At 36.2% G+C, this 72,089-nt stretch overlaps 4 protein-coding genes across 5 annotated transcripts; 3 read left to right on the top strand and 1 right to left on the bottom strand.

Annotated features, from left to right (window-relative positions):
• Window positions 1–15,050: 15,050 nt before the first annotated feature.
• On the top strand, window positions 15,051–21,101 carry lpar4 (lysophosphatidic acid receptor 4). The gene is made up of 2 exons (XM_060885056.1): window positions 15,051–15,270; window positions 18,945–21,101. Exon 2 carries the CDS (start codon window positions 19,114–19,116, stop codon window positions 20,173–20,175), a length of 1,062 nt encoding a protein of 353 aa, XP_060741039.1. The 5' UTR covers window positions 15,051–15,270; window positions 18,945–19,113; the 3' UTR covers window positions 20,176–21,101.
• An 8,350-nt stretch (window positions 21,102–29,451) lies between these two features.
• On the top strand, window positions 29,452–34,828 carry p2ry10 (P2Y receptor family member 10). The gene is made up of 3 exons (XM_060885208.1): window positions 29,452–29,657; window positions 32,443–32,663; window positions 32,903–34,828. Exons 2-3 carry the CDS (start codon window positions 32,482–32,484, stop codon window positions 33,777–33,779), a joined length of 1,059 nt encoding a protein of 352 aa, XP_060741191.1. The 5' UTR covers window positions 29,452–29,657; window positions 32,443–32,481; the 3' UTR covers window positions 33,780–34,828.
• A 5,126-nt stretch (window positions 34,829–39,954) lies between these two features.
• Window positions 39,955–51,367, top strand: gpr174 (G protein-coupled receptor 174). Of its 2 annotated transcripts, XM_060884459.1 has the most exons (3): window positions 39,957–40,057; window positions 40,181–40,293; window positions 48,302–51,367. In XM_060884459.1, exon 3 carries the CDS (start codon window positions 48,504–48,506, stop codon window positions 49,521–49,523), a length of 1,020 nt encoding a protein of 339 aa, XP_060740442.1. In that variant the 5' UTR covers window positions 39,957–40,057; window positions 40,181–40,293; window positions 48,302–48,503; the 3' UTR covers window positions 49,524–51,367. The 2 variants fall into 2 exon arrangements, with proteins under 2 accessions (XP_060740443.1, XP_060740442.1); XM_060884460.1 differs by lacking the exon at window positions 40,181–40,293 and having other exon boundaries at window positions 39,955–40,057.
• Window positions 51,368–52,006: 639 nt separating this feature from the next.
• LOC132855491 (integral membrane protein 2A-like) lies at window positions 52,007–57,887 on the bottom strand. Its single transcript, XM_060884461.1, has 6 exons — window positions 57,679–57,887; window positions 56,607–56,741; window positions 55,590–55,781; window positions 55,266–55,376; window positions 54,340–54,484; window positions 52,007–53,635 (listed from the first exon to the last, which is right to left on the bottom strand). Exons 1-6 carry the CDS (start codon window positions 57,748–57,750, stop codon window positions 53,547–53,549), a joined length of 744 nt encoding a protein of 247 aa, XP_060740444.1. The 5' UTR covers window positions 57,751–57,887; the 3' UTR covers window positions 52,007–53,546.
• Window positions 57,888–72,089: the final 14,202 nt, after the last annotated feature.

Genomic DNA, 72,089 nt, shown 5'->3' with positions numbered 1-72,089 from the left:
CAATTTGGGTTAGGGTTAGGGGTTAGGGATAGCAAGTAAAAATACAGGTATATATTATTGTGCTTTCTCTAAATACATTATCACTTCTATAGGAACAAGTCATTCACTTGTAACTTGTAAACACTTTGGGATGTGCTTTTATAGCAAAATAATTATATAGTTATAATAATAACTATATAGTTAATTATATAGTTAAATAAATAACTTTAATTATTCTTTCATTTAAATCTCAGCCCTTCTTAATGATTAAATGTATTTAATGTCTGTATTAAATGTCTGCTACGCTATAAGAACAGGTTAGTTCTGCCTTTGTATTTCCAATGCCTGTTTTTCTGTGAATGACCTGTGTTTCTGTGCTAATTTTTTATGTTATCTTTAGCCTTGCCCTTGTCTGTTTTGTCTGCCATGCTGATTGCTGTTATGGTCGACTACAAGTCTGTCTCTCGGTTTTGATTGTTTGCGCCTAATCTCCATTAAAAGCTCAGTTATATCCTGCATATGGATTCTGGTGCCTCCTCATTACATACAAATTCATCACACCACCCAATTAATGAATATTTTCCTGCATGTCCCATAACTTTTTATTCCTTTCTTACCCAACTCAAACCTAAAGCTTAGAAGAGATGTTATCATATACTCCTCATGTGTACATATGAATGAAGCAATTAAATTTGAACACAAAACTCTTGGTTTAGGGGGCACGGTGGCTTAGTGGTTAGCACGTTCGCCTCACACCTCCAGGGTTGGGGGTTCGATTCCCGCCTCCGCCTTGTGTGTGTGGAGTTTGCATGTTCTCCCCGTGCCTCGGGGGTTTCCTCCGGGTACTCCGGTTTCCTCCCCCGGTCCAAAGACATGCATGGTAGGTTGACTGGCATCTCTGGAAAATTGTCCATAGTGGGTGATTGCGTAAGTGAATGAGTGTGTGTGTGCCCTGCGATGGGTTGGCACTCCGTCCAGGGTGTATCCTGCCTTGATGCCCAAAGACGCCTGAGATAGGCACAGGCTCCCCGTGACCCAAGGTAGTTCGGATAAGCGGTAGAAAATGAAAATGAATTAACTCTTGGTTTAGCATACAATTCCAAACAACAATTACAACTACAGGAACAATTACAGGTCCATGGTTTGTCCATAAACCTCTGTAGACATTTTACAGAGATGTCATGATTGATCTCCAACCGATTCAAGTTTAACTAGGCATCCACAAAATGTCAAGAGTCAAGTCAAGAAGCTGTTATTGTCATTTCAACCATATATAGCTTTTGCAGTACACAGTGAAATGAGACAACTTTTCTCCAGGGCCATGGTGTTACATAAAACAAAGACAGAGCTAACGACTTAAGTAAGTAGTCCTAGCCACATATAGTGCAACTGTACAACCTGGTGTAAACAGTGTAGGACAAGACAAACAAGACAGACAAAACAGTGCAAACAAAAAATTACAAGACAATACACAAAAGACAATAAACAGAAACAGAGACAGCACCGAACAGTGTAAATACTGTATGTTCAAACAATATTGCGTGTGCAGAAATACTGGAATGAACACAGTGTTATAGCAGCAGTTACCTGAGATATTGTAAATGGTTGTGCAAAACAGCAAGCAACTGAAATGTGAGATAACATGTGCAAAGAGCAAAAAGTGTGCAAAAACAGCATGTAGCAAGCATTGCACCCAGTATAACAACCAACAGAACATCAGTAGTAATACACTACAATATTCATTAAACTTTTACATAATACTTTAGCAGGAACATTTCTTTTGTAGAGGTGAATCAGACAAATTTCCTGTGCAGACAGCTGAAACCACTCTCAGAGATTAATATCTAATTACAGTGCTTCCTTTTGTAACTTGCTTGCACACATCCTGATTAAGGCAGTATGTTACTTGTCATGGATTTAAATTTCCATACTATATTACCCTAACCCTAACCCTGGAACTAACCCTGCCACTGAGGGGTTAACTCTCAGTGTTTGTCCTAAGCCTGGATAAAATGGGAGCGTTGTGTCAGGAAGGGCACCTGACATAAAAACCTGTGCCAAATCAAATATATGGATCAGATGATCTGCTGTGAACAGGGAGCAGATGAAAGAGCAACAAGGAAAAATTGAGCAAAATATGCTTGTTTATAATGATAAGACATTAATTTAAAACCAACTACAGTATATGTGAAGTAGATAACACTGATAATCTTGTTACAGTGGTACATTTCAAGGGGCAGCAAATAAATAGTTTATTCTTAAGGCTGATGTGTTGAAAACAGGAAAACCGAGCAACTTTGACAAGGGCCTGATTTTGATGTCTACACAACTGGGTCAGAGCGTCTCTAAAACAGTTGGTTTCTGGTGTTCAGCGGATAGTAGCTATCAAAAGTCGCCCAAGGATGTCCAACTTGTGAAGCAGTGACTGGGTCATCGACACCCAATACAATTTGATTAAATATCTAGTGTAGAGCAAATTGCTGAAGACGATGTGTCAGAAGGTGTCAGAACACACAGTGCATCACAGTGCATCATGCAGGGACCGGTGAGACCTGCTTCAAAGTAAATGAGAAAACTATACAAAGCTCAGATTACAACACTATAGGCACCAAGATGAAACATATTCACTCAGACCAGAACAACCTTCAACAAAAAACAACAGTGTGACTCATCCAGTTTCTTTGAGATGCTAATGACTTTAAAAGAAATATTCCAATTCATTTAGAATTAGAAATAGTCCTATGACTCAATGCTGCTCATCAAAGGTTTAGGCATAATGTGTATAGAAGAACACCCAATGAAACAACAAAATGCTGTTAAGTAAAGTCTCAAAAGTCAGGGATTCACATTTAATTTCATAGTTATTGCAATAATCTTAAACCTCATCTCATAATTATCACAATAAAACAAATGTTTTCACGACCTGATAGAATGTTACATTTCTGAAATATCAACATAAGTATATTGAGAAGTCATTACAAACATTTCCTTTATAGATATAGAATATTTATAAAAATTGTTAACATACTATATATGAACACTCAGTGAGGTATGACTAGATCATCACTGTATAGTACATACTGTAAGACATTGGAGATAATGAAAAGGCTGAAATTCAGTGAAGAAAGTTGGGTCAGTTTCTGGGTTGCTTGTAATAAGGCTGGAGTGATGAGGAGCACTGGTGATGAATGAACTTATAAGAAAATGCATCCGAATTGAGTAACAATTAGCTGCTATTATCTGCGTTTACCACAAATCTCAAAAGAGAGAACTATTTCCTGGTTTGCCCTGCCCTTTTTTCCTAACAATAAAAAAGAGTGGTGCTGTTTCTTCAGACTAAAGTGCTCTTTAATGTTGTGTTATTTAGATAAGTAGCAAGTCTGCAATATTACTAACGCTGCAATCCATTATTAATATTATTGTAGAGCTTTCTGATTATTACCTACTCTCACACAAAGTGTGATTCAGAATCAAAGGGACCCAAAGAATGCTCTTTGGAACATCAAGCTTGAAACAATTCACATACTAACAGAACCATCATACCATCAGAAAGCTATACAATAATATTAATTATATCAGCAAATATAAAAATATCAGCAAACACTGTAGAAGTTAAATCCAAAGAAGTAAAATTTCCTGATCACCTGTAAGCATTCATGCAATTTTATCCTTTACCTTCTAGTTTCATGGTCCAGTAATCTCTAACTACATAAAGCAGTTGCTTTTCACATTTTAGTTTGAATGCATGCCAGGGAATACAATCCAGAAAACATTTCCTTGTACAGTGCAAAGAACGAGGGGTTGATGCTCTTTGAATCATAAAATACTTGCTAAAAGAATGTGAACTGCTAATGTGACTTAAAAATGTTTGCCCATCCTGCCCTCTACTGGACAACTGGAAGTTCAACACAAGTTTCAAGATCCTTGCCTGTAATTTATGGTCCCCACATTCTAATTCAGTCTCTTCTACAACAACAAAACTGTGTATCAGATGTGTGGACCAGAATCATGCAGTGGCTTGTGAACTAAGTTGGCAGGTTGAAAAGAAAGGAAGTACGATAATAAACTGTCATGATTTTCTGAAACCCAAGATGACCTATTAAACTCACAGTTCTCACAAGGTCTTCCTTGGCCTTAGGGGATGATGTGAAGGATGAACTCCAAGAGGAAAGAGGGAGCACTTTTTCAAGATCAACTAAAAAAAATAACAGGATGAGCAAGTGAGCAGAGGGATTTGTGATTTCTGCTAAACACACAAACAGCAAATAAGCAAATATGATGTAAAGGCTTGTACCTCAGAGAGTCCTGTAAAGATGTTCAGTACCTTTATTAATACATATCTATATATCCATATCTATGACTCTGCATGTAGTATGTGACTCTGTAGTATGTGTAGTATATGACTCTGCATGTAGTATGTGACTCTGTAGTATGTGTAGTATATGAATCTGCACGTGTAGTATATAACTCTGTATGTACAGTAGTATGTGACTCTGTAGTATGTGTAATATATGACCCTGCATGTAGTATGTGACTGTAGTATGTGTAGTATATGAATCTGCATGTTTAGTATATGACTGTATGTAGTATGTGACTCTGTAGTATGTGTAGTATATGACTCTGCATGTAGTATGTGACTCTGTAGTATGTGTAATATATGACTCTGGATGTAGTATATGAACCTGCATGTGTAGTATATGACTCTGGATGTAGTATATGACTCTGCATGTGTAGTATATGACTCTGCATGTAGTATGTGACTCTGCATGTGTAGTATATGACTCTGCATGTAGTATGTGACTCTGTTGTATGTGTAGTATGTGACTCTGCATGTAGTATATGACTCTGCATGTGTAGTATGTGACTCTGCATGTGTAGTATATGACTCTGCATGTAGTATGTGACTCTGTTGTATGTGTAGTATATGACTCTGCATGTAGTATATGACTCTACATGTGTAGTATATGAATCTGCATGTAGTATATGACTCTGCATGTGTAGTATATGACCCTGCATGTGTAGCATATGACTCTGGATGTAGTACAGTATATGACTCTACATGTGTAGTATATGACTCTGCATGTAGTATGTGACTCTGCATGTGTAGTATATGACTGCATGTAGTGACCTGAAACATCAAAACTTTATTTTTTAAAAATGGATTATTACTCTTCTTTATATATTTTTTTTTTATATAAAGAGTTTTTTTTTTCTTTAACATTGTTACAGTGTTGACAGTAGTAAAGCATTTTGAACTTTACTCAAATGTTGAGTTGTTATATGTATTGTAGAGATATTATCCTATGGGGTTAGTCATGTGAACTGAATGGGTTTAATCTAAATCTCAATAATCCCAAAACATTTAGGTATTTAAATCATTTTAACTGCTTTGTTGACTGCTGACTGAGTTTCAGGAATATTCCCAGCTCATTTGAAGGGAATTTGTGAAATGTATTTTATAAAATTCACAAAGTCACAAAATAAATTGAATTACATGAATAAATAATTAAAGATGAACATGTCTGATCTTTAAGTGGCCTCCAGGAACCAAGAGCTATGGAGTTAGTGTACTTGTCCATTCTGTCCTTGCTGCTAGGTTACCATGCCAATTAGCTTGGCCACCACAGAGTGGGAATTGTTCATGAGTTCCCGGAACAAATCCATTAAAGCGAGGGCTTGGGGGAGGGTCCTGGGTAGAATCACGGTTTTCTCTTTATGCTGTCTTAGAACCTGACAATAGTAGCCTAAGTGGTGTGGTATGCTAACGTCTTAAGTAGTGCACACCCTAAAGACACATCTTTTTGTTCACTTTGACTATGCTGTTCATACTACAGCCCTAACATTTGTTGTGCTTTCAATTTGAGAGAAAAATGGTTAGTTTATTTTCAGGATTATTTTTCACAATAATGAGTGGTTAGTATTCATAGATAGTGCAGACTCAGCTAAAATGTTTTTTGTTACACTTTTGTCTGTTTTGTTTTGCACAGTCAAACAAAAGTGTGTACATACTGTATGTATGATGTGTAGGTTTGTATTTATAGATTGTATTACTCAAGTGATCATGATGACCAGGGAAACATTTATTTGTCATCCAGAGATGAATATAGTCATATTGTCTGTCACATGTTTGATGAATGGCCAAAAACTAGAGTAAAATTTGCTACATTTTTGTATTGTATAAGATGCAGCACCTACTGGATAGTCACTGGCCTGTAATTAACAACACAACACACATCTGTAACTTTGTAAGCAGTGTGAGCCTGGGCTCCTGCTGGGTGGGAAGGAGGTGAAGATCTAGTGCATATAAAGGGAAGGGGAAAAGCTGTACTCAGCATTGAGGGAAGGGTAGGCCCACTAGGTTTCCTCATGTTACTCATATCCTTTTCACTAAATACAGCTGCCCTGTTATGACTAGACACGGGGCTGCATCATGTGAGGGCAAAATAGGGAGTACATTTAAACACACACATACACGAACACACACGCACACACGCACACACACACGCACACACACACACACACACACACACACACACACACACACACACACACACACACACACACACACACACACACACACACACACACCTGTACACCTGGTCACATATCCAGTTGTCCAATCAGTCAGCCAGTCAACAATGCATAAAATCATGGATACAAGAGATTTAATTAATATTCGCATCAAACATCAGACCTCTGTGACCAGATGAGCCCATTTCAGATGTTTGAGTAGGTATTATGGTATCTGGAGGACAAACTCTTGATGCCTTCATAGACATATGAAGGCATCAAGACATTTACACTTACTTAATAGAAATGAGTCATCTAAGGACTGACTGCCAATGTCTTTAAAATGCATGGTACATGCAATTGTTTTCATACAATTCACCATCCTTGGGCAGGTCAGGGATCAGGTCTGAATGACAGGAAAAGAGAGCTACCCTCAACAACAGGGAACAGAGGAGATGGGCCTTGGCAGGTTATAAATACCCACTCTGGTCTAGTCAGGCTGATCAGAACAGCAGAGGAAACAGAACACTGGAAAAGTAAGTCAGCCACCTCCCAAATGTAGTTTGTTAAATTTGAAAGCATTAGCTCAGCAATGTATCATATCTAAATAAAGATTATCTGTACTGAGTATTGTTTGCTTTTCATTGTTGTAAAAAGAATACAAAATGAATCCGTTATTTAGCAAAAACCTGGGTTGATATTCTGCAAATTGACACACCCCAGGTTCTCTTGCTTACTGCAGTAACTGTGTTCATACAAAAAGATGTTTTCCATCTGATGAATGTTTTAAGGAAAATAGATTCAACAGAAGTCCATTAGAAATCCATTAGAATCCATTAGCCCCACTCTTAAATTCTAAAAGAAGTGTCATCATCCAGGTATGCAAAAAATAATAAAACACATAGCATAAGAAGTTGGTGGGAATGTTGACATTTCTAATAAGATGGACATTTAGTAAATTAATGTTCAGGGAGCAGTGATCAGAGCTGGGAAAAATCCTGTGCAAGGATTTCATGTTGTCATCTACAGCTCAACATTTAATAAATTGGCTAAAACAAAACTAACATATTGACAGACAGGATACTGTGTGGCACTTGGGAAGCTTACCTCAGTCTCTGACCCACAGAACTAGTGTTTCATGAGGTTGTCTGTCTGTCTTCTCCTGTGCTTTCTCTACACCAGCAATTTGCACATCTGTTGGGAAGCTCCTAAAGCTTTCTGTAAACTGAACCCAAGAACAGCTGGTGTCCTGCTTTATTTTCAAATTAAATACTCTGCACAAATGGTTATGGAACTCAGGCTAAAACCCATGTCTCGGCCTCCCCTAATTATCACCATCTCAGCTGTCACCCTGGTAGTCTTTTGAAATCACTGGAGCAATGTCTGGGATGTCAAATGGAAAAACAACAAGGATTAAACCAAATGGAAGGAATATTACTGCAATAACAATTGTTCACAGACTAAGATCACATTGTTATAAAACAACTTTGTTGAATAATCCCAAATCTGCAAGTGTATGCTGAAACATGTTTAAATAGTGAGCGCAAAGGCTGTTGACCAGCTGTTGTGTCTAGATCTCTACACCTGGATTGTATACTAACACAAACACATTCTCTGTCTCTCTCTCTCTCTGTCTATCGATCTCTTCCATCCATCCACATGCTTACCAAAATTTTGCAGGATATTGTGTAAATATACAGCTGTACTTTGTCACGATTTGTTTATACACCTTGTCAGGCTTTAGTAATCTATCTATGTATAAAACTGCTGTAATTTATCTTGTAAGCAAGAGACACATGGGTCAACTCTCTCATTGTTTCAGCTTCATACATTTGAGATCTCTCTCCTCAGATCACTACCTCTTTCTCTCTCTCTCTCTCTCTTTCTCTCTCTCTCTCTCTCTCTCTCTCTCTCTCTCTCTCTCTCACACACACACACACACACACACACACACACACACACACACACACACACACAACCTTATACCCTATGTACCAAACCAAAAAGCAGAGATGGAGGTCAAGTGTCTCTATCCCAAATCCCAATCAGCCTTGCAGCATATACAAACATCCCTTTAAATACACAAAGGCCACTACAGGAAACTGGACAGTTTTGTATTTGGCCACGTTCCCAGCGATGCATCTTATTAGCCAAAAAAAAAGCTTGTGCTTTAGCTTAGGATAGGGATGTTCAAAATTGTATTATTGGAATACAGATGAAATGGAGTAACATGCCATAGGTAAACAAATATTGTCTTTCATTTATTGTTTTTTTCATGTCCTACTGGAAAATCATAAGCTCTTTTTTTCCAAAAGATGAATTAATTTGCCCAGCAGATGAGAAACTTTTATCTGGCTGGTTCTGATAACACATAACACCCCAGGACTAGAAAACACACTGGCAGTATAAAGTGGATTGGGTAAATAAGATTTAACATTTACTTTGAAAATATAATTTTGACAAAAAAACTATTTACTGTTACATTTCTCATAAGGAACTGTCTTAAAAAAGTGAGAAAAAATAAAAGCCTATAGGCTATTGTGTGAACGTTCCTGCTTTATTGTAGGTTATCCCCACTTTCATTCTGACTCAAATCTAAGGACGTGAACCTGCATTGATAATCAAATCAACCTGAACAAAGAATGTTGGCTAAACCCAAGGCGCATTGCTGAATCACAGACAAACCCCAAAATGTCAGCCTTTACAAGCTCATGGGTTGGTTCAAGCTCAGCTTTTAAAGATGTTGTCAGGCTGAAACTATGTGTGCAAATGTAGACAGCTTGGGAATGGTGGTCTGTGGCATGGTGTTTAGAATCCAAGCATTAAATACAGTAACATCCAAACAATCATACATACTGTCCTGCTAGAGTTAGAAAAGGAGAACCTTGTGGACTTTGTGGGCAGCAAGAACTGAGTGCAAATAGAGGACCTGCTGTACCGAAATGGTTACAAGGTGTCTGTGTTGAAAAAATGATTAATGCATCCCCAAGGAATGTACTTCAGTGTCCATAGCATCTGATCAGTCTCTCTTACAAAGAACCAGATCCAGTGATGGCTGGTCATGATATTACAGTACATAGAAAGGCTACAAACTAATGTCTGTCTAAAAATTCCACAATGGAAGTAATAAGGTTGAGCAATACATTATATTGTAAACTGTTAAATCATTACAAAGCAAATACTCAGCTATATTCATGATTTATACAATTTTAAGTATTTTCAAATACAAACCAAGACCTACTGATATCATGCTATATTTAATCTGAATACTAAACAACAGAAAAGCTATAACACTTTAAAACACTGAGGTTACAATTCATAGGTGCCTTATCAGTCACTCCTAATGTTATGGAAGCGTTAGGGTTTAATCACAGGACTGTCAATCATAGATAGCATTAATTTATATTCTTTGCTAAACTCACTACTTCATTCTGTGTCTTCAAAAATACAACAGCAAAAAAACCCCATCCCTAACACATTTAATAACAGCAGATAATCTGAATAAGGATTCCAAAAATCCTCCAATGAATCATCAATAACTTTTTATCTTTCAAATATAATCTCTGCTAACCTGTTTACGCACACACACACACACACACACACACACACACACACACACACACACACACACACACACACACACACTCACACACAGGAATTTACACATGTTGATTTTTATTTTTCCCAGTAAACAAGCTAAAGCAGATTTGCTTATAAAGTAAATATCTGCATCTGGTTTCTGTAAACAATATTTCAGAGACAGCTGTATTGGACTCGACAGCAACATGGCCTAATGAAAGATCCTGACATTGTTTATTTCATGGTTCATAAAGTACGTAAAACACTACACAACTTGCTTTACATGAGGTAGTGGATGAACTGAATCACATGCCCAAGTGTACATTTACATGCATAAAAAAATGCCTGCACTGTTTTCCTGCTGAATGATTTCCATTTTATGGAACTCTGTATTGCTTAAACAAAGAATCTTTTCTTTGTGCAGAGGTTTGCAAATAATTGGCCCTTGTTATTGTTTGTAATCCATTAAATCCCGTTAATTGCAGTTACAGTACGGTTGGCAAAATGTTGCAATATGACTCAAAAAAAAAAGCCAAGATAATTTATGGTATTTAACACCAACGGCTAAACTAGCAATGAACTGGTGGACTGTGGCTCCAGGTCCTCCACTGGGAATTCATCTTCCAGGAAAACAAATCCCTCCAAACCTGGACTTCCATGAAAACAAACAATAAAAGACACCAGGCTTTCACTGCATGCTTCCTGATATCAATCTTATGACATCTGGGGCCTCCCTGGTCCACCTCAGAGAGCTTAAGATTCAGTTCTTAGTCAGGGTCTTTCTCAGAGAAAGTAACTTACAGGAATAAACAAATGAGAGTGTGTGAATGGTAAATAATTCCCAGCCATTTTCACGGCAAGGAGATAAAATACTCCATAAGACCCATTGCATCGACTAATAGGTATAAAAATTTATATATGTATAAAAATTTTCTAGCAAGTAAAAAAAGTCTGATTTTGCTATATGGCTTAATTTTATTCCGGTAAAAATGTCCCTGTTTAACAGAATCATTTACTGTAGCACAATATTTTCTGCTTATGCATTTCAGAATGAAAGAGATACCTGCTGTTCCAACATGAGCTAGAAATCTAAACTGAAACATTGTGACACATTGTTTGAATATTTTATCAGACAGATGATGATCTTCAAAAATGTATACGTTATACATATGCATATACACTTTATACACAATATCTATCTATGCACTAATATTTAATGCATTTATTTCAGATGTAATAAAATTATTCTATCTCCAATCTTAAATACAGTCTACTAATTTCTACCTAATTAATTTTAAATCAAAGACAGCACTCACACACATTTGATTTTTGTTACTCAGAAGGATGATGGAAGCTTGTGGTGAACCACAACATTCTAAATGACATGAATTATTTAATGAATTGATCAACATTAATGTGACAAAATTAAAAGTGACTAAATTAAAAAGGTTTGATCTAGACAATGAATTTATTTCTCTTATTGTCTAAATGGGTTTTTAGCATTTTCAGAAATCTATGATACTGTATAGCTAACTAAATAGACTCTTTAAACATGACTAAAGTAAACTTACACACTGCACAGTGAGCATTACACATTCCTTCTCACACACGGACTATAATCACCTTACACCTTACTTCAAACTCAAATGTCAGGTCTTATAGTGTATATTATTTTGTATTCAAAAGATATGACTGCTGATAAGATATGGAGATGATATGGATATAGATCCACAGAAACTCGTTTTGTAAAAGGAATCATTGTGTTTTATGATATTTTATGATGAATCGCGTCACACTGATATTATTTTTATAAACATTACATTTAAAATAAAACTAAAAGACATTTTACATATAGATGTCCTTTTTATAAATTATGTATATGTTTCAGATAAATGCCTTTAATAAAGCATTAATAAAACTGTTTTATAGCACTTAGAAAGCAGCATTGTAACCTGTCCCCACTCACCATACAGACACTTTATATTACAATATTATTATTTTTTTGCATCAATGTGTGAATCCTATATGTGTGAATCGTATAATGTAATATTATGTATTATGTATAATATTATGCTTAAAATCATCCCTTCCCGTAAGTCATATACATATATACATATACATATATATATATATATATATATATATATATATATATATATATGTATATATATATATATATATATACATATATATATATATATATATATATATATATATATATATATATATATATATATATATATATATATATATATATATATATATATATATATACACATTTTTGTTAGTTTGTTAGTTCTATTTTAAAATTTCAACTCTGTTACACATTAGAGTATACACTGTAAGAAAATAGTAAAAATAATACTGTTATCTGAGGTAGATTAAATGATAAATTAAAGGCTTTCTTGCATTCAATGTAGGAATATGAATAATAACAATAAAGTTTCATTTTTAATACTTTAATTTAATCAACAGTACATGCTGTCATCAAAGTGTACATAATGTTTTACATGTGTACATAAAGTGTACATAAAGTGTTACATAAAGAGTTTGATCATACATCATGAGTTTGATCTTTGTTAGTATAAGAAAGAAAAAACGAATTCTGCTCATAGGTCATGTATCCATCATATACCAGGGATCATGCACAATAGACTGGTTATTAAGACCGAGTCTGTTCTGTTCATGTGAAAAGAATAGGCATGAAGAATAGATGTGATGGGCAGAAATGCAATAATAAGCAGCTCTGTTTGTGCAAGAATAAAAACATCCATGCCAAACCCGACCTTAAATAACAATAACAATAATTAATCCAATAATTCATAACCAGTTCACTAATGGCCAAAAGCATGACCATCAATCCCATATGTAGCTCTTCCTCAAATGCTGCCATTATTTAGAATCACACACTAGTTTAGAATGTTTTTGAATGCTGTAGCAACCATGAAGGCATGGTTTGTTAAGGTTGGAGTGGAAGAACTCAAGTGAGTTGCACAGATCCTTGACCTCAACCCCACTGAACACATTTGGGACGGACTGGAATGCTGAATACTGACTACATCAGTGCCCAACTTGGTGAATAAGCAAATTTACACATCCATATAAAAAAAACTATAGGAAAGTTTTAATGTAAAGACAAATAATGGACCAACTGTATATTAATACCTACACTTTTGCAGAGAATGTGATGACAAGCATGGATGTGACAGTCAGGTGTCCACATACAGCAGAGTTTAAAAGTAGTGCATATGACATTGGCTACGGTTATACTACCAGTTGTTCTGTGTATTTCTATTTTCCTGCAATACTGCATATTGATATAATTGCAACAACAAAATATGATTTATAATTTGAGAATAATCTTATAGATATACACATAGTGACTGAATTTCTCTTCTTGGTAAGCTTTCCCCACTATTTCACAAAACAGCAAGACATAGAGGATAGCCATGACAGAAGGTTCTGTTTTCAGAATGGGGATGGAGGTGAGCAGAGAGCAGGATGTCCTGTGTTCTCCAGCACCATTGTGCAAAAACTTTGTCTGCATGAGACCTGGGCTCAAGAACAACATCCCCTCTGTCACTGGACCCCCTGCTACACACACACACACACACACACACACACACACACACACACACACACACTCACTTACTCATGCTGCTCGTCATTCAATGGGAACTTCTCCAAAAACACCCTGTAGCAGGCTATATATAGAGCACATAGTTTAGCTTAGTACAGTATTAGGAGGTTTTAACAAACTATTTTGGGACAGTTTTGTCACACCTAGAATGAGTCTTGTGTGAGGCTCAAAATAACTCAGCATTTCATCAAAAAAAAAAAAAAAAAAAAAAAAAACAGTTTGGTGCTTGTTTGCTTATTAGCTTATTATTCAGCTTTGTTCAAGTTTATTTAAGATTAGCTTATTATTCAAGGGCTGTAATGATGTAAGGGCTTGGACATACTGGGTCTTCATCATCATTCAACACTTGGCTTGGGCAAGAAGGAATTAGATCATTTAAATGTAATTAATTAAAATTGGAAATAAACTGATTATTGGAAAGAAAGAAAGAAAGAAAGAAAGAAAGAAAGAAAGAAAGAAAGAAAGAAAGAAAGAAAGAAAAGTCCACCTAAGTACAGAGTTTACAAAATCAATCCGTCAAATTCAATTGTTATGCACAATTAATTCATACATTAATGCAACTGCTTGCCAGGTGAGGGTTGCAGTGGATCTGGAGACTATCCTGGGAACACTGGGTACAGGCCAGGCACTCACATAGGGTGGGATACCAGTCCATCATATGCATATTCCACACCTAGGGGCAATTTAGTGTAACCACAACAGGTAGGTGGGGAAAACCACACAGACTCGAGGAGAATATTTTGGGAGAAACTCCAGGCATAGAGCAACCAGAGGACAAGATTGAATGTGAGACTGGAGATATGTGCACCATTACTACCTGCATACACTGTGCTGCTGGGCCATCATTTAGGCACATTTTAGCATTTTGGTTTAAAAGTTACTTAGGTAAATTATCACAGATCCATGTCTATGCTTATATATATATATATATATATATATATATATATATATATATATATATATATATATATATATATATATATATATATATAAACTGGACACGCCACTAATTTTGCCCTATTTTTTGAGAGTAAAGCACAGGATTCTTCAATTTTTGACATGCAGAAGGATGACACTAATTTGGAAACCTCCATTGGCACCTTTCTGATTTATTCCCCTCATTTGAGCTCCTCCCCTCCCTCTAACCGCAGTGGTTAAATCCCAAACCTTTCTGTGCACCCTACACAAGTGCACTACTTTGGCTCTGAATGAATGATTTTTAGGTCATATATGGTGCACTATATATCCTATAGGGAGCGATTTGGTATGCAGCTGATGGACCTATTGTCTTGTTTCCTGTGTTCACTTGTCCACTTGACTTAGTTTGGAGCAGAATCGCTACTCACAGAGCTATTAGGAGCAGAGTAACGGTTTCTAACAGCTTACTGCTCCGTCTGCTCCATTATTAAGAGCGTAAGGCGAGGTTTAATATAACCAACTATTATTTGCCCCTTTCAGCTCTGCATAATGCTTTGCGCATTTTTTCCAAAGATTAAATCGAGTCTTTTCCCAAGAGAGCACTTTTTCAACCGCTTGAACAACATGAACGCACTGGAGAAGAGGTAAGTAATGTCTTTGAGAGACTTTGTAATGTAAAAGACATTACAAAGGCAATGTCTTTGAGAGAGAGGAAAAGGAGACTGTTGAAGGAACGACTGTTTATAGATGCAGTAACATAAATGATAACAGGAACTTGGACAGTAAATGCAACTATAAAAATAAAAGATTTGTAATATTTGCATATTTCTGTTTAAGATTAAAACCCCTTGTGATGCGCTGTTATTTTTATATTAACGTTTTATTGATTATTTCTTTTAACAGCATGTCCATTGTGTTTTGTTCTTTGCATGTGCATTATATTGAAAAGGGTTTTAAAAATAATCAAAACTTTCATATTGTATAATAATATGATTCATAATATGACTAACAGCTTGTTAGCATGTTATATAAATAAATTTGAATGATCAGAATATTATTTTTGTTTCAGTGGAACTGTTATAAACACATTTTCAGAATACAGATAATAATTTTAGACGGTACCATATCATGTCAGTTATAATATCACAGAATTCATAATGAATGTGTCCCAACCCCTTTGTTGCTTCAGGAATGCTTAAGCTTAGTTTTCATATCCCAGGCAACAATTCTTATATAACATTTATTGTTATAGTAACAGTCAAATTAAGAACATTATATACAGAAAATGAAGCATATGACAATATTATTTAGCATAAACTGAGCAAATGAAGATTGAATAGCATGAGTTGTTTGGGTTTTACTTCATCATACGAGCAAATGGTCTAACCTCGAAATCTGCCGGCTGCCAGCGATTGACCAAACTGGATCAGTTTTTTGGAGTCTGCATCAGCACACTGACTGTATTGTATAGAGTTGTGCAGTACAGTACAGGCTTTGTAAGGGGCATGTAAGGACCCAGTAAAGACGTCACATCTCAGCTGAGCATGACAGACTGTACATACTGACATTGCGCTTTTAGATGATGCTCACTTAAAGATTTAGCATGATTTGCCATATTATCATATTTTTATACATTTGCTACAGAAATTGTGTAAAAAAGTGACAGAAATGTCTTCTACAGTCTTACCCTGTATTACAGAAATGATGTTTTGGTAATGATGTTTTCAACACCAATGGGGACGTTAGAGGATAATTAGTGTATAAGAGGTAGTATCCTTCCAGATACTGCATCAATTTCACTGAAGGTATCATACAAATATCAGACTGTAAAATACTTTTCTCACAAAATTTGGAAAAACAGTGTTTCATTTATGAATAGACTGATGCAGATGAAATTGTTAGGGTTTCAGCTTGGCAAATTGTATTCTTTTTGCCATTCTACAATAATATTATTGTTACATTGTGCCTCAGCAAAAGGCCACATTTTCTAGAGCTACTTACTTTACAAACTTTACTTTATTTAGCTCATACCAGTGGCCAAATCACAGCCATATTCTATTGCTTAACTGGTTAAAAGATATTGGCTAATTTTAGCTTAGAGAGTGGCAAGTAAATGAGACAGCTGGCACTGTAGCCATCTGAGCAGGCAGCATCTCTTCTCATATTAGCATGGCTTCACTTGAAAGCAACCAACTTGCAGATATAACTCAGAGGGTTAAAGCCAGTTGAACAGACTAAATAATTTTGTAGCTCTAGATCATTAATGTTTGTTACTTATCTAAAACAAGCTAGTTTTTAACAAGCCAGCTGATATAGCTACTACAAATTTCAAAACAAAGATTTTGCAAGTAAGGACCAACACTGACAAAACCAATAAAAATTAAACTGGTATTTGTGCTAGCTTCAGTTTTGGCAAACTCTTTTCTTGGTGGCCCTCTGACATTAGTCGCAGACATGTTCTGCTGGGTAACTAGGAAAATTTTGGATAATGTTTGCTAAAAGTAGTAAGCCGACCAGATAGTTGGCATTGTAGGTGGTTAGCTTGTGAGAAAGCAGTGTAACTGAGGGAGGATTCAGGAGAATGTAAGTATCCACCAATTGTAGCTAGATGGACAGCTGAGTAAGTCAATCAATAATTGATAACACATATATTTATAGTGAGGATTTCTCATTCTTCTGAATCATTTACTAGTCTCTAGGTTTATTGTTTATTAATACTGTATTTATTATGCTATTTCAAGAGACTAACAATTATTACAACTTGAAATAAATGTTCTCAAAGTAATAAGCTAAAAAGCTGGCCAAATTCTGTTGAGACCAACCCCACTTCACACAGATTTACGGAATCACATCAACCTTACACAACAAAACACAGTATAAGCATTAGTTGGAAAGCCACATAAAACATTAATAATAAGCAGTTAGCCTATAGACCAGTAAATAAAAACACTACATTAAACATTATTTCTGCTAACAAAATGGAATAAAATAATAATGTTGACCACAATAAAATCAACGTTATATATACTATAGTGTATAAGTGATTATAGGCAGCCTGAAGCCAAAAGGTCTGTTGGAAAAGGAAATGAATAGGCATAGCCAGACAGCCACAGTTTGTAAGAGAAATATTCAGCCTGACGTGTGTCTTAGGAAGTTGCCATGTTTCTTCTTTGCAGTCTCTAGATGCTGTTTGCATTACTGTTACTGGAAAAATTTGACAGTTTTGTGCCATAAAGGCAGATCATAGAGGAAGTATCGTCCCAGACATGCTAAAAGAGTTTAGTCATTTGGATGCTAAACAAATCAAACAGTTTTGAATCCAGGGGAAAAAATAAACAACTTTGGTCTCAGGACTGGTTTAAGTCACCATATAAAAGTTAAAGTTAAAAAGCTTTTCTTAAAAGCCTAGTTGTAATGCCAAAGAACCTATACTTGTGTATTTACCATTTTTTTTGTTTATGCATATTTCTTTTTACAATGTAGAAACATATGTTAAGACTGGATTTTAAAAAGAGAATGATATGCTATTGGTTACTCGCCAATTCTGAGATCATAATGTGAATCCTTCTCATGATTCTTCTTTCACAGTACCTCTTTGACCACAAGAAAAATAATGTGTGGCCTCAGAAAAACATTAGACTTCGATAATAGTCAATATGTTTATCTTGGGATCCCCTAATTCATTAACAATTTTGGCTCATTTTTATTATAGGAAATGTCAGCATTGCTGCAGTACTAAAACAAATTACAGTACTTGTTCACAGCTTCTGGGTGTGGAAGTCCTGCATTTAATTAGTAACTAGAAACTTGTATATTTGTATATTGAAACTTGAAAGTATATGAATACAGAGTTAAGAGGTTTCTTTTACAACATCGTTAGTCATATATGTCTAGATTTTAGAGTTTAAAAAATCATATTGAACAAATGAATGTTAGCAATATAAACATACAAGTCACCTAAAACAGATTTCGTGCCTTGAGAAGAAGAGTTGTACATTGAGTTATATTTTACTTGTCCTTCTTCTAATACATTAAATACATTCTTATTCTTATTTAACTGTTTTTGCTGAGTTAAATCTGGTTTGTCAAGTGAAGTTGAATTTTAAATTCTTTGTCCAAAGACACCTTCAGCCGTATAGCCATATTTCTAATTCTGTAGTGTTGAGTAATACTTCTAATGAATTGTTAGTGACAGATTTGACATTGTCTGCATTTGTAAATAGGAAAAAAGGATGGACGGACATAATTTTGCCAAGAATGCTTATAGACAGCTTGCTAACTAATGTTGTCGTTTTTATTGTCTTGTTCCCTCTTACAGAAAGCAAAAACTGACCATCTGTGTGCATTAAGATGATGAGAAGTGCTTGTTTCAGTAGCATTCAGAGTGTACCAGTGATGGGCTGGGAAGTTCACTGCAGCCAAAACACTTTCTGACAGTTGGGAATTCACCAAAAAGCAAAACTCCCACATTGTCTACTGATGCCACAATGGCAAGTCTGGCTCTTAACGAGACAGGGCTGGAGGACTGCGGCATTGATGATTCCTTCAAGTACAAATTGTATGGTGTAGTGTACAGTATCGCGTTCGTGTTGGGTCTCATCACCAACTGTGCTTCACTCTTTGTTTTCTGCTGTCGTATGAAGATACGCAATGAGACTACTCTCTTTATGACCAACTTGGCATTATCAGACTTAATTTTTGTATTTACGCTACCTTTTAAAATCTACTATAACATCAGGCGCCACTGGCCATTTGGCGATGGGCTGTGCAAGATCTCCGGAGGAGCCTTCATCACCAACATCTATGGCAGCATGCTCTTCCTCACATGCATCAGTGTGGACCGCTTCCTGGCCATTGTTTACCCTTTTAGATCACGTGCCATCCGTACTCGCCGCAATGCTGGCATTGTATGTGCTCTGATCTGGTTGCTGATCCTGGGTGGAGGTATGTCTGTGACCTTCTTCTCTGCAACCAACCAGGCCAACACCATCACTACTTGCTTTGAAGGCTTCTCCCAAAAAACCTGGAAGACCTACCTGTCTAAGATCACTATCTTCATCGAGATAGTGGGTTTCCTCATTCCGTTGCTCATCAACCTGGCCTGTTCCTCCATGGTGCTACGAACTCTCCGAAAGCCAGCTACACTCTGCCAAATTGGCACCAACAAGAAGCGTGTATTGCGCATGATTGTGGTACATTTAGCCATTTTCATTGTCTGCTTTGTGCCATACAACTCTGTTCTGTTTGTTTACGCTATGGTGCGCACTCAAGCCTTGGCAAGCTGCTGGCTCGAACGATTAGCACGAATTCTTTATCCTGTAACGCTCTGTGTGGCAACCCTCAACTGCTGCTTTGATCCAGTGGTATATTACTTCACTTCAGAGTCTTTTAAGAAGTCTCTGTCCACAGGAAAATGTCAAATGAAGCAGGAAAGTACGCCCCGCACTGAAGGGCCTGTGTCTAGCAAAGAGAACACAGAGACTGAAAAAGTAGAAACTTATTGTGTGTCCAGTAATGGAAAAGAACGGGTTACAGAGACTCAGTTTTGAGAGGGCAGAATAGACATCACCAGTATCCACAATTAAGAGGAGCTTGGATAAGGTCTGTAACAAGGACTTAGGACTCTAAGGATTTTGTTCAGCCAGAGGAAATGTTTGGAATGTTTGGAAACGTTTTGACTGAAGCCTTCAGGCTGAATGCTTAAAACTATCACTATTTAAATTTGACTGTAAAGGTCCAACACTGTTTTATTTCTCTCAGTTTATGGGAACAAAGTATGATGAATAAAGCAACTCTACACACATAGTGGCTAATGGAATATTAATGATTATATGTAGTCAATCAGCAAAGTGTCATACTGTTCTAATTTTTTAAATATATTCAATCCTATTCAGGTTTAATAGATATGAACACTGTTTTTTTTCCTATTGGTTTAAAAAAAAAAAAATTAGCACTCCTAACTTAACTGATAGATATGAACAGTGTGTTACTGGTAACTGCTAACCATTTCAATTTGTTGTGCACTTACATGCACAAATGCACTGAAGTGATGTTCCTTATTTTTGTATTACATTTTGTGTAAAATGTTTTTGTATGAAAGGTATGATTGAAGAAATATCAGCTCCTAACAAACAGCACTTTTACATGTGGGATCTCTGAATGTCTTTTTACTGTAGCTGCATATTATCAGGCAATTAAAAATGTTTAAGACTGATATGTCTGTCTTATCATTCAGTTACAGTAAGGACAACAACTAGATGATGAATGTATTCATTTCAATTGTGATTTAATTTCCCTAATATAAGAAGAGCTAAACCAAACTAAACAACTGTGATTTAACACAGCAGCTGCAGAAGGGGCCCATATCCGTATACAAGGCTTAACCCCACCCCCAGTGTGTGCTGATTGAGAGCAAAGCTGGGCAAAAACATAGCAGTTTAAGGTTTCATGAAGAGAGCACAGAGAAGTAAAGATCAAATCACAAAATCTTCAACAAGTGTATGATGGAGACTTAAAAACAAGGCTTTCTGCAAAAGAAAGGGGAAAATTCAGTTAAGTATTCCCAAAATGCATACAAAGCAATGGGTTATTGTCTTGGGATTAGTCTTGCTGAGGTTCAGGGAGCTGCCTTAATTCTGTTAATCATGCTGTTGTGGGTGTTTTCAGGCACGTACCCTCCACTAGATTAGCATGTGTTATCCAATTGAATCATTATTTATTGAACCATGCAGAGCCAAAGCCATCATTCAAATACTTGGAGCTTTGCAAGCTCTCTGGTTAAAATTGAGTAAGGTCATATATTGTATCTAACCTTTCTGCACATATATTAAATGACATAAATTAATAACCATCTTAAATAGTTACTGGCTCCAAGTGCACATTCTTTTAATGTCAGGGCTCCGTAATTGAATTATAACCATTCCATAAATCAGACTTGAAAACACATTTCCACCAATGATTTCTGTCAGTTGTGTAAAGATTTTATCTTTAATGCATTTTATGACAAATAGAGCTGTATCTGTATGGAGCTAACTAGCTGGTTTTATTAACTTGAGTCAATAGCTCCGTTTTATGTTAATTTTCAAAGAGGAAAAACAAATGTGAAAACTATTACATACATTGATATGCTTGTTCTGATACACTATCAATTCTAATGTAAAAACGTCTACAGGGATGGAACTTGTATGGCAGTACAGTACATTGGGATGGTTTTCTCATGAAGCATGTTTTGAAGGAGTCTCCAGTTTCAGTGCTTTGCAAGAGTCAGTGGTATAGCCATTCCCTTAAATGTTCCCTTAATTTATATAACATATGCTATGCTATGTATTTTTACTAAAAGATAGAGATAATAGAGGCTGGTGAGGAGAAGCTGTTTATATGATAGAATGTAAGCGATAACACATTTAACATGTTTCACAGATGTTGCAGAGCATTAAATGCAGATGATAAACCTTAATGTCATCATTTACAAAATTCTTGTGTTACAATGGAAATAACACTTAAAACATGTTGTTATAGGTCAATGATCATCACACCTTCATGTTCCATGAGTATTTTAACACACACTCTTGTCTTTTATTCCTTAAGAAAATAACAACATCAAAAGATTACTAATTGTTAATGTCAGCAAATCTAACCTCCAACATTTTAAACACAAATTTAAGTACAACATTCTTGACCTTCTTTCTTTGTTTTATTTGTGTATGGTTAATACTGAAAACACAAATAGCAACCCGATATCAGTTGTTCTTATTCATGGCTGAGTGACACTCACAGCTGTATGTGTAATGCTTATTTACAAAGGCACTAAAAGAGTTTGTGTTTAACAGTGGAGGAAATATGAGCTTTATGGTAAAAATCACCAAGTATGTACGTAGGAGGTTTAATAGCCATTGTGACAGTAGAGGACTCTGGATTTTTAAGAATTTGTGATGGACGGACGGGAAAACAAAGCCAGAGGATAAATAGCTAGTGGAAACACTGGTGTGTGTGGCTTGAGTAATAGTTAAATTAAGTCAAATTACTTAAATCTACTCACAGTCACACTACTTTTTCCATCTGCAGAGATGCAAGACTATATCTACTTTGAATTGCAATTTGCACACTACACTGCAGTTACTGGACACCTGACCATTACACAAATATGTGCTTTATAATAGAATTTCAAATTTAGTCCCCCTTTTCATTATAATAACCTTTACTCTTCTGAGAAGATTTTTTCTCATGCAGCTACAAGAACATTAATGAGCTCAGATTTTGATGTTGAGCAAAGGAGGTCTGGGGTGCAGTCAGAGTACTAGGTTTTCAGTGGGGTTGTAGTAGTCAGTTCAAACCAAGAGGATTTGACAGAAACAACTGATCCTTATTTGGGGTTCATCAGAATCCCTTCACTGATGACAGGTGTGGGATACATACTTTTGAACTTTAATATCTGTGGGAACACAGTCACCATTAAAGGCACAATTATTAAAGTGTGTGGATGCTTATTCAACCCAGCTTTTCCTAAAATGTTTCTATTTGAGTTATGTTGGTTGCTATATGATATTAATGTCAGGAATATCTGGGACTATTCCCTGCCTGGGCACTAGGGGGACATTCTGGCAGGCTTTGTTTGTCTTTACCATGTGCCTTTGTTTTTGTTTTGTGTTCAGGTGTTTTTGCCCTGCACGTTCCTTAATCTGTTTTCACCTCTGCACACCTGTTCCTTATGTCTCTATGATTGTCCTCCCTATTTATGTCCTCGTTATTTGTGTGTGGTGTTTGCTGAGTCCTTGTGTTTGTGTTTCAGTGTTCCTGTTGCTGTATTTGGTCTTTCAATTCCTAGTGTGTCTAGTCTTTTTTTTAATTTCTCTAATAACCCCTTTTTATGTTATCCATGCTCTTGGGTCTGGATTTTTATCAGTAAAGGCGTTTACTCTCAATTAAAGGTTGAAAAAGATAATGAGTTGACTAGATTTACTTTCAAACACCTGGCAATATTAACAAAGGTGTGTAGATTTCTTATATCCAAAGTATAGGTGATTGGACCATGAGACACATGGACATTATAGTTCATCTGTATTTCCATGCAGAGTTTATTTCTCTTTCAGCCTGTTATCAGTGTTAGTTTCTGAGCAAGAAATCAATGTTGTTTGATTCTTGAACTCAACACTGAACATCATCTGCAGTGCTGTTACACTTGATTCACTTGCTGCATCTCACTACTACCATGCTACCACCACACTGATGTGATAAGAAAAGTCAGTTTCATCATGCAAGCCTGTAGCTCCTTGGTTCCCTCCGGTGGTGAGAGCCATTACATATCTACAAAATGCTTTGTAACATCGCTCTCATCTGTAGGTGCTGCTGTTTTCCACCAAATGACATTTATATAATAAAAACACAATATATTTCTTTTCATACAGCTTCAGAATTGTCTCATGTCATCTTAACATGTTTCTGTCATTATGTTGCAATAGGACAGAAGTTTGTTCAAATCCCAGGTCCACCAAGCTGTCACTTCTGGGCTCCTGAGCAAGGCCCTTAACTCTCAGTTGTGTAAATGCAATAAATGAAAGTCTCTCTGGATAAGAGCATCTGCCAAACATTATGAATATAAATGATATTTAAAAAAAAAAGCCCAGATACTTTAATGTATGCAACATGATGCTATAGTACATATGATCTACCAGGCTGTTATGGTCAGTACCAGCATTTCTGCAGCAGTATGCTGGGCCAGTAGCAGGACATGGCAGCAAATTAAACAAACTACGAAGGTCTTAATAAGGAACAGATCAAAGTTACCAACCTTGACCCCGACCTTTCATCCCTTTCAATACCTAATAAACGTTCACTTACCAATCAATAATGTAGCAAGGTGTGGCATTAAACATATCTATCTATCTACTTTGACAATTCACTATATACCTCTTAACTCTCAGATGTACTGAGGCATCTAATATATAAAGATAGATAGATATGTTTAATGAGAATGAGAATTGTATGATAATACATTAAGCATATACTATACCACACTGAACATACATTATTAGGTATTGAGAGCAGCAGTAAGTGGTTGGGGTCCAGGTCACTATCACTGATCAGAAACAAACTCATGTTTTGTTTGTATTGAAAACGTTGTCAATTGTGATGTTCTGCAATTGCACACATTTATAATCACACATTTGATCAACAGAGAAACAATTACAAGAGACGAAAAGTAAATGGTTTCTCATATTATTGGTGTGTGAAAATGTTGTTCATCTAACTAAAACAAAGTACTTCTAAAAGTGTAGGATGTGAAACCAGTTGCTTCAAGTCATGTTGTAAAAGGAAGTTATTTACATCAAGCTTAATCTTGAAAAGTAAGTAAAAAATGCACACCACATAGCAAACCCAATGATTAACAATTATCAGTGTATAATTTTGCAAGCTGAAGCTGTTGCTTAGTGAAGTACATGCAATGTATGCAAAAACAAACTTGAGAGGTTAAACAGACATCACAAATATGTCAGCACTGAAATCCCATGCGGTTAGTTTACACCACTGACTTACAAAGAAATGCTGAGGTTCACATGCAGTTGTGTATGGTTTGTTTACTATAATCTGTATGTTACTTTACAGATATTAATTTTATTCATATTGCATATTTATTTACAACTCTGAAAATCTTGTATAATTCATAAGATAATGTATATATGTTATGCATCATTCTGAACTACCCTGATTATTTACATAATAAATAAATACACTGTATGCTGTTCTAATATTTTTGGAGGGGGCATTTATCAACAAACGTAGTCTTGAGAGCTGAAACACAGGGCTCAAACCAAGCGCACACCTACGGAACAGTAACACAGCAGTTACAATATTACTGGGCCTGTTTGTGAGCATTCATCACTTCCTTAAATACCAGAATTAGGGAAGTTTTGCTGATTCATCGTCAGTACTTCAGCTCATCAAAGATTAAATACTGAATATGCTACATTTTAAGAGGGAAAATACAAATGTAATGTAATGGACATTCCAGGGCAGGCTGAGTGAAAACATAATTTCAATACAGACAATCTGTTTCAAACTGACAATTTCATGTTCCTCATGTGGTAATGTAACTGAGTCCAGAGAGGGTAATGTTTATACCCAGGCAGGTTTTTGCAATGTGATGAGATTTCTTTTTCTATGTAAGGTATTAATAGCTCCCAGCAAACACACACACACACACACACACACACACACACACACACACACACACACACACACACACACACAGTGAATTGTGATACCTTCACCCCTGCCCTGTGGAGGTTGCCCTGTGCCTATGCCCAATTCCTCTGATTGCTTTTCCCTTTTTTCTCAGATTTATATTGGCTTGCCCCGTAACCCGAGGTAGTTCGGATAAGCGGTAGAAGATGAATGAATGAATGAATGAATATTGGCTTGCATTTCTTCCAACTATCTGGTCTTTAGGTTGATTTGTCCTTTTACCAACAAATGCAGTCTTGAGAGGTCAAACCCTGGACTCACATGTGAGCAAGAAGTAACACACGTCAGTCACATGTTTTAATTGGCGCTGGTGCTGAAATTCTCATCTAATGTTTTGTTATTCTTCTACTGGTCTCAAATGTAAATGTCTTCAGAGTAAAGCAAAAACAAAAGAATTTGTTTTGCTGTTCCAATACATTTTGGAGGGGACTGTATATTATATATAGTACATGAATTAGTATTAATGTTCCTGTTTGTGAGCTTCCTTAAATACCAGAATTAGGGAAGGTCTGTTATTTAAAAACAACAACAACAACAAAAAAAAACACACACTTGTTCAAGCAAATTAAAAGGTGATTTATTGTAAAATAACAGCTCAGTAAAACTTCCATTAATGTACAACACATCTGATCTTGAGCAGAGATACACAGAAAGAACACACTGCACTCATTTGTCAGCAAAGAACAAGCACATGTTTGCCATTTGATCATGTGTTACTGTGGCTGTGAAACAGCAAAACATTTCAAAAATCATGTAGGCTAGAATTTGTTGTAAACATCTTAATTGATTCATCCTGCTAATAATTTAGTCAAACTTTCTATATTTGTGCCCTACAGTACTAACTGTACAACATTGTATGTAACCTGAATCCTGTGAAACAGGATGTGACCAGATGTACTTTTTACCAGCATAATGTCACAGAACATCTATTTCTATAAGAGAGATTTGCAGTTCATCTTCAGTTTACTTCACAGACCTGAATATTTCCCCAGATCTCAATTAATCTGATCATGTTTAGAATAAATAGAAACGCACAGAGAAAATCTATAAGAAATGTAATGCTATCTACACAGTCAAATTATAAATGACCTCACCAGCACCAATCCCATGCTACAAAAATAAGAATTTGAATGTCAACACACTGGAAAGATTGCCCTTGCTTTATAGTTGCTCTAAAGTACATACTCAAGGGACTTGATTAAAATAGCTGCAATGGTACAGAAAAGATTTAAATCATCATGAGCTCAAGATGACATAAAAATCTGCAAAATTTACATAGATTCAGTACAGTAAGAAAGAAACTTTATCGTTAGCCTAGTATGTTCAGTACTAACATAGGTACATAAATAAGGCTGCAATATGAGAAATTCCATGAGATTTAGATTTTTTGATTGCTTGTAACGAAAAACACCAGGGAAATAAAACAGTTCTTTGTTATGGGTAAGCATAAAAAAAAAAACTGTCTCCACACTCTTCTACTGGTTTAGATGTTTTTAATACATTTTGGTTATTGGAAAGATGATTGCTCGTGAACTGAAAAACACCAGTTGTACTTTATTAGGTTTCTTAAGTACATGGTTCTTATTACTGGTACTCTTACTTGAATTTTTATACATTCATTTTTAACTCCACTACATTTATTTTTAATTGCTACTCCACAGTAAAATGTATAATGCTGTTAACCCCCCCAAAAAACCCTCTTAGTAAAGTACTTCAGTACATAATTGACCATACTTTTTTTTTTAGTATAATTAAATAATAATTAAACCCAAGCCCTAGTACTTACTTTTTTTAATTCATTGCATTTTACACCAGCAGACTGAAAATCAATTAAAGGACAGTATTTCAACATATTCATGTTGAAAGCCTACACTACATGAGCCAAATGCTAAGTCAGAAGAAGAGCCTGAGCTAAACAAAACCAAATGTATTTTCAGTTTAATTTCTTGGTAGGAAACAATATTTCACAGCTCAGTATTTAAAAGACAGCTAAAAGATGTACAGGGCACGGTGGCTTAGTGGTTAGCACGTTCGCCTCACACCTCCAGGGTTGGGGGTTCGATCCCTGCCTCCGCCTTGTGTGTGTGGAGTTTGCATGTTCTCCCCGTGCCTCGGGGGTTTCCTCCGGGTACTCCGGTTTCCTCCCCCGGTCCAAAGACATGCATGGTAGGTTGATTGGCATCTCTGGAAAATTGTCCGTAGTGTGTGATTGCGTGAGTGAATGAGAGTGTGTGTGTGCCCTGCGATGGGTTGGCACTCCATCCAGGGTGTATCCTGCCTTGATGCCCGATGATGCCTGAGATAGGTACAGGCCCCCCGTGACCCGAGGTAGTTCGGATAAGCGGTAGAAAATGAGTGAGTGAGTGAGTGAGTAAAAGATGTACAGCTAAAAGATGTACAGATAAACCATCAGCTAGCTGAGAGAGCTAGATTAGCTATCCAGAGCTCTGGATGATTCATAGTATGAAAGTCACTTTGAAGTTTCACGAAGAACAATTGCCAGATATATAAAATATATATAAACACTGCTACAGCCTATAGGTAACACACATAATAATGTGTAAGGGGCATCACTGAATTTAACATGTATGAACTAACTAACTAATATCGGAAGCTAGCAAAGCACTATTAGGCTGAGTTAGTTAGCCAGCTAATGCTGCCTGTCTGACAGTTTCTAATCCGGATGTTGTTTACATCTGAATTGCTCACTTGGTTAGTTAACATAATTAATTGTAGATATGTTTAAAAGTTATAGTTACAGATGACTTATGTACACTTGCATTCATGATTTGTTTTTCATTACTACTTTTTCTTAGGTGAACTATTAGTATAGTAGCTAGTAGTATTACACTACGTATGTATATATGTATACGTAATAAGTGTCTTGTGAGAACCTTCCATTGCTTATTTCATAATGCAGCTAACACATACTATGTTAAACACTAATATCTAACCCTAACCTTCAAAAAAACAAACAAACAAAAAGCAAAAAGATTTCAAATACTCTCAACACATAACTAACAAATTACAGAATAACTGAATAATAAGTGAAATTTTTTAATGTTAAACCACTAGTCTTCCTCTCTGTAGTCAAAATGCAGAGAAAATTACATGCCGTCTCTTTGTGACATTGCATAATTATGACAAAAGGACTTCATCACTTAATAATAGTTAAACTGTGTTAATTTTAAGTAATTTAAAAATCTGAACTGTCATTCCAAGAATATTTGAGTGAAAGGACTAAATGATTAAACTACTGACATCACGTGTCTTCAGTTAGAGAAGAAAGCTGCTTCCAACCATGTCCCAGAAAAGTCATAATTATTTATTTATGTCACCATTATAAGTGTAACTTCTTTTTAACAAACAGACAACATGTGTGACTTAAACAAACTAGTAACCGGTCTTACAGCCAGGTTGTCAAAGCTCAGAGGCATGAAACAATGCCAAGCCTTGAGGAGCAGCAGGTTTTACTTATGGTGTTGCATGAGTCGCAGAAATTGTAGTAGGAGACAAAGACCCTAAAAAGCATTTGTATCTTTGGAAGCTCCATACAGTCAGAAGCTGGATTTGTCTGCATTTCTGGAGTACTGTTTATTAATTAATACTGGAATGCAATTTGGTAAAACTGCACCAAACAGCACATGCTGGGCAAATCTGACAAAATGACACTTCCTCTTTTGAGGGGTGAAGAGAAAACGGTAGCAATTTCGCGCGCATAGTTCAGCATTTGATATCAACAGTGTTGGAAGCCACACAGACTGAATTCTGAACTCTTTGTACCTGAAAGGTAGGGGATTCCACAACAGATAACAGCCACAACTAAGCTAAAATGGTAACTGTTTGTGTATGCTTTGTGCAGTTAAACATACAACTTTTAAGTGTAAATTCAATAAAGCAGCCGAGAAAGAATTTTTATTTCTAGATCGTTTGATATAAGGAAGTAAGTAAAGATTGATTGTTTTATTTTTTCTTTGACATCCTGTTCATCCTGTGTTGTGATTACAATGTAGTAAGATAAAAAAAAATACCAGAACAGTTAAACAACTTAAATTGAAATGTGAACATAAAGATTTCTGCTATTAAGCATGTCTAGACATTTCAACATTTTGTTCTTTGCTTTTCTGCTCTTCTACTGTATCATCTGTATTCATAAGCAAGGTATTTTGTTATAATATTAATACTGTTACATGTCTGTCAAGTGGAAACAAGAAGAAGTGTATATCGTGAACCGTTTAAAGTCAAATCAAAAATAAACTAATGTTACATCAGCGGAAATGCATTTGGTAGAAATGCCATGAAATCAGTTTCGAGAAATAATTGTCAAATTAGTAAAGACAAGAGTAGACTGCAGCTATCATGTTAGCTTGGCCACTGAAAATCACAACATGCATACATTTATATGCATATGTATGCATGTGCAGAGTTCCTCAAACATCATTGGCAGGGCAGCAAACACATCTTGCTTACATGCAAGAAAAAAAAACAAAGAAAGAAAAGAGTGAGTCCATTGCCAAAGCTAAACTGAAATAAGAGAAACATTGCATGTCTTGAAGCATCTCAAAATTCTCAAACCACATAACCATATATTTACACACTGCAACAGCTTTTCACTAGCAACACACCTGTTTATGTGTACTTTCAGTCTCCGTCATGCAGTCGTGCGACTTCTCTGCTACATAACCACTCATAACCCTCCTTTCTGAAACCAGTGCCGGAAGGGAGTTGGCTCTTGTGAAATACAATTTAGCCTTTAGTTGATTCGCAGAAACCTTGCTTTCCTTTGTTGTTCTGTTGATGATCATAAACCACTCTAACTCACCATCATCAATTATTTGCAAGCGGAATAGGTGGACAATTGTGCCATGGATCACAAAAAAATAAGCAACCAAATGTCATTTAACAGCTTAATAACAGATTTAACAAGATTTGTACATATATCGTTGACTCCTTGTAGGTTTTTTCAAACATTCTCATAAATCTTCCTTCATGAAGCTTCTTTCAATTCTTTTGTATTGTATCAAATGTCATTATTCATTTTAATACCATGTGTAATACTGCTCAAGCTTTATAATTAATAATGATTTGTGAACAGCAATAAATCACTTGTAATATTTATTAAAAATTATTAGAAAGTTAAAAGTTAAAAGTTTTTCATATATTAGTTATATTATTTCTGTTTGGAATGAAATTTGGAGAATAGGTTGTTGTGCATAAGTTTAATTAAAACAAAGAAATCTATGAACAGTGTACAGCATATGGATGTTAAGAATGTGACAACAGGAAGTGGAGTAGTGGTGGTGGTAGGGTGGGGGCTCTGTTGAAAGGGCACAGGAACTGAGCTTATACTGCAGTTGTACAGTACAGCACATGGCATATAATTGGCATTATAATACTCAGATGGCATAACAATTATAACAAATAATGTCACTTTAATTACAATTTAATTACATTTCTTACACATTACAATCAGAAATCTGATTATAATTTGTATTTTGTACATTTTCATCCAAACACTACCCTAGTGTTGAGGCCAGAAACTGAGAATCTGGGCTTGGGTAAAACAGGGTGGGTAAGGCTTTGAAAAGAAAACTCAAATGTGAGCAGTCTCTCAAAAGAACTTAAATGACTGCAAAATGTGGACATTGCGTTAAAATGCTTATTCACTTTGGCCAGTTTGGTAGTCCTACTTGTGTCCTAATTCACTTCTGTCGACACAACACACAATAATGTCTTCACAACAATTCAAAACAATTTTGTTAATAATATTTTTGTTACAGTTAAAATGCCATTGTTTAAGCATTGCATTAAAGCATGTGGGGATTTATATCGTGAATTGACATAAAAATATACCAGTTCCTGGTGAGCATCATGAGGGTCAAGATCAAGGTGCTATCCTGAACCACAATAAAAAAAAAATTGATATAATTATTATGAATGATAATATATAATGAATTCATAGTAGAATATTGTAGAATATTCTAATATGAATTCATTATATATTATCATTCATAATAATTATATATTCATAATAATTGTATTTTTGTTTCACTTAATATTTCACTGTATATAAGATCTATTCTGAAAATGTCACTGTAGAACACTGGTACATTGTAAGAGGAAAAAGCAAAAAACATTTTCTACCAGTATTTGGTACTTTTTAAACCTGAAATTTGCTGTATATTGATACAGTATATCCACCATCATTCAGTATTAGAAACATATTTCTTCTATTCAATATTCATATTCCTTCTATTCAATTCCTTCTATTCTATTCAGCAATTTCTACAGGGATTAATTTTTGCCCTCTCTCTTGAAGGGGAACACTCATATTAAGTGTAAAAGCACGCTGAGACTAACATATACTAATTAATGCAAGAAAAGTATTAAACAACCACAATGGTACTTACAAATACCTCTCTGTACTTTACATTTACTTTTTGTATCTGATAAGGTTTTGCCTTTTAAAAGAGGTCTAAATCATTGTGAAAATAAATATAAGGAAAGAACATGTAATTGCTTAAAATGTGTCTTTCAGTGTGTGGCATCAATGAAAAGTTGATTTTTTTTTTCAGTCATAAAGAAAGAGCTCTAATAAATGAATCTACAGTATCATGATGTCCACCCAAAATGCCTCATTTGCTGGGGTTCACAACTCCAATTGTTCAGACCAAACTGCAGATCAAAGGTGGGAAGAGAGCATGAATAAACTCTACACCTATGTCTACCTGTTCATCTTCATCCCAGGCATACTAGAGAACAGCATCGCGCTCTGGATGCTATGTCGCTTTATAAGGTCAGTTTTTCTTAAAGAGCTTTCTCATGAATTTTTCTACAACATTTATAAAGGTCTTTTGTGCAAACTTCATGCACCCACTACTTACTTAATGACTGTAAACACGTGTAGGCCTCTTAAGAACATTTTGACTCATGATGTTAAATACATTTTCAGTCAGTGCATGCTGCTTTGCAAGTAATGACAGTATAAAACAATCATATGTGAGAAAGTCACTTGGTTCATTCTATAATTTACAGTAAGAAGACTAAAGCCATCATCTTCATGATCAACCTAGCCATCGCTGACCTGGCCCATGTCCTGTCCTTGCCATTGCGTGTCTACTACTACATCACTCTCACCTGGCCATTTGGAAAGGGGCTGTGCTTGCTCTGCTTCTACCTGAAATATCTTAACATGTATGCTAGCATTGCCTTCTTGGTCTGCATTAGTATCCAACGCTGTGCTTTCCTGATGCGCCCATTTTGTGCTAGGCAGTGGAAGCGGCGCTATGATGTTCGCATTAGCATAGTTGTGTGGTTGATTGTTGGTTGTTGCTGCTCTCCCTTCATCGTGATGAGAAACATCTCTCAAATCCCACATCACAAAACCTCCACCCCAGAGAACACAATAAAGCACAATGAAACCTGCTTCAAGGACTTGCCCATGAGGAAACTGAGCTTGAAAATAGCAGTGGCCATAATGTCCTCTGGTGAGCTCCTGGGTTTTGTGGCCCCACTGACTATCATTATCTTATGTTCTTATTTCATCATGCATTCTTTAAAGCAGAGCTTGGGGCATAGTGTCTCAGTAAATGAGAAGAGAAGGGCCTTGCGCATGGTCTTAGTGTGCACTGGCGTATTCCTCTTCTGTTTTGCCCCCTACCACATCAACTTCTTTCTGTATATGATGGTTTCACAAGACATCATTACCCAGTGTTCTTTACGACAGGCAGTTAAACAGTTCCATCCAATCTCACTGTGCATTGCCAGCCTCAACTGCTGCCTGAATCCACTTATATACTATTTCCTAACCACAGAGTTCCGGCAGCAGCTCAGTCGACAGGGCAGCTCTATATTAAGAGGGCGGCTGATGAGTATGGAGAGCACCTCATCATATAGAGAAGCACCTTCCTGATGGCCACAGAAATACTTCCTCTCACAGAAAAGCACTTCTGTGATGAACATTGAGAACATTTCTTCCTACATAAAAACATTTCCCTTATGACCATGGAGAGCACCTCTTTATAAAGAGAAGAACTTTGCTCCCTATATGAAATAAGCTCCCTTATACATTTTAATGATATCTTCAGATATGCATTAGTATCTTGAACTGTGACTTCTTAAAGCTGTATTTCTGCTCAAAATTGTGAAAGCTGCATCATGACATTGGAGATGAAGAATGTTGCCTCAAGTTTAATTTTTTTAATGGCTGCTACTACACAATACATTTTAAGTTCAGCTCAACAAATATCACCTTATTGCAACCTAACTGTGATGCTGAGTACAGAAAATATGGCAGAAATATATAAGATGAAAACAAAAGAAATTGACAGAACAACTGTTTTTTGCAACAAGCAGTAAAACCCATCAAACAGCAAAAAACTTTCTGGATATCAGAAGAAATATTGTGAACAGATTAAACTGATATTGACTAGCTTAGCTGCTGAATCACAGGCACCCAAATCTGCTTTAAAAGATCAAAAAGGCTTGTGAAAGAAACGCATGATAACTACTTTGTCATATTTGTCACTATTAGACCGTGATAGTTGAAGATACAGGAAACCACTGGACCAAAGCCAGACTTGGTCAGAAACGTACTACGTTCTACATCTAAATGCATTAAAGAAAATGTCCGTATTCAAATGCATGCCTTTTGTTACCAACCCTGATAAAATGTGCTCACAAGTAATGTAAATAAGGACTTATAGAAAGTGTACATGTTTAAGATAATACGAAGCTGAATACAGCAGTATCTTGTGTCATAAAATCACTGATCCTAGTGTAATAGATACATTCATCCTAGAGGCATTTTGATGTTGTATTGTTGTGTTCTTATGGTGTATTCAAATAAAACTTTGTATTTCAAATATGTTTCTTTATCCAAAGTTATGTACTGAAACTGAAATGCTTGTAAGCATCAGTGTTATGAGAAGCTGTAAATAAAATCAAGTAGTGCATGGTTAACATTGGCCAGTTCAGGACTATTTATTATAGAGTAAAATATGTGATTGATCATCCAAAAGAATGTTTATTTGAAAAATACACTGTTTTTTTTTTTTGAGGGGGGTCTGGGTTTTTATTTAGACTCAAGTATAATTTTATAATGTTCAGATTTCTTGAGTGTCTTTTCCACCAACCTCTCTCAGGTGGTCACCCCAAGGTTCAATAGAAAGTGAGACATTACTTTGCTGTGACTCACTCATCCGCTTGTTTTTGCTTGAAGTGCATGTACACTGTAACATTTACCAATGGAGGAAGTGTGTGGGCAAGCCATGCTTATTGCTGAAATGTGCCATATTTCACTTCAAACTGTGTAGAGGCATTAGGCATCAAGGACTGACTGCATAAATGAAACTCTGCAGCACTGATAACTGTAACAGCTGAACATGAGCGAAGCCATGAAGCTTACAGTTAAACTGTCACCTCATAAGCAAACACAGGCACACACACAAACACACACACACACACACACACACACACACACACACACAAACTGTTGAAACTGTTGGGACTTTTTAAATTTGAATAAAATGAACTAAAACACTTTCAAATCACATGAGCCGATATTTTATTCACAATTATTTTATAGAACAAAGATAGCATAATAAATGTTTAAATTGAGGAATTTTACACTTTTATCCACTAAATGAGCTCCTTTCAAATTTGATGCCTGCTACAGGTCTCAAAATAGTTGACACGGCGCAATAAAAGGCTGAAAATGTAAGAAATTTTGAAAAGATTCGGCTCGGAGAACATCCAGCAACTAAGTTAATCAGGTCTGTAATATAATTAGCTATAAAAGGGAGTCTCTCAGAAGTACATATGGGAAGAGGTTCCCCAATCTGTGAAGGAGTGCATAAAAAGATTGTGGAATACTTTAAAACAATGTTCCTCAACATTAAATTGCAAAGGCTTTGCTAATCACATAATCTATTGTGCATCATCAAAAGATTAATAGAAACTGAAAAAATCTCTGTGCGTAAGGCACATGGCCAAAGACCTTTATTAGATGCCCGAGGTCTTCGGGCCCTCAGACGACACTGCATCACTCATCGGTCAAAATGGACCCAGAAATACTTCCAGAAACCACTGTCAACAAACATAATCCGCCGTGCCATCTGCAGATGCCAACTAAAGCTCTATCATGCAAAAAGGAAGCCGTATATGAACATGGTCCAGAAGCCCCATCATGTCCTGTGGGCCAAGGTTTTTTTTTAAAATGGACTGTTTTAAAGTGGAAAAGTGTTTTATGGTTCAAATTCAACATTCTTGTTGGAAATCACAGACTTCATTGTGTCCTGTAGGCCAAAGAGGAGGGAGACCTTCCAGCGTGTTATCAGTGATCAGTTCAAAAGCCAGCATCTCTGATGGTATGTGGTGCATAAGTGCATATGGTATGGAAGCTTGCATGGCACTATGAATGCTGAAAGGTATATAAAGGTTTTAGAGCAACATATGCCTCCCTTCAGATGATGTCTTTTTCAGGAAAGGCCTTGAGTATTTCAGCAGGACAATGCAAAACCACAAACAGCATGGCTTCATCATAGAAGAGTCCGGGTGCTAAATTGGCTGCCTGCAGTCCAGATCCTTCACCTATAGAGAACATTTGGAGCATTAATGAAAAATACATTTTTACATTTACAGCATTTAGCAGACTCCCTTATCCAGAGCGACTTACATTTTATCTCATTTTTATACAACTGAGCAATTGAGGGTTAAGGGCCTTTCTCAGGGGCACAGCAGTGGCAGTTTGGTGGACCTAGGAATCAAACTCACAACCTTCCGATTGGGAGCCCAACACCATAACCACTAGGCTACCACATCAAAGATAAACACAGACTCTTCAGTAGCTGGAAACGTATATCAGGCAAGAATGGAACCAAATTCCAACACCAAAACTCCAGAAACTCATAACCTCCATGCTCAGACATCTTCATACCCCTGTCTAAACTATTTTGACAGCTGTTGCAGGCATCAAATATAAAATGAGCTCCTTTACTGGAAAAAAGTGTCAAATTTCTCTTTTTAAACATTTATGTTTTTTATGTTCTATTGTGAATAAAATCTTGAAAGTCTTTTAGTTTTATTTTTACTCAAAATTAAAAACATTTCAGAATTCGGGTTGTATTTAATGAGCTTGATTTGTTCACATGCTGTAAATGGACACCGTATTTTAATAGAGTAAACAGTGAATTTAATTTCATTAGTTTAATGAAATGAACAAAGTTTTCTTTTGTATCAGTTCTTATGTTTAATACTAAATCAGAAGGCATTTAAACCTTCTGATTTATATAATAAAACTAGTACTATAAGGGGTATGAAGTTAACGCTGTTTCCACTGAAGGACACAGCGCTAACTTGAGACCCCTTATAGTTCTAGTTTTATGTTTCATTTATTCTGTATAAATTAAATTATTCAGCAACAAGTTAAGTACATATTACAACTGTGCTGAATATAAGTCTGGACCCTCTGTGAGTTACAGAGGGTTTACTGGGTTAAACTAACTGCTATGAACAGATACAATTTAATCACCAGAAGGCCTTCAATATTATTACATGTTGAGACATGCTTTTCACTCTATGATGTAAATGTCACACCACTGTCAAGGCATATTATATACAGTATAAATTTAGCCATGAAGCTGGAGCATATCCACTCCCATTAGATGTAAATATATTCCATTATATGACTTAAAAACTCCATAACCCATATTTAGAGCAATTAACGTTTATTAAGGTTTGTTATATGTCTCAATGGTTGATTTTAAAATAAAATATTGACACCTTTCTTAATAATAAACTATAATAAACACTTGTAATATTAGTTCCAATAATGTTTGACTGCATTCACAGTCCATAAGAAGACATACTATGAAATAATAATTAATAATTAAATAATGAAATATTTAATCTGCCGATGAATGAGCACACAGCATTTTAAGTACTCATATACTTACATATACAAGACAAACATACACTCCACTGTATGTATGTAGTGTACATACAATACACTGTATGTAAACTACTGTACCACATATCCTACACAGGGTCACAGGAAGCATGGGGAATTGGGACACAAGGTGCTGGACACCCTGCACTGAATGGCAACCCACTACAGGGCACAATGGCACACATACACACAATGCAGGTCTTTGGACTTGGGAAGGAAACCAGGAGGAAACCGATATGCAATGTATGCAGACTCCATACACAGTGAGCAGCTTCAGAAATCAAACCTGTTAATGCCAGATGTCAGTTTCGATGGTGGCAGCAGCAGAAATCTTGACGTGATGTGACATGACATACAGCTAAGTATGGTGACCCATACTCGGTCACCCGAATTCGTTCTCTGCATTTAACCCATCCAAAGTGCACACACAGCAGCGAACACACACACACCGTGAACACACACCTGGAGCAGTGGGCAGCCATTTATGCTGCGGCGGCCGGGGAGCAGTTGGGGGGGTTCGGTGCCTTGCTCAGTCGTGGTATTGCCGCCCCGAGACTCCAACCCACAAGTCAAACTCTCTAACCATTAGGCCACGACTTCCACAACTTTGGGCCGTGGACAATCTAAAACATGCATTGTTGCATATTTCCTACATCTGGGAGAGCTTCTGTGTTTAGAAGCTCCAAATAATATTACCATTCAGACTGCTTTGTGCTCAGAATGAAGCATGAGTGTGGGTCAGTAATGTTTTGGGCAGCAATATCATACCACGCCCTAGGCCCACTACTTGTGCTAGGTGGGCAATGCCAAGGACTACCAACCCATTCTGGCAGACCATGTGCACCCAATGGTTCAAGTATTATATCCTGAAGGGGATGCCATATTTCAGGATGATAATGCACCAATACACATGACAAAACTTGAATTTTCTGCAAGAGGAATTGCTCAAAATCCCTCTGGTCACTGTGCAGGACTTGTGTCTGTCATCCCCAAGATGAGCAAATTGGTCACAAAAGAATGTGCTACACCATACTAATAAATTATAACTAATAAGGTCTAACACAATAGAAAGTTGCCTAAAAAGGTTAATTGTATTTGATTCAGGAAAATGCATGAACTTTCACTGGGTTATAGTGGGTTCATAATAATTCAGGTTTGTGCAGGCTAAGGTAATAAATTGGATGTATTTAGACTGTACGGGTCTTTAGTGACATCTTGTGTCTGATATAAAGAAGCGTTCCAAAAATGAGTCCTGAGTGCCTTTCAGAATACAAGGCATATTTAAGTCATACACCTATACTTAAATTAATAAATTAAAAATGTTAAATTAAATATATAATACTTATTCATCCATTCATCTTCAGTAATTGATATTGTCATGAACAATGACTGGATCCAGGGATGTGGTCTGTTACAGCTGAAGATGATTTATTTTCAATAACAGTACATCCTAAAGTGTATTGTTCTTGTCTTACCTCAAGAAATGTATTAACAACTGCGCTATTTTATTTAATTGTTTTTGTGTGGAATGTCTGAAAAACAGATTAGTTCACATTTTCACTCATCACATCTTTTCACTTATAACAGTTGTTTGCCTCTGTTCCCTTCCCTGTGTCATATAAATGCATGTAGATTGACTTGACCACAAGGGGGTTTATAGAACTGTTCCTTGGTATTTGCTTGTTCACAAGAGGATAAAGAAGTGCTTCATAGCTAACATCTACTCTGGAACAACAACAACAACAACTACAATAATAATAATAATAATAATAATAATAATAATAATAATAATAATAATAATAATAATAAAATTAAAAACACTTAGTAAAATATGTTCTTTACTTTATGTTTCTTACTATGGCTGACTTTTAGCTGACTTCCAAGCGAAATGAATTATGAATTAATTATCAAAGGGACATTTGAGGAAACCCTTCTTTGATTAAAGTGCACTGAATTCATATTATAAGTGACTTTAACCAAAGATCCAGATTAATTCTTATGATTCAGGAAACTGTACTGGAGATATTCATTTCACTAAGTGATGAGTAACATATAAAACTTCTTTCTAACATGGAAGAAATGGGTATCAAAAAATAGCAGAAGTAGGAGAGTTTGAGCAACCGTCACGTCCCTCAGTGAACGCCCCCACAGTCGAGCAGGAAACTCTATCAGAAGTGATAAACGGAGACAACAAACAGCACCAGAAACCACAGGGTTGAAGATGAAAAGAAAGAGAGGCAATTGTAAGTTAAAATATTAAATATATTACAGAAATGCAAATATCAAAAACAAACCAAAAAATAGAGACAAAAATATCAATTGAAAGAGGAAGTGTGAAAAACAACTAAAGGGCTTGGCTGCCTCAGTCAACTTTTCACAGTTTTGGTTTGAGATCACATGGATGGATGTCACCTTGCACTGCATTTTCCCTCCAACTGTTCTATAAGAAGCGAAACACATCTGCTCCACTAGTGACACGGTAAGACACCAAGCTTTAAAACAGTTATTATTATAACATCAGTAGAACAATTCTGGCTTTATAAAGATAATCTGAGGTAGAGGGCAAAGACTTTTTGCTGATAATTTGCTCCAAAAATACTGAAGAAGCCTAAACATTTCAGTACTGCCCAGTTGGGTATTAAGGGGATGGGGGAAGCAGGGAGTGCAGAGATAGGGGTGGGATCTGACACTGTCCAAGAAACTTCCAAGATATGGCTACACCAACAACCTCACTGAGAAAAAGATCTTTTTTTAAGTGAATGAACGTTTATTTAAAGGATTTGTAAAGCCTTACAGAACATTTGATAAGTGACAAATAGAAAAACATATAATGATATTATGTTTTCTTTAGACCTGAATTACATTCATATAACATCATATCCTATCGAATGTTAGAAATTTTCATTATACTTGATCTGTCTGTCACTGACTAAACATTTTAGATATGGCTCAGTTATTATAATGTTAAAGAGAATTTCCAATCTTACTTTTACAGCTTATCAGATAATTATGGAAAGTAGAACTGGATACCCAGATTTGTATCTGTAAAACCTCATAATCATATCATGTTCCATGGCAGAAAAGGTAACGTTTAAGCAGTAACAAATGGAAAGAAAGGTGATTCATTTGATGAGTGCATGTGTCAGACTCCCACAACAAAAGTGACACAGTTCACTTGGGATTTCCCACAGAGAGATTTTTCATATCAATTAAGCCCCAAACTCTTACGCCAAATGGGTACTGTATGTGTGATTTCACTAATGAATATAGTACTTTGCTGTTTTGACATGTAGGGGATAAAGCTCTTTGCTTCTCAGAATGGCTCTGGTTGCCTTCAGCTTTTGGGTCAGGGGGAAAAGGCCAAACAGAAGGATTCATTTTTGGCAGCCTTCAGCAGCTCAGCTCCACAGAGTTTGCTTAAAACATCCTTTCTGGCTCCACTTTTCCCTACATACTATCTGCTTAGCTGTCTGAAATCTAGAGAGTATCCTTCATCAGTGAGAGGCCTTCTGTCCCCCAGGACACTAGAGAGCTCATCTATGTTGCCTAAACTAAACAACACCTCTGGATTAAAGGGCAGGAGAGGTTTGTTGAAATATTCCATGCACTTTGAAATAATTAAAAAAAAACATCCAGTTTGCTGTTCAGACTGTGAGAATACTGAGGAATTGTGAGGAATTGTGCTGAAACTGTACTTAATAATTAGTCTAAGTAACTAGTCAAAATGATAGTTTTCCAATTTTACACAATTAAACAAAATTTCCACAGTGAAATTTAACCACTTTTTACGATTTCATTAATAAGAAATAAAACAAATTCTAACCACCATTTGTCATGTTTAAATTATGCTACTCTTTAATATGATCGATATCACAAAAATGTACTTGCAATTTGTATGGAATATATATATATATATATATAGTCTTTTTATGTTTTTTAACGTAATTTTAGTTTTCTTACACTCATCCACACTACATCAAATTTGTGTTGGAACATGCCTTGGGAGTTTCAAGAGCCTTGAAACTCCCATTTCCAACAAAACCTGAAGGTGCCATTGAGGTGCCATCCCTCATTGAGCATTTTTGAGGGAGAAATAGTAGAAATAAGAAGTAGTAGAACTACTTCTTAGTAGAACTAAGAAATAGTAGCATACAAAACCAACGTTTTCATTTTTGGACAAAAACTGCAGAGCTAAAATGTGTCTTCTTTTAAAATGTATCTTGTAATTGTAAGGAATTACAATGTTAAGTTTTGCTTCATGACTCTACTTTCTATTTATGTCATCAACAACCAAATGAGTTTGCCTTTGTTAGCAGTTGTTGTATGTTGAATGTAGACTGCACTGGATGAAGGCCAAACATACCACTACATCTACTCATGCTGACATAAATGTGGTCCAAGCTCACACTTAAGAAATCACTGGCCCTGCCATCACATCCTGCATAATCACTTATGATGGCAAGCAAATGATCAAAAATAAAAGTTTTTTAAACAGGCAAAAGATTTGGCTATACGTTTAAGTGAAATTATTCTGGAATAATCTAAAACATCTAAAAACTTAAACTTAATGTCAGCTCAACTCCCACATCCAATTTCTCAGAATACATGCCAGCCTACATTGCCCCCCAGTTTAAACATCCCAAAACCTATTGCCTCTGTGAGCATGTTCAACTGACTTCACCGTCATGCTCACCCATTTACCTGCTTCAGAACCCAAGTTTGTTTTAGCTTGAGGTCAAGAACAGATGGCCGCACATTGACCTTCAAGATTTTTTGGTAAACAGCCGAATTCATGGTTCCATTTATCACAGCAAGTGATTTTCTAATTTGCAGTGTTACTTTTGCACCAGATGTAATGGGACACACACCTTCCAAAAAGTTAAACTTTTGTCTCGTCAGACCACAGAGAATTTTCCCAAAAGTCTTGGCGGTCATCAAGATGTTTTCTGGCAAATTTGCTCAGCAGCAGTTTTCATCTTGGAACTCTGCCATGCAGGCCGTTTTTGCCCAGTCTCTGTCTTATGGCGGAGTCATGAACACTGACCTTAACTGAGGCAAGTGAGGCCTGCAGTTCTTTGGATGTTGTTGTGGGGTCTTTTGTGACATCTTGGATGAGTCGTTACTGCGCTCTTGTGGTAAATTTGGTCGGTTGGCAACTTCTGAGAAGGTTCACCACTGTTCCATGTTTTCGCCATTTGTGGATAATGGCTCTCACCGTGGTTCACTGGAGTCCCAAAGCTTTAGAAATGGCTTTATAACCTTTTCCAGACTGATAGATTTCAATTACATACTTTCTTTCTCATTTGTTCCTGAATTTCTTTGGATCTCGGCATGATGTGTAGCTTTTAAGGATCTTTTGGTCTACTTCACTTTGTCAGTCAGGTCTAATTTAAGTGATTTCTTGATTTCTGAAAGGTAAACACGTCACATGTTGTATCTCATTGAATGGGAGGAGTATGGTTGTGAGGACCAGTACTGGATCATGGCTCATGTCATCTTCAAACCCAGCCTGTGGCATAAATCCCTTGTGGACTGCCAGAACACACAGGGCCTCATCCTAGGCCTAGGAGAAACGGTGCTCTCAAAACAAGCACTTTCCCTAAGGGGGCTCTGTCTGTGAACTACGTTTCCCATAATACAACTCAGCCTCCAAACATGGCCACCATTTTTGCTTACATTCCTTGAGACTTTAATGATATCCATAATTAAACTGAATTATACAACATCAATTAGTTAGCAAAACACTCCTTCTATTCTGAACAGTCAAGGGCACAGTAATGATAAAATATCTTCATACTGTAATCACTTTTTAGGATGAATGTTATAAAAACCAAAAACACTATAAACAACCCATCTTAACAAACAACTAACTGTTAATTCATATATATATATATATATATATATATATATATATATATATATATATATATATATATATATATATATATATATAGCCATACAACTTTTCATACAACACAACATCTAAAGTTGAACAGAGATCCACAGTGATGCATTGTGTCCTATGTTCTCTATACATGACTAATTTACATGATGAGAACCAACACCGGGCTGACATTTTTAAAATGCTTATAGAGCAAGACTGTGTGGTGGAATTTGACTTGCAGGTAGATGAATTGATTTGATAGCTTTCTCTAACATAGTTAGTTACTATATTGTTTTTGTGGATTTAAATAATGATGGAAAAGTTTGAAAATGGGAATGATTGAATGAACACGAGGATGAACATGATCCTAATGTATGTACATAATACCTTAATATTTACCTTGAAATTCTGGTACTGTAATCTCCAGACCAACTATTTGTTGTGTTGTTTGTTGTGCATGTTATGGGTAAGAAAAAAAACCCTGTTTCCCAAAGAATGTTTTTCACATTGCAATGTTATATGATGCAAAACCAAGGCCCCAACTTCTTATATTCCCCTCTGACAAGCTTCATTCTTGGACTCATTCACCCTGACTCTTAACGGCTACCTCCCCACACACAAGGGAGGAAATGTCCTGGACCTGCTTTCACCCATTCTTCTCCAGCTACAGACATAACTGCTACCCCACATCACATCTCCGATCATCACCTGGTATCCTTAACCATTACTCTCCCTATCCTACCTAAAGCTAACTTTCAGCATCTCTTACACTATACTACAACACTCTGTCTCTCCTTCTATAGCTTCTGGCACTTTTTCATCTCTTCCCGATCCTGACTCCTTTCCCTCACTACCCTTGGACTTTAGCCACAGACAATTTCCAATCCATGGACTTTCTCTGCCCTCTGTCCAGTAAACCCAAGAAGACTTCTTGTTCTGCTCCTTGGCTTTCAGATGTGTTGCACAACAATTGAAAACAGCTATCATCTGAGAGAATGTCGAAGAAATCACAACTTGATGCAGTTCTTGACTCTTACCGTACATTGCTGGCCATGTTCACTTCAGACGTGAATTCTGCCAAGACTTCCTTCTACAAGGAAAAGCTTGAACCTTCGGCACGAGACCCTGTTAAACTCCACAACATCTTCTCTTCTCTAATCAACCACCTGCTTCATCCACCTGACTGCAGAAGACTTTGCTTCTTTTTACCACAAAAAGATTGAGAAAACCTGCAGGAACTTCATTTCTGCCCTTTCATTTCTAAGTTCCAGACCATCTCGCAAGACCTTCTGCCCTTCATCACCATGATCATCAGTAGATCCCTAACATCTGGTCATGTACCAACTACCTTCAAAAGAATAAGGGTTATTCCCATCCTGAAGAAACCTGCTTTGGATCCATCAGAAATCAGTAACTACAGACCAGTATTACCTTTTCACATTTCTTTCAAAAATTCTTGAATGCATTGTCTATAATCAACTGTCTGTCTCTCCCTTACAGAACAGCCTCCAAGATCACAACCAGTCTGGCTTTAAAGCAGCACATTCGACAGAGACAGCCCTTTGGATGTCTCTGAGAAATTTGCATGCTGCTAGACTATCCTCATCCTCCTTGACCTTTCAGCAGCGTTTGATTACGCTCAACCACAAGACTCTCTTGTCCACCCATTAGCTGCACACATCAGATTCTGAAAAACTGATGCTTGCCTACAAAGCAAAAAATAGACCTGCTCCCTCTTACCTTAAAGCCCGCATCACTCCTCGCACTGCACCTTGCACCCTCAGAGATACTAGCAGTGCTCAACTGGTCCCACCATCTCTCAGGGTAAGAGGTAAGTATACGACAAGACTCTTTTCAATTCTGGCACCGAGGCGGTGGAATGAACTTCCCCTATCGGTCCGGACAGCTGAGTCACTGGCTATCTTCAAACGACATTTGAAAACCTACTTCTTCTTGAAGTACTTGAATTTGTGCTTTCTCACCTGTTACTTGTATGTGTGTATTTAAAACAAACAAATAAATAAATAAATAAATAAATAAATAAATAAATAAATAAATAAATTGAACAGTGTTTTAGGCTCATGGTATCTTAAGGCTGTAAGCTAGTAAACCAGAGTAAATGTATTCATTGATAGAGAGTTAAAAACACTTTTGTACGTCGCTCTGGATAAGGGGCCCAGCAGTGATAGTTTGGTGGTCCTGGGATTCAAGGTGACAACGTTCTGATCAGTAGGCTAACTCCTTAACTGCTCAGCCACCCCCCCACCCCCCGCCCCCTTACTTATATGTTTTGTGATTCTGTTGCTATAATGATGGCCATGGCCATGTTACTTGACACTCTTGCTGCCTGAGTAAATACCGTGCATGTTCATTCTCACCTAGCAACAATTTAGCATAGCCAATAATAGCCAAATATGTTTACCTGCATATTTTGGTCAGTGGGAGAAAACCAAAGAACCCAGAGAAACATGGGGAATATGAAACATGTTAAACTACACACAGACAGTATCCTAATTTCAGGATTTAACACGGTCCCTGGAGCTGTGAGATTGCAACACTGTTTAGTAACCACTGGTATATAAGCACTATGTTATCCTCTTTTTTCACTGTTTATGCTGTCAGCACTGAAGCTATTACATCAATTAAAAAGTAAATAATATATTGGCCAATATATAACCAATGTTTGTGTCATGTTTTGGGACTGGTTGTTGAAGACAAGGAGGTTTGTGGAGTCATTCTTTAATATTGTGGCCTAGCTGGAATATGGAATAACAGGCTGGCCATAATCCTAGCAATAATGCATGACTAATGCAGCCCTTTTTTATTTCCAGTTTAAACAGCATTCTAGAACTCATTAAAAAAGCAATCTTTAAACTGACATAGCAATCGTAACATGGTATAGTTGAGCAGGCTAAATTTAGACACAACCTTATACCTTATGCAAGATTGCCCAGTAAACTGGTCACTGACAGCTAAAAATGAAAAACTTAAATTAACTGCTGCGTGTTAACTGCTAGACATTACATGTGAAAACATGACATGTCAGAGCAAAGCTTAACATTAAATGCTCTTTTCCAGGTAAACCTAATGATGAGTTATGTAAACAGGGTGCTGTTTATTGCTGATTAACAAGTAGACCAAGGTTTTATTTTACTTTCATTTATTTAAAGTAGTGCTGTAATACATGAATAAAGCAGAAGCAGTTCTTTCATTTCACCTTTTGCTTGATTTTCTTCAGCTCTTCAGATAATGTTGATTCATGCAGACAATGTTTTTTTTTGTGTTTTTGGTTTAGCGTGGTTGTAAATACTGAAAAAGCAAATATGAACAGCTCACATAGACTGAATCATTCATTCATCTTCTACCGCTTATCCGAACTACCTCGGGTCACGGGGAGCCTGTGCCTATCTCAGGCGTCATTGGGCATCAAGGCAGGATACACCCTGGACGGCGTGCCAACCCATCGCAGGGCGCACACACACACTCTCATTCACTCATGCAATCACACACTACGGACAATTTTCCAGAGATGCCAATCAACCTACCATGCATGTCTTTGGACTGGGGGAGGAAAGCGGAGTACCCAGAGGAAACCCCCGAGGCACAGGGAGAACATGCAAACTCCACACACACAAGGTGGAGGCGGGAATCGAACCCCGACCCTGGAGGTGTGAGGCGAACGTGCTAACCACTAAGCCACCGTGCCCCCTAGACTGAATCAAAGGGTGCTTTATTTGTATCCCAAACTGGTTTAGTACACCCTTTTGTCCTTCTTATCCCAATACCTTTGCAGCACACTCCTCAGTGCAAAATACTATAAAGCAACCACAACTGACAAACATTTTTTTAAGCACGTGCAAAGCATGCAGTGCAAAAAAATTGTTACAGGCAGCTGTGAATACGGAAAGTCCCATTATGCTGAGGTGTGAAGTGTAGGAGGTGAAGTGCTTGTTTAAACATTCTGAACCCACAAACTGACAAACAGTAAGGTTCATTATGAGAAAATAATTTAGCTGGAAGTCACATGCAACTCACAATAGTGCAGCTTAATTATTTATTTATTTTCTAACAGAGCTTGTACATACAGTGGTTGTAACTGAAAAATGATGGCTGTTGTCGGTTGATTATTTACCAAGTAGACTGATTTACAGAGCTTAACATTCTGCCAATATTCGAGAAGGTGTTAGAATGAAATGTAAGTGACAAGTGATAGTTTTCTCTAAAATCTGTGAATGAGTATTACTTTCAGAGTCACTGTCTGTGCAATTACTAAATTAGATTTTAAATCATATTTTATAAAATCCTGTGTTTGCCATAAACGAGGCATGTACTTATTAGTAATTGACTAAACAAGAGAATGTGAGTGATGTGAAAATTCAAGCACACTATGAGATATGTTTTGTTGTGAAATACGTAAAGAAGATGCAAATAATGTATGCCATTCGTATCAGTACCTCAGTTCAGCTTCAGATACCAGCTGTTATTGGACCACTACCTATGCAAATTCTTGGTTCTGAGCATATGAGATTGACCATATGAGGAATTTGGTACCTTCCCACACAGTCAAACTGTTCCTAATCTGTCACCGTTTGTTGTCTTTCAGGACTGGAAACACTAAAGTGTCACCATGACACTGCAAGAACATTAGGACCACTGCTCCATCCCTGATGGCAACCAAATGGAACAGCACCAAGTTTGGATAATATATTTGGGGCCAGAGGTGTCTAAGGACCTCAGTGTAAACAAGGACTGACGTCCCTCAGTGCTTTAGAGCAAACCTTCAGATCTGGACCAATGACTGGAAAATGAATAACACCACTTTTGAATGTGAAAATGAAACAATATACAATGATATTAAAAAATACCAGCGTTACACCTATGCAATCATCTACACAGTAATCCTGGTCCCAGGGTTGATCAGTAATGTTTTGGCACTTTGGGTTTTCCATGCATATGTGAAGGAAACAAAGAAAGCTGTGATCTTCATGATTAATCTTGCCATTGCTGATCTGCTCCAAGTACTTTCACTACCTTTGCGCATTTACTACTACCTGAACCAATCCTGGCCCTTTGGCCATGCTATCTGCATGTTTTGTTTTTACCTGAAATATGTCAACATGTATGCTAGCATTTACTTTTTGGCATGCATAAGCATAAGACGCTGCATGCTTATCATCTATCCACTGAGATATGGAGCAACAAAACGGTGGCGAGACCGCACATGGTGCACAATAGGCTGGTTCATCGTGTGTGTTGGATGCCTGCCTTTTCCTTTGCTGAGAAAAAACTCTGACCCCACCAAGTTGGAAGGATCTAATATCTGCTTCTCAGAGTTACCTATGGTGTCTCTATCCATGGCAAGTGGAGTTACACTTGTCACAGTGGCAGAACTCGTCGGTTTTCTGTTACCTCTAGCAGTGGTCCTCACTTGCACATGGTTAACTGCCGCAAGTCTGCGTGAAAATAACTGTGTACTTCAAGATGCTGGAGAAAAACGGAAGGCTCTCAAGATGGTGCTAAGCTGTGCAGGTGTCTTCCTGGTTTGTTTCATGCCTTATCACATAACCTTCCCTTTGGACTTTTTAGCTAAATCAAAAAAGCAACTAAGCTGTGCATTCAAAATTGCCATCCAACGCTGCCATCCTATAACCTTATGTCTAGCCAGCTTTAACTGCTGCCTGGACCCAGTGATGTACTACTTCACCACCGATGAATTCAAGAGGCGTCTTTCAAGGCCAGAGTTGGTAGAAAGCTTCCATTTGCACCGCAGAATCTCCTGCTCAACAACTGAGGTGAAAATGTTGCAGTCTGAGCAAGAAGGATGAATATGACATTTACTTTAGGAAAGACCTTTCTGTTGTCACTATCATTAACTTTAGGAAAGACCTTTCTGTTGTCACTAACACTGAGGGTAAAATCAAACAAAGACTGCAGACAAACAATGAAAATAAATACAGAAGCTACTTTCTAATCCCATAGTCCTTATTCATGGAAATAACTATGAGGAACATTTAAAAATATGAATAACCTGCACTGAGACCAGTAATGTAATGTTGATATATCCAATGCTAAATATTTATGAAGGAATGTGCCCTGATAACTGGATATGTGAAAGCAGTTTGATTCATGCCTATTTAGAGAATCATGACAAAATGATAAAAAAAATGACTGTCACAAACAAATGACAAAATCACTGTTTCTTTTTGTAAATATGGGAAAATTATAATGTGCTATATGCATATGAAGACAAAGTGCATGTTTATTTTAAAGTTATGGATTAGCTAGAACACATGAAAATAGATCTTTAAGGGGATGTAAAATGAATGTTCCAATGTACTGCACTCAAAAGCAGGGACACATTTTATATAGAACAAAATAATAGAAAAACAATAGAGAAGATAGTAAAGGAAAGAGAGGAAGAAGGAAATATCCCAGGAAAACTGATACAGGATGCAAATTGACTGCACTCATGGACATTGTCTACATTGATCCAAGGCAGTGAACATTTTAGCTGGAATGGGGCATAAATATTGCTACATTTAATAATAATAATAACAATAAAATAAAGAAACTAGAAAAAGAAATGTGTTAAAAGAAATATAATATAAAGGGGTTATGTTTCAATGTTAACATAATTTAAAAAATCTTTTATTTTTAAAACAGAAACGGAATTCAAAGGCTACTGTAACAGTCAAGCACTTCAAACATATAAATTGCAATAAGTATTTTTTATATTTATCCAGCCAACAAGTACCTCAGTGTGTGTTACAATTTGATTCTTAACTCTCTCATAAGTTTAACTGAAAGGAAACACATGTATTTGGGTTATGGGGTTATGGTTATACCACACACACCAAATTTCTCATTTTCATGGTGAAAATGTAATTTATTTAATTAACATAGCTGCTGTTGTATGCAGTCTTAGAAATGGGTACTGAAAACATTTCTTTAGCTGGTAGGCAAATAAAGCAGAAGTAAAGGCCTGAAAGTTATTATGGTATTATTATGGTACAGTATCCCTTACAGCAAAAATAAATAAATATTGATTAATAAAAGAAAGTTATGGAGCCATTTTTAAAACCTAGTACAGAAATAACCTAATACATTTATCCAAAGCTACTTGCAATTGAGAAAGGAGCTGGCTGAGGATTCAGGGACATGCCTAGAGGTGCCTTTTTCACAGTGGGATTTAAGGTCATTCTCTTAGGTCCTTTACCACTGATAAATTTATAAGTGCCTCCATTTTATATCAGATTTAACAAACACACTTATGTAGTTTTATGTGAAAGAGCAAAATAATGCAAAATGTAATGTCTTTGTTAATACTTTTAGTACCCTTTTATCACCTTTAATGCTCAAAATATAGGGTAAATTCCAGCATTCTGCATTTTAAAAACACAAAACACTATCAACCATCAACAGAAATTCATCTTTACAATAATGTGAAAATATCAGAAGCAATGTAACATGTCAGGGTTTGCCCAACCTTTTGCTGCTTGGGATCCCTTTAACATACAAATGAAACGGAGATGGACAAAGAAAGTTTTAATACTATACAAATCCCAGGTTATTTAAATTTATAAAAATATTTTGCTATTTATTGGAGCCATAGTTTGTTACTATGAATGTACACAAATTTAAAAAAAAAAAAAAAAAGCTGACAGTTATAGAAGACTACTTGTTTTTACATGTGGCCTGTCAAACTGGCTAGTGAATGAAAGAATACATATAACAAATATACATATACAAGTATATCAATAACTTGTAATGGTTGTCAATTTTTTTTTTTAAATTTATGCTATTAAAAACAGAAATTAATCACATGCATATTAGTAAATTTCCTTAGTCCAGTGTGTGTGTGTGTGAGACAAAATATTAAAGTGCATTTTGCTAAAGTTAGGATTTCATTTATGCTGCTCAGTGAAGAAGTCATCTGCTTGGTTCAACAGCCCAACAAAGTCAATGCAAGACCAGATAGTAAAAAAGCTCTGAAATGAAGTGTGACCAAAAACTGCTGGCTAGCCTTGACTCAGCCTATTTGACAAGAACACTTGACAACAGAAGTTGACAATACTTTTATGTTGTCAGTAAACATCAGGGTATTTTAAAAAAATAACTTATTCTTCTTTTATGCAGTTACCAGTTACATACAGCTAAATCGACAGTTCCAACTTCTATAAGATTTCAAGCCTGTTTACAAAAAGCCTAGAGAAATTACAAATACACACATCATATACATAGCATAAGTCCTAAAGTAATTTGCTGATTAAATAGTTTTATGCTCAGACACGAGCCAATAAACACAGACTTTAAGTAAATAAATGCAGTTTTATTTTCAAACAAACATCAGTCAGCAGTTGAAACTTTCAGTAGTACATTTCATTGATTAAGTCCAGCATCTTTCAAGTCTGTTTTTCTGTACATACAGAAAGACAGCAACAGAGACCCCGGGCTTGATTGTCATTTTCTAAGCAGCAGTTAAACTACGAATCTTTCCAAAATATACATATCAGAATGCAGGGAATTTCAAAACAATTGAACAACCACAATGCCGTGCAGGGTTTGCGCCAGAGTTGGCAGGGTGTTGCGATAGTAAGCCATTATGACAGATGCATAGACGAATATAATTACACCAATACGAAGTGACCAGGTTTACAGTGACCTGCAACAAAGTTTCAGCATGCAAGATGTCAGACTGGTTCTGCTCAGACAGACGCCGCCTTCTTATTAATTAAACAGCACTCATGATGTTGGAATGAAAAAAAAACCCTGCTGGTAAAGTGAAGTTTAACACCATCTCAATGCTACATCTTTTAGCTAAAGGATAAACATCAAGTCCTCCAAAAAAGATTTAAAAAGGCCTGAGCAGAGGGTTCAAGCAGTTGATCAGTCGAGAAACATCACTGTTTCTGCAGTGAACATTGCAATGTGGCTCACCACAGATGTTTAGGGCAGAGATCATGTGATGGTAGAGGACAGAGATGGCCAGGCTGGACCACTCTGAGTGTGAAAGTTTACAAGAAGCTGTTTACAATTATAATCTGTGAATGTTCTAAAATTTTAGCATCATAGTACATTTATACAGATGTTCCTTCATTATAAGGAATTTATAATTTAGATTGAGATTTAGCATGTTACAATTGGGCAATGTCTAATTGTACAGATATACATTAGCAGAAACACTGGCAGATGCACTGCTACACAGTCAGCTAAATCAGTAGACATGCGGAAATTACACATGGGTAGTTCCTCAAACACGAACACAAAAGTTGAATTGTAAGAGTTACGCTGATCAGATATCTAGAGACCATGTGGGTCTACATAGTAGTATGTAATACGTTGGAAACATGTATGCTGTTAATATATCATACAGAATAAACTAGGTGCATCAACATGTGCTTAGCTAGTATACTTCTGCAAAAAAAAAAACACACCACCAAAACAAACAAAATATAGCAATTAACTTAGGTTTACCCAGGTTAACATATTGCAGTTCACAAATCATTATCCACAAAAAATGGTGACAGAGAAAAGAAGACAGGCCCTAAAACAAGGTTTGAGTTGCAGTCAGGCTGTAGAGTGAATCACACAGTGTAGTGTAGTGACAAAAGGTGTAAGAAATCACAAACTGCTTTACGAGAGCTACATCGCTACACCTTAAGTGGGAGAAGAGAAAAGTCTGCTGTCTCTATAATGATACAAAACACCCTATGTTCAACACTACAGCAAGAGTTGGAAGACAGACCCTTTCCTCTAAGCCCTCCTTTGCTCCCTCTTTTAGCTCACTTCACCTCTCCCTACCCTGCAACAAAAGGTGGATGTCTGTCCACTCCTGACTTCCTGCTTGCTCAGGCCTGGCAGATCTTTGTTTCGGTAACAAACTTATTCTCGAAGTGGCGTATTATGTGGCAATCCTCCACTGAGCGTTTCTGCAGGCCTGCAAAAAAAACAAAAAAACAACAACATTAAAACAGACACAAAAAAGCATGTAGCTTAAATATTGAACACAATAGATACAGAAAATGGGGTTTGCGAATTAAATACAAGTCAGCACCTACTGAATGATATCTTGATTGATTTATACTACATGGTAAAAGTATGTAGACCCCAGACCATCACACCCATATGGTCCCATTCCAGATTTAGGCCCCTCTTGGCTTTATAAGAAGCTCCACTGTTCTGGGAAGATCTGGCATAAGAGTTCCAGTTCATTCCAAAGGTGCTCAGTGGAATAAATGCTCTGTGCAGACTACCTGAGTGTTTCCACTCCATCCTTGACAAGCCAAGATTTTATGGCACTTGCATTTTGTGCACAGGAGCACAGTCTTTGTTAGGGCCTATTAATTGCACTTAAGGCAAATCTTATTGCTACAACATACAAACGACAGTTTAGGGAAGGCCCACATATGGGTTTGATAGTCGGGTGTCCACATAACTTTGGCCTTATTAATGTGTATAGCAATAGATTTATTGAGCATTTAACGAAGGGTGCATGCTTTAATACCATTGTATTTCAGCAGAACTTGGTAATAGGATGCTTGCTATTGCAATACCTGTGCACAAAGTTAATAGTAACTATAATAAGAATAATAGAAAGGTTTATTTTATACAAAACCCACAACAAAGTTTCAGGTCAGTTACCCATAATTTCACTCCGGCGCTGCATCCTATATGTTGGTCTGTCCTCACACAAGCTGTAAATATAGTAACCCAAGGGGGTGAGGTCATCAATGCGCTCAGTCACAACCAGATCCTCATGCACCAAGTAAGTCTTGTATGAGCCAGACTGATAACAGAAATGGAGAACAACAATCTATTAACATGATTAGGCAACATTTATTATGATTATGCAAGTAGCATTATTTGAGTATGGAAAATTTATGGAAAATTACAGTTATTTGATGTTATCCTAACTTTTTCTGTTCCAAAAACTGATTCCAAATGAATACAGATTGGGTGGGCTCAAATCAACCACTTTACATTTAATTATTACTTTTAAACATCAGATATTTCCTGTCCACTTTGTCTGACTCCTTCAAAACAAATTTTATTTATTTATTTTAATCTTACAACAGTCATGTGTAATCTTTTGTTTGTGTGTAGTGGTTAGTAGTCATAAGTGTACAACACCTGCATTTATGAGGCATTGCCATTTGCATGTGTAATAAAATAACACAAAATAACCAGGCCCACATGCACTCATTTCTGAGCAATACCATGATTCAATATGCATGGAGGCCTTTGAGGCATTGTGATTATCATTAGCATTGTATAGGTTTAAGTAATATTAATCAAAACAGTATGCTGCAAAAGTGACCGGCTTAAACATCCTTGCACAATCCATGCCTCAGCAGATCAGAGCAGTTTTGATGGCCCAAGGGGGAACTAGATTAGGAAGTATATATTACAATATTAGGTAGGTTGCTTTAATATTATGTCTGACTGATATAAATTTCAAGAAAACATGGTGGGGGCTCTTTATAAATATAGATTTCTACTCCAAACCTCAAAGTCTTTTCACAGCAGATAAGAACTACCTGCACCTATCCACACAAACAGACACACACCATGAGCTGCAAGAACAAATCCAAGAGGTCCTGGGGCAGCATCACCGTTGATGTGTTGAGAGGGATAACAAAGCACGTCTTCAACGTCAGGTCCAAATAAGCAGTTAGCTTCTGTTGAAAGATCATTTAAAACTGGTTACAATAAATACAGGCCTAAAACAAATCCAATATTCAACTCCAATTGAATTCCAATTAAACAATACTAAATGAGTCAGGTTAAGCATAGTAGATCCCCTATAAAATGTATTACTCTTGAAATACAAAGCCTCATACAACCATCTGCCTCATAGACGTGATTGGTAGCAACATGACAGCACTTATTACCCTTTTAAAATCATGCAGGATGTAAGCTGGGTCTCCTGCCCCAAAGCGAGGCGCAGGGACATTAATGATGGCCACGTTGTCACGGATCTCCACATCCTCATCAACACGGGGTAGGTAGTAGGGCGCGTGAGCCTCCATGTCCATATCAGCACTGTCCATATCTGTGAACTGCATGGATCCATGATAGAGTTTCTGCAAAGCAAACAACATAAGATAAGGCAAAAGCATGGCACAAAATAAGAACTGAAAAAAGAAAAGTTCTACAGAATACATTATAGCGTTTTGCTTTCGAGTATGACAGCAAATAATGTTTTTTTATAATCTGTACAGTCATACATAATTCCACTAAATATGTAAATAAGACTAAATATTAACACATTCACCATACATGCATACATTTCAAAAAGAGGAAGTACCCACACATTATACAATCCATTTCACTCCAAGAAAAATAAACTAACTTCAATTTTATAGACAGAAGGGGGCGCTAACTGCACAAAATACTAATACTGTGACTACCTGATTCAATCTTTGACCAAACATTTCCTGCGATGAACACGATAAACTAAAATGTGAGCTCATTTATTAACTAAGAGACGTGTGTATCTGACCAAGGAAACAAGTTAGCAGTGCTGCCCTGGCAAGCAGTCAGGCAGACAGACACTCAAGCAGTGATGCAATAATGAAGGGATACTAATACAAGAAAGTTACACTAAAAGGTACACAGGTGGCTTGAAAAAGCATCACTCTGCCAGAATAAAACACAGGCTTAAATTCTGTAGCTTTAGTACTTCCATTAGATCCAAGGGAAACATTCAGTGAAGAATATACTTTCCCGCCAAATTAAAAGTTTTGAGCTAGGAAATTTGGTTTAGGAAAAGGTCCCCTTCCAAATGTACAATTCACAGAACACAAGGGCATTACACAAATTTGCAACACAATGGGGGAAAACCCTTTACAAATTTTCAGAACATGTGAAAAGGGATAAGTAAACAAAGATCCTTGAAGCAGACGTACCTTGGGTGTCAAATACCTGTACACACAGGCTCCACCAACAACAAGGCCTGAAATGATGAAGGCCAAACCGAGCAGCGTGAGCAGACAGCGGCCAGTGGAACTCTCGCTGCTGTACGCAGAGCCTGTCTCTGGGTCCTGGCCATTAAACATCACAAACCAAACAATTAACAAATAAACTGTCAATACATGGCTCTCCTGTATTCAGAGAGTTGTTTATGGGTGATGACAAATAACATAAGACTACAAGAAAGTCTCATTGATGAGTCTGTATCTTGCCCTGGGCACTTGTCATTCAAAGAAAGAAAGGATGGAATTAGTTGATGGAAAAATACACCATGCATTACAGAAGACAAGCCCGAGTCTGTATTCAGGGCATTAAGGGAAGTAAAAGAAAAAGTTAAAAAAAGAAAGAAACATTAGGTTTCAAAGCTCTCTGAGAGCTCTCTTTAGTACAGGTTTCCTAGGGAAAGATACATAACCATACAAATCAATTAGATTTGTTTATACTGTCTATGATGTACTACAGACTAATATAGAAAGAGTTGTATAACCAAGCTTTAGGTTAGAATAATATTTATGTAGCCTAGTGTGTGTAACATTAACGTACATGCTTTAACAATGATGGTTCTATCATAGTTTTAAAATGTACAAATTAATAGATTACATTAAGTCACAAAGGGACAGAGGAGGCCGTGATGTAGCTTCAGCTAACTGCTAGCAGTTTAAAATGGAGGACCAACTCCGAAACAACGTAATCGCTCAGGCTGCGTTCAGAATGACTCTCAATTGGGAATTTAGTGCACTATGTAGGGTGTAAATCCTATTATTTGCCAATCTACAAAATGCACATGAATACAGAATAATAATGCATTTGATTTTTAACCCTCGGCGTCTATATGCAATAACGCCATTTATAATACGGTGGTTAAATTATTTTGGCATATATACAGATGTACATATAAACTCAGTATACACAAGCGTATGCAATACATCCTAACAACATACATGAGCTATTTCTATTTATTTTCCATGTAGGCCAGAGCAAGCGTCTGCAGCAAAAACCAAATCTCACCTTTTCTGAGACAGGAACTTCTTTTACAAACGCTTTCTGCGCCAGAGCGGAATTAAATGCTATCTTCACCATGTTCTTAAGCCAATGCGAAAAAGAAAGCCAGAGAAAAATCTATATATGATTTATAGGTTCGACAAAACCAAAACACAAACGCGTTCCGACAGTCCTGCAGTGCTGTAATGACGCACTTTTGTTTGCAATTCTATTCGTCGGATTTCCGGTTCCTGCTTTCCATATAAGGGGGAAAGAATATCCCTATTAACGTTCAATATACGCCAAGGATCCGGATACCCGAATGATTCACTTGTCAAATGGTTTTTTGGCCATAAAAACATAGGATATTATATACATTTACAAATGCTTAAAGAAAACGATAAGTAAAGGGGGTTTATATATTGGCAGTTTAATTTGAGTTCACATGAAAAAATGTGAACCTGAAAACTACATGTATTTCTAAGTTTGGTTACTCTGGAACTGTGCTGCGGTTGTTGTGAATGTGAACACAGCAGGAAGTAAAGTAGTTTTTTTTTTTTTTTTTTTAATTTTTAATTATTTTTTTTTTTTTTTTTAACTTTTTTGTTTATTTTATTTCTATCATTTTATAACCAATAACAAATTGGAATGCCGAATCAGAACCAGGTTTATGGGCCACGTGTGTTAAGGAATTTGGTTCCAGCTGTTTGTGACTCTCAAAAGTACAGACATAAATAACACTATACTATACATTTAGCTTGGACTATACAAGACAAGACAAAACAGACTGTACAAGACAATGCAGACGATGTAGAGTCGTGCCGAGGCTGCCATCTTGGATCTTAACCTAAACCTATTTTTCCATATTGACCATATTATTCAAATCTTAAAATAGTAACATAAATAGTAACTTATAACGTGTAAAGTAAAGAAAAAAAAAATACAAAGAATGGCAATACAATTGATTTAGAAAAGAGGAATTAACAGCCTTGTAAAAGTCCATAGCTTTTCGACTTGTAAGTCCTTTTAAAGTTTCAAAATAAGTTTTCATTTCCAGCTTAAAATTGAAAATGTTTGGTTTTCTTTCAGACCACTTTGTTTATTGATATAAAATTTTCCAAATAAAATACAAATATTTAAAATAAAAATATGACTTTTGTCCCACATAATGATTCAACATTTAACATCAATCCAAAAAATGATACATCAATCCAAACAAACCTAGTGTACATATACAATAAAAAAGGTACACAGCAGATTCTGTATTTATATTACAGAATGTACAAGAATCTGATATATCATTTTTATTTTTTTGTAGAAATTGGTTGAATAAATTAGGTGTATAATTTTAAAATATATTTCACTAATTTTATTGGTAATGCAATACTTCTTATTGTAAGTCCAAGCCAATTTCCAATTAATATTCCCAAAGAGACTTTGTTGTGTCCTGCTGTGAAAAATAGCACCCAAAAAGGTGTCACCTTGTGTTCTCTGTGTGTCTTTGTAATGATGCAAGATGAATGTAAATGAACCTGGAGTGGAGTGTATTTATTTATTTATTGAATAAGGGAACCTTATAATTTTGTATAGTTAAATACCATTTGGAATGAGACAAACCTTTCCTCCTTTCAATTCTGTTTATTAAGTATATCTTTAAGCTTATGAATACCTACATATTGTTCAAAACACTGTATAGAATATATGAACACACAATGTATTTTCTCAACTGCTGAAGATTCTTAAAGTATTTATTAATTAATTAATTTATTTTTTGCTCAAATACAACCTTAATCCTTTTTGGTAAATTCAGATAGTCTGTAAAATGAATTCTAAAACAGTTTACTACACTGGAAATCAGAGAAATGAAAATCAATGAAATAGAAATTAAGTTACTGGTTAGCCTCAGTGTTGCAGTAAATTCCCTGTATCAGTCATTGTCTTTAGTTTACAGTGCTACAAATGAAGCCTTTCCAAATGTGTCAGCCATGTTTAAAATACCTTACATAAGTGTCTTTACCCAATATATGATAAGCAGCATCACCTTTGCTGAAATGATTTCAGCTATACAGTATATATTTTAAATGTTGTATAAGTACTTTTACATTTGCTTTCCATACTGAATTTCTGGATGGTGTTAAAGCACTATATTCCGTCTGCTGCTTCTCATTAAGTTCCATATGCCTGGTCTCTTTGCTCCAAGTGCTCAGCAGTGCTTTTAATGTCTGTAGAAGTCAGCTATAGAAAAAGCACAGTCGGAGTTGTGGCTATAGCCATGCTAGCTTGTGGCAAAATTAAGATCTGACAGAGTGCCTTCTTGTTCATGGAAAAAATATAAATGATCTGCTGGCCTACTCATGTGCTACTTCCTGTTGCAGATGAATTGGGAACTCTGAGTCTATAAAAAAAGTTTTAAACCTTTAAACATCAATATAAAATTACTGCTGGAGTTCAAGGTGGTCCTCTGGTTTTACTTTCCTGATTCTAGAAGGTAAATAAACACATCGAGAACACTTGCTGCGAGTCCCAGACCTGGCTATTCAACTTTTCTACTGTACATCTGACATTATATCTTTTTATACACACACTGGGCTTTGACGTTTCCATGTTTAACAGGAGAACTGTGACCGGTAATTACAACTGGCTTGCAAATAAACAAAGGAGCTGATTTTTGCTGTCTCATATTCATTCTCATGTGCTCCAATGCACACAAGGTAAAGTGGTCCTGAAGGGCTGTGTATAGGCTCAGCTTACAATTTGCTTGAACTTGTTAATCCTGCTTGCATACACACCAAAAAGGAAGGATTAACGGGCACTTAGGAATAAAAAAAAAAACAGGTATCTACCCTGTATCTCATGGAACACCTTATTTCATTTTCTAAAGGGGATGGTTGTGAAATGGTTTGCATTTGTAATACAACTCATATGCAGAAGTCTTATGTGTTTACACTCAGCTACAAATGCAATAATATTGTGTTTGCTGATGCTTGATTTGGTTTACTATTGAGCTAATTGGCAACAGATTCAGCATGTGAGCAATATGTACAAAAGAAACAAGGTACATACAATTGATATAAAAACGTCAACACACCTGATAAAATGGTGGGTTTTGTGATATATATATATATGAAACATATAACATTATATTATATTATATTATACATTCATATTTTGTTTTCCGTGCTGACTAGGATGTATATGCTTTGGGTCATAGTCACGGTGAAAGGTTCAATTCTTTTTCATCTTTAGCATCTTTAGCCACCTGAAGTTTTTGCACTGAAATTATAATATATATATATATTATATATTATATTATATATATATATATATATATATATATATATATATATATATATATATATATATATATATATATAATATGGAGTTGTTATATGCATTTTTATGCTGGACCAGACAACATTCCTGGCTCAGGGGATGTGCTCAGAGGTTCAGACCAGCCAGTGGTTGACTTCGCTGACATCTTCAATATTTCCCTGAGCAGCACCTTCATTCCTCCAGCCCACTAGCATCATCCCATATGAAGTCTTCAGTGTCCTGCCTTGTCTTACCCACCCTTGACACCCTTACCCACCCTTGACTCTTGACACAAAAGACATAAATATGAGTGTTGTTCATAGACATTGAAAAGTTGAGCCTGCTGGGCTCCCATGGAGATGAAATTGAACTGAAATTGAAGATAAGCCTATTCTGCATTTAATTTCTAAAACTGGCAATAGAAAACACACTAACATGCACTTTTCATTGTTTTCTAGAAGGAAATATAGAAAAGGGAACCTTTATGTTAATCTAAACATATATAAAAAGTTTTGATTTGGCGATGACATGTATTGTGCACTCTAAGGATAGCTAGATCTCTGTGATGCATGATAATGAATCCCCAAAAAATCAAGTGAAGATAAGAAAGAAAAATATATGTACTGTGCATGTATCAGTGACAAATGAGAACATTTGTGTAAATACTTCATAAATAATAATAATTAATTTGTGTGATACTTCAGACATCATTGGCCATTTGTCCTCTAAATCTGTGTGTACATCTGTGATTGTGTGTATCGCTATAATTACTTCAAGTTCTTCCTTGAGGAGAGCTCAAGGCACATAAACAGGAAATGTTCAAGTTTTGGAAGACTGTAAATATTTTGTCAAATATTTTGTCAGTTGTTAGTCTAATACATTGCCTATAAACTGCCTGTGGTCTCAGTCATATTATTTATTTGGTTTGTGTTTTGGAATGTAAGAATAGTCATCAATTATAACAGAGAGCACTTTTCTGGGATAGGTACGGTGAAACATTTTTTTAGCATTATAAGCACTTGATTCATTCAGAAAAGTACTATAGTTGGACAGTAAGATCGATGAGCTTTTCAGTCAAAATAATATGTTGTGAGATGTAGCGTGTGTTACACAGAATGTTGGATGAGCTCATGCAGCTCAGAAAAGACTATCCAGCCCGAGGGAATCATGTGGAAGGGACTACTGAATCAACTGGCAAGAACAAAAGGCAGAGGTGTTAGCTTTCCAGTCATTCACATATGTTTTGCTGACACTGAAATGCTCTCCAAACATTGATGATTAGATCTTGAATGTCTAATGATGAAATACTGATGGAATGTTCATTACTAGTGTTCACTTTTTCTGTCCACAATAATTGTCAACAAAGCACTGTGGTACAGATGGAGAAAAAAGTCTGCTACAGTATACTGCCAACAGTGAAGCATCATATGCTCATGCTGATTTTTCCAGCTTCACTCTGCCGTTTATATTCAAAGCAATTTGCAACTGAAAGACCATGCAGCACAAGCAGTTAAGACTTGACGGCCATGTGCAAGAGCCCCACAGTGGCTCCCTGGCATTCTTGTGATTGAGTCACCTAGCCTTAGAATCACAAGCTCACAGCATGAACTGTATATTATAATTATTCACATTAACATTTGTACAGTTCAATTACCGATACAGTAATCTGACTAAATATCACTATGATGGAAACATCATATGTTACAGCATGATCTTTGGCGACATAACACAGATCATGCTGTATGTTACAGAATAGCTAAAAATACTAGACCATCCCCAAATTAACTACAGTCTGTGTTTGGCAAATAAAAAAATCATAGCTGAATGACACTTTCTAAAATGAATAATCACTGCTAATACAGTTGAGATACTTGGTGTACCATCACCAGCCATAATGACTTAGAAACAGATACACAGGTATGTTTGATGATAGCCAGGCACTGATTAAACGTCATCACCATTCATTCATTTTATCCATCATGCATGAGCTCAGTTTCTTTCCCCTACTCTTTTTTCTTTTTGTCAGTGGAATGTTTCTTCCACATTTATACAGTGGAACAAAGTATTATACAAGACACTCTATAAAACTCACTGAATCCACATTAAAAAGCCAGGTAATGGCCTAATTGTGCAAATTCAAAAGCATTCACCCTAACCACAGACATTTGAATCCAGAATTCATGAAAGCAAACTGGCTGTGCTCCCTGGGTAGAAGGGATTATCTAATCCTCTCCACTGTTAATTGGACCATGTACACTATATGACCAAATGCATTTGACCATCACACCTATATATCTGTTTTCCCCAAACTTTTGACACCAAGTTGCAGTTGTCTAGAATGTGTTTGTATGCTGTAACTTTACAATTTTCAATGCACATTAAAAAATTTGAGATTAACATGGATAGCAGAATGTATTCTGAACCAGAAATGATTTCAAAACTCATTCATACACTATATGACCAAATGTTTGTGGACATCTGAAAATAAACCCCACATATGATTTTTGAATATCCCAGTCTAAATGTAGTCCTGTGAAATGTTTGAAGAGGTGTTTCTTTGGGATCTCATGTTGTTCAATCCCAAAGCCACAGCTCTTCAAACATTTCAGCATTCATTGTTGTGTAGGCACACTTCAAAATTTCAGAACATTCTTCACTTGAGAGCAAAATTCCACACACTGGGGCCGTTAACACAGTAGAATTTGCTACAGGTGCCAGCTAGTCTATCCTGGTTTTGAATGAGCCAACAGTAAAACCACGAGGAACAGCCATGGCTTTCCAAACAAAATCTAACCATAAGGATATAGTGTTGCCAATACTCCCTATGCAGCAATGTTTAAGATGGTTATATGTGACAAAGTAACATCCACATCAATGCCAGGACCCAAGGTTTCCCAGCAGAACAGCGTCCAGAGCATCACATTGCCTCTGCAGTCTTGCCTTTTTCCCTTTTTTTGCCCTGTTAAGCGAGATATATATATATATATATATATATATATATATATATATATATATATATATATATATATATATATATATACGTGTATATATATATATATATATATATATATATATATATATATATATATATATATATATATATATATATATACATATATACGTATATACGTATATATATATATATATATATATATATATATATATATATATATATATATATATATATATATATATATATATATATATATATATATATATGACTCAGGTCATCCACTATATGTAAAAGAAAACTTGATTCTGAGACCAGGCCACCTTCTTCCATTGGTCCAATGTCCAGTTATGATGAGCTAGCCTTTGCTCCCAACTGGCATCAATGAGCCTTGGGCTCCGATGACCAATTTTGGTAGGTATTCCCCTGCACAGTGATTACCCCACACAAGACCTAGTGGTTTGTAGATGTTGTGTATAAAAATAAAAGTTAAATAAATGTTAAATGTAAATAAAACAAAAAGATGAAACTTGGCTTATAATCAGTGTGTACATCTTTTTAAAATTGGCCATGTGACTGTACTTTCAAACTCATGTTCAAAAGTAATTATTATACTCCTATCATCAATTAATAGATAGAGAATGTGCTTAGATAATACACTGAATCTGAGTTAAGCAGAGGCTCAGTGTCCTGTGTGTAATTTAATTATTAATATTTCCCCTGATCAGGTACAAACTACCCATAAACATTACAAAATGTGCTAGAATGTGTTTAAGATGGAAAAAAGTTCTATGTGTAAGAAAGGTAGGAGTTTGTTTTATTGAGTTTTTTTGTGTTTAGTTTTTTTTTTTTGGATTTGTTATTTGTTGGATTATACGTTTAAGAAGTTTGTCTGCAGGTTAACCCTGTTAGTTGTGTGCCCCATGCTTCCTTTGGAAAACATCTGAATGTGGAAACTGTGGAAAAATTTAACAATGTGAAGGTAGATTGAGTAATTGTGACAAAGCTTTATGCTAATATAAGAGTTGAGATATATGTGTGTTGTTTGTGAAGAATATTGGTTAACATATTATGTGTTTTTATGTTTTAATTTACCAGATCATTTCTTTTTTCTTTCAGTTTCTATTGACAAATGTGTAAATGCATTTATTCAATACACAGAGCCTTGTAAATAATGGAACAAATGTGAATATTTCAGTTAATATACCGATTCTGAGGAAAGTAGTAACTTGGTGCCCTGTATGTTAGTTGATGATTAATATCTCCCCTCACTTGGCATTGAGATGCTATGTGTTTATGTACTGTGTGTACATTTGCATGTGTGAGTGGTCAGACATAAATGACCTTTTCATCATTCATTTACATTTTGCCATAAACCTTGCAGTGAACTATTTATTCATAGAGGAAGGCTGGTACTTACAGAATGTGGTTTATGCAGAGCAAGTTTGCGTGCCATTTTCTGTAACCTTTGGGTCTTTATAGACCTCTGCAGATTTCAGGGCCAGCCAGGTTTATTAGAGTGAATGTCTTGAGTGTCATGCCATGAGCCATATGAGTGCCACAATAAAATCATGCTCAATCTTCCCCAGGCAAGTTGAATTACAGTACAATGTCTTAAATATCAAATTTAAATGGAAGAAATTTCTCAAAATTTGCATAATATTACCTAAGTAATATAATGATTCTTTAGTGAGTCTGTTTGGTACATTAAAGGTAGGGGGAGTAACACTGTATTCTTCCTATATATTTTAATTAGGATCAACAAAACATTTTCTGAAATAGTTATTAATCACAGCAAATATTTATTTTGATAAGTTGTATTTAAAAAAAACAACAAAACTATGAAATCTTTAAACACAGAAAGAGCTTTTGGTCTGCTGGAGACAAAAATGACAAGAGTATCAACACCTATAATTTGTTGTTGCATTTAAAATGAACAAATGAGCCATGGGCTATGCTGAACGAAGGAATAAGAGTCAGAAGGGAACAAAAGTGTTGATGTGTGTGTAAGGATAGGTCTCTGAGCCCTGAGATGCATCACATGTATCCACAGTGCACCAGGCTTGCCAAGCAAAGCATCCTCCCATCCGCACCCATCTCTGATAATGACTTACAGAAGCCACAGATGGCTGCATGACGTGATCAACAGCTGACTTTTGGAGAAACAGCAAAAGAGGAAATAAATATTTCAGAGGGTGTTGAAGTGTGAACCCCCAGCAATATACATTTGTATAACACATACATATTTGTCTTACTGTAGACTTTTTGGAAAAGAATTTATCATGTTGTCAATTTGAGTCTTCATGTTCTCTGACACATATAGGCAGGCATATGAAAGCCATAAAGGACTGTTCAAGGCAAGCAAAAAGATGAAGAAAAAAATAAGAAATGGGGACAGGAAACTTTGCAGAGTCCAAGAGGGATGGCCTTTACGTTTTCGAAGTGCAAAACTCTAGGGAAATTACTTCATCACCCGAACTGCTCCAGACCACTGCACGAAGACTGTGGCAAGGCCAACATGCAACCATGTTGACTTTATGCTGCTTGAGCCAATTCATCTGCATTGCAATTGAGTGAAATCACTTCCAGACCCTCAGCCTTTCTGAGTCTAGTTACATTGCTTTCAGGTTCACAGTACAAATGGTGCAGACAATGAGTCAAGCAACATGCTGTAAAAAAACAAACAACAGGGGACACATTATGAGTAACACTCGATTTGGGGGCAAGGGCTGAGCTTAGACACCATTATGAATGGCACACTTTGATTGCAAATCCAATGGTGCTAGTGGGATTTTCCAGAGCTTTGGAAGGCTTAAGGCTGATTGCTGAATCCTGAATATTGGATATGTTGCAATACTTCTGGTATTGGAGTGGCTCAGTAAAACATACTGCTCATGCATTTGAAGTTGTGAAATTACTTTAATGTGGTTTAATATAATTATAACAAGCAATTTGTAAGATTGTCTTTTTTTTACCTTCTTCCTTTTTTCTGTCTCTGTCTATCTGAGCTATAAATAATCAAGCATATTTTGAAATAGTTTTGACATTAAAATTATTACTCACTTCTGGAATGAGATAATTTTTAAAACAGTGTTTTCTTTTATGCTGTTGTATTTGTTGTTTAATTTTAGTTTTATTATATTTTAATACTTTTCTAGCCCAAGCCTTTTCATACTCTCCATAAAACACTTTGTTGTTTAAAAATTGTTCCATCAATAAAGGCTATTATTTTTATTTGTCATCTTACTACATACAGCATAGTTTTCTTTTTTTCAGCAGGAGCTGCCAGGCATTGTAGCTACTTCTATTAAGCATACATGTATTCTGATTGATGATGAAAACATGTTGGGAGCTTAAATAATTTGTCAATCAAAGATGTTTTGGTGCTGTGAGATGTGTGTATGCATGGCTATGTGTCCCACCTGTCGACTACAAGACTCAAAACAGTGAACCTCAACTGGAGGTCTTGACCCCTCTAACTCTTTCCAGTCTTTGAAAATATGGCTTTTCCACCAAAGAGCTATATTCCTGTTTTTATTTGTACTCATTTGGTTCATCCTGCAGTTGGTTGAAACTTGATCGGTAGGTTTTATGCCTAAAGCATGCATTTTTCTTTGTCTCATTTCACATCAATGATACCTGAGTACATGATGACCCATTAAACCCGTCTGCATTTGATGTTGGAGGGTGATTTGTCTTTGAGTTTGGGAGACAGAGGCACACCCCCATCTTTGAAAAGTTTGGAAAGTGATATCCAATGATATGCAACCAGAGGAGAGTGGCAAAGGCCCCCAAAATTGATGACATCTTCAGTGCTGCCTCTCTAATGCCAAAGTTCAGTAAGAGAAACTCACTGAAACAAACCATGGAAAAAACCTTGCTATATCCTGCTCAGGATATGATCCAACTAGTGTCCAAACTAGAACTCTTTTAGATGTTTTTTGTACAGGCTAACAAATATGCTCTATTATTGGATAATTAAATTATCATGTGTCATTGATAGGAAAAAAGAGAAAAGGTGAGAAGGATAGAAAAGAGGATGAGTGCTTACAGATTCAAAAACAAATTTGACTCCCCACACTGATTAAGTCAATGACAAAAAGGAAACCTTTTCATTCTTTTTTTATTATATTTTTTTCAGTTCATATAAAAGCTGCAGTTTTAAATGGTATGTTTGTGGTACTTTAATTGCCACCAAGATATAAAAACGCCACATACTCTCTCACTCCCACTGTCTTACACATGCACACACAGAACACAAACACCATACACTCATCAAGACTGCATATGAACAATGCAACATACGAAAGCCAAGAAAAGCTAACTGTTTTCTGATTTCTCTCTCCTTCTTTTTTCCTTTTCTATCTTGCATACACACATACAGTACATATAGAATATTTTTTTACGTTTTAAAGCAAATGTACTTTATGTAATTACTGAAATTCAATTCAATAGTATTCATGCAATATTATTAAAATGCTTTAAATGACTCCCATTCACCACTTCACTTCACCACCTATAACAGAGTTTGTTGTTTTGTACAAAATAGGGATTTGTTGATGGTTGTATGTATATATTTTATTGTCTTTCACTTGGCAAATTCATATTTAATACAAAAATATTATAAATGTAACCAAGTCTACTAAAATGACCACGTAAGGAAAACTGGCCAGGCCACATGGCAGTGGGTTTTGGAGTAGGGTAGAAAAAAAGGGGAACGCATCCACAGACCTCAGGTAATTCTTGTCATTTAATGATGTTGTGGAAGGCAGAGTGGAAAAGATATTATCATGGATGAAATGTGTGCTGTTTTTACAGTCTGTGGGCAGCAGAAGGAAATAAAACCCATTTGATTATGTTTGATAATTCTAAAAATGTTTGGGAAAACACTTTTTGTCTTCAGTTACTTATGAATTGTATTGGGATAATGCTATAAAGCATCTTCCATCAATAATCTACTAAGTGGTGTAAGATAAATGGTGTCACATATTACCTGAAAAATAGAAAAAAGTGCATGCATGTGTTTTATACAGTATGTCTGGAAAAGAATCCTGAAAGTAACTGCAGTTTAGCTGCAGTAAAGATTGTGGATGTAGTGAAAGTTATTGGTACAAATTTTCCAAAGCAACATGAGGTTTTGGACAAATTCATTTTAATAGTTGAACACACAAAGTGTTAACACAAAGTGTAATCTTCTACAGACACACACTGAGTCTGTAGAAGATTAATAGTGTAGGAGATAGTATTAAGGTTATGCTCATCACTGTTGAATTGCCTCATCACTGGAAAAACATCTCTTGCAGGAAAGAAAAATAAAACAACTCCAGTCGTGGTGCATGGAAGTGATGGGTGATCTTTTATAGTCTGTTATTTTAATGGCTGCATTAATAAATCTACAAATTAATAAAATTTCCCTATTTGTAGGAGGATTTGTTGTTTTAAATGGCTCCCTATACTTATTTTCGCTCTGATCCGCTTATGATCCAATTTGTTAATTACAGTGCCACACTGATGCATTGTGTATTGTCCCTGTGTTTTCATTGTTATATTTGCATGAAGTATAATCATTTATCTGGATTGTTTCTTCCTTCAACAGGGAGCGATTCATCAAAACACAGCAAGACCATGTGCTCATATTTCACCATCTCTCATCACAGGAAACTTGTGCTGTATACATACAAGATTCCCAAACAGATCTGACATTTTTAATAAAAGGGTACAATCTGCCTAATTAAACATCTGTAAAATGGTCTGTGGTGTGCCACTGTAGGATGGATATTCATTCAAATAATAAATAAACAAATAACAAAAAATTTTCAGAACTGAACTAAATAATTAACTCTATAATAGGTGGATGTTTGTGGAGGTCCAGGCTTGACTTGCGTCCTCTAAAAATCACTTTGCAACCAAAGTACCTATTTTTAGCCTGGCCTGAAGCTTTCATTCCATTGTTTGGTTCTAACATTGATCCTATAAAGAGGCCTTTGTGAAAAGATCCATTTTCCGAGGAGACTTCTATCACACTCCAGAACAGACAGTTTTATTAACAGTGACAGTGTGATCTTTTCCTAAAAATATAAGCTGGACCTTTCTAATAAATCATTTTGCATGGCCCTGATTAAAGAAAGGAACCATGAGGAATTAAAGTATCAAGAAGAGAAACCACATGCTGGCAGCCAATGTGATGGAACTGGCTCTGTCTTTGATTGAAGTAGCATGTCTTCCCCCTGCTTTGGGGAAGCTTAAATTATAGTGTCTCTGGAGTTTGAAAAATGTCTCCAGTTAAAAAAGAAAGGTAAAAAAAACTTCTGGTCACAAGGTTACAAGAATTTCCCATTGCTGTTCAGGAACTGAGAATATACCATGTCTTGTTGAAATTGATTTAATTACTCAATGTACACTCAAAGCCTAATAGTTTAGTGTGGTTTGTAGATACCATATAGTCCTCAGTGTCTAAATTCAAGTTTAGTAGACGATAAATTGGTAACTCTGGGAGAAAGAAAAATAGAGGAAACAATTTTTTTATGGAATCCAGGACAATTATGAAACATAATAATGTCTATTTTTCACATTCATCTTTTGTAATTAATACAAATCATTCTCTCTATTTTGTGCTGTCATGCTTACCTCTGTCTTCTCTCTCTCTCTCTCTCTCTCTCTCTCTCTCTCTCTCTCTCTCTCTCTCTCTCTGTCATTTTTTATGTTGCTCAGCTTTGTCCTGTATATTTGATGGAAACTAGATGAAGGCCTGGAAGCATTCAGAAAAGCTCATTGCCGGTATGCCAAGTCAGCCCCTGTGCTGATGTGGCCGTGAGTGACATGTGAATTACAGTTTGCGGTAATGATAATAAGAGTGTAAATCCAAGCCAGAAACTAAACTTTTCAGCCATCACCCATTCATATTTGGCACCGTCTTGAAAGCTGTAAGCTGGAACTATTTGAGAATGCAAATAAAAAGGACACTGAGACTGTTAAAGAACTGCTGAAATTTCATATGTTGTTTTAAAAGTGTCAGTGAAATGGTCAGATTTTTTTTCTTTATATATATATATGTATATAAGAAGATTGCCAAGACCCTGAATTCTGATGCTGCATGAGTGCTGCCGGCACTGTAGTTAATGAACTACAGTTCATTGAGGGAACCATGAATGCCAACATGTACTGTGACATACTAAAGCAGAGCATGATCCCCTCCCTTTGGAGACTGGGCCGCAGGGCAGTATTCCAACATGATAACGACCCCAAACACAACTCCAAGATGACCACTGCCTTGCTAAAGAAGCTGAGGGACTGACCAAGCATGTCTCCAGACCTAAACCCTATTGAGCATCTGTGGGGCATCCTCAAACAGAAGGTGGAGGAGCTCAAGGTCTCTAACATCCACCAGCTGTGTGACATCTTTATGGAGGAGTAGAAGAGGACTCCAGTGGCAACCTGTGAAGCTCTGGTGAACTCCATGTACAAGAGGGTTAAGGCAGTACTGGGAAATAATTGTGGCCACACAAAATATTGACACTTTGGGATTAATTTGGACATTTTCACTTAGGGGTGTACTCAATGGTGGCCAGCGGTTTAGACATTAATGGCTGTGTGTTGAGTTATTTTGAGTGGACAACAAATTTACACTGTTATACGAGCTGTACACTCACTACTTTATATTGTAACAAAGTGTAATTTCTTCAGTATTGTCACATGAAAAGATAAATAAAATATTTACAAAAATGTGAGGGGTGTATTCACTTCTGTGAGATACTGTTTATACACAGTTGGCAACAAAAGTTTGCATATCTTGGGAGAATTTGCAAGATGTATACCTTTTTTAAAAAAAAAGAGTGAGAAGGCAAAACAAATTCATTATATTACTTATAGGCCTCAAGTTAATAATATGTAAGGCATAACAGAATGGTACAATCATCAAACAAAACATAACAAAAAAGAAAATAAGAAAATAATCCTTGTTCAAAAGTTTGCATACCTTAGGTACTTAATATCGTGTATTGCCCCATTTTTCATCAGTGATGGCATGCGGTCTTATGTAATAATTGTGCATGAGGTCCTTAATTCTCTCAGGTGGTATAGCTGCCCATTCTTCTTTTCAAAATGCCTCCAGTTCCTGTAAATTTTTTGGTTGTCTTGCATAAACTAGACGTTTGAGATCTCCCCAAAGTGGCTCAAT

This window comes from Tachysurus vachellii, chromosome 13 (genome assembly GCF_030014155.1).
Source record: "Tachysurus vachellii isolate PV-2020 chromosome 13, HZAU_Pvac_v1, whole genome shotgun sequence".
Lineage (NCBI taxonomy): Eukaryota > Metazoa > Chordata > Actinopteri > Siluriformes > Bagridae > Tachysurus > Tachysurus vachellii.
The sequence above is the reverse complement of the archived record's forward strand: the minus strand, read 5'-3'. Positions and strand labels throughout refer to the sequence as shown.

Excerpts from the sequence above, each read along its gene's own strand:
- LOC132855491 (XM_060884461.1), bottom strand. The coding sequence starts at position 57,750 with ATGGTGAAGATAGCATTTAATTCCGCTCTGGCGCAGAAAGCGTTTGTA. Across the intron at positions 56,742-57,678 it reads AAGTTCCTGTCTCAGAAAAG|GACCCAGAGACAGGCTCTGC; the intron begins GTGAGATTTGGT and ends TTTAATGGCCAG. Across the intron at positions 55,377-55,589 it reads TCCTGCATGATTTTAAAAGG|AAGCTAACTGCTTATTTGGA; the intron begins GTAATAAGTGCT and ends ATCTTTCAACAG.
- p2ry10 (XM_060885208.1), top strand. The coding sequence starts at position 32,482 with ATGATGTCCACCCAAAATGCCTCATTTGCTGGGGTTCACAACTCCAAT. Across the intron at positions 32,664-32,902 it reads ATGCTATGTCGCTTTATAAG|TAAGAAGACTAAAGCCATCA; the intron begins GTCAGTTTTTCT and ends TATAATTTACAG.
- lpar4 (XM_060885056.1), top strand. The coding sequence starts at position 19,114 with ATGGCAAGTCTGGCTCTTAACGAGACAGGGCTGGAGGACTGCGGCATT.
- gpr174 (XM_060884460.1), top strand. The coding sequence starts at position 48,504 with ATGAATAACACCACTTTTGAATGTGAAAATGAAACAATATACAATGAT.